Source organism: Salvelinus namaycush, chromosome 12 (genome assembly GCF_016432855.1).
Source record: "Salvelinus namaycush isolate Seneca chromosome 12, SaNama_1.0, whole genome shotgun sequence".
NCBI classification, from domain to species: Eukaryota; Metazoa; Chordata; class Actinopteri; order Salmoniformes; family Salmonidae; genus Salvelinus; species Salvelinus namaycush.
Window position 1 is genome coordinate 52,184,280 of NC_052318.1, and position 72,089 is coordinate 52,256,368.

The following is a 72,089-nucleotide window of genomic DNA, read 5'->3' on the forward strand; positions in this document are numbered from 1 at the left end:
ACATGTCATTCCGAGCCTAAATAGTATACCTCACCCCATTTTCTCTGCAAAATGCTCTCATGGTCAACAGAGCTGATCATGAACTGTTGGATATCAGACAAACAGCAGCAATACACAATTGCATTTATCAGACATTTATTTGATATTTTGCATAGCCAAAATATTGATTAACACTCATGAGAAATAAAGGTTAAAATCATGGCAAGACATCATTTGACAATAACAAATATATATATATTGGAGCCATAAGCCCAATATAGGCACCGACCACCCTCCAGTGTGCAGGACCCCATAGATTTGTAAAATTGTATCACTCATCTCACGTCCAAATGCGATATCATGTGATATCATAAACTCAGCAAAAAAAGAAACGTCCCCTTTTCAGGACTCTGTCTTTCAAAGATAATTCAAAAAAATCCAAATAACTTCACAGCTCTTAATTGTAAAGGGTTTAAACACTGTTTCCCATGCTTGTTCAATGAACCATAAACAATTCATGAACATGCACCTGTGGAACGGTCATTAAGACACTAACGGCCTACAGACTTTAGGCAATTAAGGTCACAGTTATGAAAACTTAAGACACTAAAGATGCCTTTATACTGACTCTGAAAAACCCCAAAAGAAAGATGCCCAGGATCCCTGCTCATCTGCGTGAATGTGCCTTAGGCATGCTGCAAGGAGGCATGAGGCCTGCAGATGTGGCCAGGGAAATAAATTGCAATGTCCGTACTGAGACACCTAAGACAGTGCTACAGGGAGACAGGACGGACAGCTGATCGTCCTCGCAGCGGCAGACCACATGTAACAACACCTACACAGGATTGGTACATCCGAACATCACACCTGCGGGACAGGTACAGGATGGCAACAACAACTGCCCGAGTTACACCAGGAACGCACAATTCCTCCATCAGTGCTCAGACTGTCCGCAATAGGCTGAGAGAGGCTGGACTGAGGGCTTGTAGGCCTGTTGTAAGGCAGGTCCTCACCAGACATCACCGGCAAACAACATCGCCTATGGGCACAAACCCACCGTCGCTGGACCAGTCAGGAATGGCAAAAAGTGCTCTTCACTGACGAGTACTCACTCTGAATATGCAATATTTGGTATTGCAATTTTTTTTCTATGTTACTTTTTGGGAAGTATGTGCCTGGAATTCTATTTTAAATGAATAACTCTGTCTTTATAGACTTCACAGCATATCCCCCTTTTGCCTTGGGAAAGCTGATTTTGTATCACAGCATTCCCGCTGCGGTGGTCGCCTGGGAAGATGTACAGACAGGGTAGATGTTGAATTTTCTAAAATGTCTATCATTACAGCTTGATGATAGTGGAAAGAAGAAAGGAGATGGAATGTGAAATAGTAACAGAGGAAATAGGCATTTCAACGGAATAGACACCGGCTGGAATGCGGTTTTAACCAATCAGCGTCCAGCATTAGACCCATCCGTATAATTACCAGTATCGTTCTGCCATGTTCTGCTTGAGCTAACTAACGGTTTTGTAAACAAAGCCGTATGATGCGCACCTGTGATGACGGTTTTAAGGTGTTACATATTTAAATGTTGCATAATGTGGATGACGTTGCATAATGTGGATGAGTTCGTTGGCTGACATAATTGCAAGAGATCTGAAAATTCTAAGATGGTGACAGAAGAGGACTGTTGGGGCAGGGACACAGAAAGGTGGGTTTCTGTGGTAGAATGGGGGTGGAAGAAGAAGTTCAAGAGAATGAGGAAAGCAGAGGGTGGAGATGGCGATAAAAATGGCGATGGGGTGTTGAAGAGATTGATGTCAAGTGCAAACAGTGAGCCGTGCGCCAGACCAAGTTCTGGAGGTGAAATGGAAGTGAATGAGGGCGAGTTAAGTAAGGTGGAAGGTGTGGTGAAGAGCTCGGAGCCTTAGCCTGGCATCGATGGACATGATTTAAAAAAAAATCTGGTCCAGTACGAGTGAACTTTTGGGAGAAAGTGGATCCTTGCCTTTTGGTGGATCCATTTGTGGTTTCAGGATGGGTGGGGAAGGAGTTGGGTTCACTTGAATCAGTGAAGGTAACCTGTAGTGGACTTGTGATATTTGTTTGTGTTTCTTCTGTCCAGAGGGAGCGGGCGCTCCAACTTGTGTCAAGATCTGTTTCTTGCTTTACGCTTAGGAATAGGGCATCATTGAAAGGAATGATATCTGGGGTAGCAATACGTGTGGAGGTGGAGCAATTGAAGTTGAAGATTCCTGGTGTTTGTGACGCCTGCCTTTTGGTGTGGCGCAGACCCGGTGGTGAGCGTGATGAAACAGAGGAGTTACTGTCAGTCAGAGTTTTTACCTGACAGTCATGGTAGGATATATCAGGTATCCTGTTTGAGCTTTTGTGCCGAATCCACTGTTGTTTCAGGTGCAACTTTTATGGTCATGTTACAGCAGTGTGGAGGAGGGAGATGCCAAGATGTGGGAAGTGTGCCGGAGGGCATGGGACAGAGTATTGTGTAGTTTCGGTGGATAGAATTATGTTTCAACTGTAGGGGGTGCTCGTGTTGCTGGGGATCGGAGGTGTGCCTTGTTAAGTTATGGAATTTCTTTCCTTAATGTGTTTGAGCCAATCAGTTGTGTTGTGACAAGGTAGGGGTGGTATACAGAAGATAGCCCTATTTGGTAAAAGACCAAGTCCATATTATGGAGAGAACAGCTCAAAATAAGCAAAGAGAAACAACAGTCCATCGTTTCTTTAAAACAAGAAGGTCAGTCAATATGGAAAATTGCAAGAACTTTGAAAGTTTCTTCAATTGCAGTCTCAAAAACCATCAAGCGCTATGATGAAACTGGCTCTCATGAGGACTGCCACAGGAAAGGAAGACCCAGAGTTACCTCTGCTGCAGAGGAGAAGTTCATTAGTTACCAGCCTCAGAAATTGCAGCCCAAATAAATGCTTCAGAGTTCAAGTAACAGACACAACATCAACTGTTCAGAGGAGACTGCATGAATCAGGCCTTTGTGGTTGAGTTGTTGTAAAGGAACCACTACTAAAGGACACTAATAAGAAGAAGAGACTTGCTTGGGCAATTGACATTAGACCGGTGGAAATCTTTCCTTTGGTCTGATGAGTCCAAATTTGAGATTTTTAGTTCCAACCGCCGTGTCTTTGTGAAACGCAGAGTAGGTGAACGGATGATCTCCGAATGTCTGGTTCCCACCTTGAAGCATGGAGGAGGTGGTGTGACGGTGCTTTGCTGGTGACACTGTCGGTGATTTATTTAGAATTCAAGGCACACTTAACCAGCATAGCTATCACAGCATTCTGCAGCGATACGCCATCCCATCTGGTTTGCCCTTACACACCTACAGGCGGTGTAAGGGCTATTTTAGCAAGAAAGAGAGCGATGGAGTGCTGCATCAGATTACCTGTCTTCCACAATCACCCGACCTCAACCCAATTGAGATCATTTGGGATGAGTTGGACCGCAGCGTGAAGGAAATGCAGCCAACAAGTGCTCAGCATGTGTGGGAACTCCAAGACTGTTGGAAAAGCATTCCAGGTGAAGCTTGTTGAGAGAATGCTAAGAGTGTGCAAAGCTGTCATCAAGGCAAAGGGTGGATGCTTTGAAGAATCTAAAATCTAAAATACACTGCTCAAAAAAAATAAAGGGAACACTTAAACAACACAATGTAACTCCAAGTCAATCACACTTCTGTGAAATCAAACTGTCCACTTAGGAAGCAACACTGATTGACAATAAATTTCACATGCTGTTGTGCAAATGGAATAGACAAAAGGTGGAAATTATAGGCAATTAGTAAGACACCCCCAAAAAAGGAATGGTTCTGCAGGTGGTGACCACAGACCACTTCTCAGTTCCTATGCTTCCTGGCTGATGTTTTGGTCACTTTTGAATGCTGGCGGTGCTTTCACTCTAGTGATAGCATGAGACGGAGTCTACAACCCACACAAGTGGCTCAGGTAGTGCAGTTCATCCAGGATGGCACATCAATGCGAGCTGTGGCAAAAAGGTTTGCTGTGTCTGTCAGCGTAGTGTCCAGAGCATGGAGGCGCTACCAGGAGACAGGCCAGTACATCAGGAGACGTGGAAGAGGCCGTAGGAGGGCAACAACCCAGCAGCAGTACCGCTATCACAAAATCGACATTAATTTTCATATTCCATCTATCATTGTTACCCCCATTTTGGCTGTTGAAATATGTCCCAAAGTCCATTTATTGCATGTTACAGGCCCACACAGACATTCCAGTCCCAAACACAAAAGGAAAAAGTATTTGTCTGCTGCCTTGAGATTTACAATGGGTGTGAGGTGTCATAAAAAAACATAAATCCCTCTATACCTCTCCTCTGCGGGAGGGAGAGATATCTCTGTAGAACCGTGATCCACTGGAACCTGATCCTCACAGGCCAGTCATGACACATCAAAATATACACTGCTCAAAAAAATAAAGGGAACACTTAAACAACACAATGTAACTCCAAGTCAATCACACTTCTGAAAACATTGTAACTTACAAGAGTTTTCATAATATGTACATGATGTTTACATACTGTGTGTTGTGTAGAAAATATCCAGATCAAAGAGAACGTTTTTGTAATGATGAACTGTGTTTCTAGTTGTCTAAACGAGATCATAGTAAGTTCTGATACCTTGCCTTGTAACTAGCTATGCCCCAGGGAACCCAGAGAGCGTGTTATAAAGACAGGAACACCCCTTTCTACCCTGGGGTATAAAACATGTGAATTAATAATTTTCATACCAGACTAAGTTGACCGCGCGCTGCAGCCTAAGCATAATTTACAAATGTATCCAAGTGTGCTTTTCTCTCTTGCACTTTCTCTCTTTCTTTAAAATCGCCATCTTGTGTAACACGTGTCATATTGTGTTGGTCCGCTAGGGACCTGTTGACATTGTATTAAGTTCTAACCAATAACTTAGACTGTTTTGTGTATGTGTATCTTATGTTATCATTTAGCTTGTTAGTAAATAAATCAACTTAATTTGTGTGGTACGCTACGTTATTTTCTCTCTGTAAATGGTATTCTTAATGTTAATCAATCCGGATTCAGACCTAAACATAGCACCACTACGGCTACCATGCTTTTTGTAAATAATATTGCAAATGCCTTAGATTATAGAAATACTTGTGCTGCCATGTTTGTAGACTTGTCAAAAGCTTTGTCAAATGACTTGTCAAATGAGTAAAGATGAAACTATTTGCAAAATGATGTAATGTGATGTTAACCTTTAAAATGAGAGAATTGGCCTTCCATGTAAAGTTTAACTAAGTCAGTAGCCACGCCCAAGTGAATAGACATTGGTTGGAAATTATGAACCAACACCTTTTCCACTGAAAAGCCTCGTTGACGAAAAGCCACCTCAGTTCCAAAGTCCTCACGTTTAAAAAGGGCCAAGTCTAATTTCAACTCTACAGGCCAGAAAACTTGAGAGCTTGCGCCATACGTGAAATGGTATGAACTCTGAACTATTGATCACTCAAGAAGTTTACAGCTTAACAGACTGCAGCTGGAAAGGTAGCAAATCTAGTAAGAACATTGACTGACACAGAAAACCACATCTCACTCGACGACGACCCAGAAAATTCTACGAAGGACAATGGTGGCCTCGACTGGGCAAACCAGAGCATCACACCACCACAACACAATGTTATGTATTGTTTAATTAGTTAGAAAATCAACAATTGAGCCAATTTGTGTATGGATGATTCATAGTAAAGGCTGGGTTCATGCAGATATCCAATAATTTTACAACGTTCAGATGAGACTGATAGAAGGTAAAGATAAATTAATGATTGACTGCTATTGATATAAAATATCTTTAAGAGTGGATTCAGGAGATAGCATCTCTATATAAACTAATGCTTCCGTGGTGCCCCAGGTTATTAATGAGTTAATTGTTGCATGGTTTATTTCAATCACGTAATCAAACGTTAGGTAGTCAATTTGATAAAATAGCTTGTCATCACATTAAAGATGTCAGAGACACGACACTTCCTACAAATATCTTGGCATTTGTCTTGATGACAAGCTGTCATTTAAAAAAACATGTCATCGAGCTGGTGCAGAAATAAAATATATATTTTTTAAGAAACAAAGCATGTCTGACTTCCATTAATAGTAAGGAAATTGTTCATGCCACTTGTCTATTTTAGATTATGGGGATATTATAGGTGCCGTTTTCCATTGTGCCCTTAGGTTTACTACTTGTGATGGTTACAGAACTCTTTTAGAGTGGACTGGACCTCTTTGTATGTAAGAGAGCAGTATTTTCTTGTGTTCATCTACAAAGCACTCCTGTATCTATTATCATTCCTTCAATTTAGACTTAGAAATTGCCAAACCCGGTCTCAGGCTTGGATAACACTGGAGGTCTCATCGGTCTCCACATAGTTGGGTCAAGCTGCTTTTAGTTTTTTTTGCACCCTTTATGTGGAACTACTTACACAACTCTGAAATCACAGGTTCTGTACCCCTTTGGTCAGTTCACAGTAATGATCGGAGGGAGACTTATGTTAAATGTCTGTTTCTCGTAATAGGTTTTGTAATTGTACATGTTTGATGTATTTATGCAGGACTCATCTGTAAGAGACCCAAGCCTCACTACGACTTTCCTGTCAAAATGAAGGTTATAGTTCTCCTTTTCTAATACTTAAATTAATTCATATTATGGTTTAAGGCAGGGCTCTCCAACCCTGTTCCTGGAGCGCTGCCGTCCTGTAAATTTTCACTCCAACCCAAGTTGTAACTAACCCGCTTTCAGCTTATCAACCAGCTAATTATTAAAAATCAGGTGCGCTAGATTATGGTTGGCGCGGAAACCTACAGGACTTCAGCTCTCCAGGAACAGGGTTGGAGAGCCCTGGTTTAAGGTCGGTTTCGCTAAGTCATTTACCGAGACCACAGCTTTATTCCTCTCCCATTTGAATGAAGATCTGCGTCGCAAAGAGTTTTGAGAGACAGACTTATCTTTCATCAGAAGTTTAATTCAATATGTACAACTACTCTTAATAAAGCACTGGATTTCACATGTGATACATTGAGAAACCGTCCCCCTGTCTAGCAGTATGGGAGAGTCACAGTCCAACTAGTCATTTACAATTAATGATAATAAAAGCTCCAAGTCTGGTTAGAGTCCTACTATCTACATTCTGTACGCGTGTCATTTGAACCGAAATAAGACATTTGATGCCGACAACAGGAAAGACGACAACAACAAAGATAGCAAAGTGAAAGCAGGAGTGTCAAGCATGTTGGTGTCATTGCCGAAACTCCTGGAAGTACAGTGAGAGCACACTGTTGGTCAGTTACGTCGTCTACATATCAGTGTGGTGGTGGGCTTGGTAGTCGGGATCTCCCCTGGGTGCTGGCAGGGGTTACTTCAGAGGGGAGGTCTTCATGGGAATCATTATTCTGGACTCCATGTGCTGGATCAGCGGAACTGACAGAGGAGTGGAATGAAGAGGGTCACTTCAACATATTACTACACTTTTCAGCGCTTCATATACATTTCGCTCGAAGGATGGACAGAGAGCGAGTGAGACGCACAGAAAAAGAGCCAACTGACCTGTGTAATAGACAACCTCATCCCAGCCTTCATGTTGCCAAGCTGCGTTCCTGGTGTCTTCTCTCGACTGGAGGTCTTTGTAGGCTAGAAACAGACAATACACAGAAAGCATTCATATCAAAGTCACTGAAAAAAATGTCCATGCTGTATAGTTGACTCATTATTTTGTTGATACTGTATTTTGTTGAGTACGTACAGTGTATGTACAACTCAACAAAATACAGCAAATTCAAAAACGAGACACCAGAGTGAAACTATAATAATTGAGTTGGTACAAAATGTGTCCCAGGTACATTTCCATGTCATCCAGTGTTAGTTAATTCTGGTACTGGGGACCCAAAGGGGTGGACATTATAGTTTTTGCCCTAGTACTACACACCCGATTCCACTTATTAAAGTATTGATGATAAATTGATTATTTGAATAAGGTATGGCAAAAAAAACTAAGGCAAAAAATATAAAAAGTGCACCCCTTTGCGTCCCCAGGATTAAGAAACACTGCCCTAAAATCAGGGTTCGTACTGACAGTGGCAAGTCAAAGACTTAAGTTCCTTTTATGTGAGGAAAACGGCACGTGAACGGCCTGGAAATTAATTAGCAAGACCAATACATTTTTCTAAAATGTTCCTCTCATTTTAATTCAAGTACTTTTGAAGTACCAACTTGAGAATCCGTCTTATTTTCAAGATATTCCCGTACTTAAAGTTCAGAGTGACAAATTCAAGTACTTCAAGCAACTCACTAAATAAACTGTAGAGGTGATAGAGAGGGGTCATCTCAAAGCCATCAGACTGTTATATAGCCATCTCTAGCACAGAGAGGCTATATACACAGTCTTGAAATAATTGGCCACTATAATAAATGGAACACTAGTCACTTTAATAATGTTTACATATCTTGCATTACTCTATTCTACTGTATCTTAGTCTATGCTGCTCTGACATTGCTCGTCCATATATTTAGATTTCCATTCCTTTACTTAGATGTGTGTGTATTGTTGTGTAATTGTTATATATTACTTGTTAGATATTATTGCTAGAAACACAAGCATTTCGCTACACCCGCAATAACATCTGCTAAACACGTGTATGTGATCAATACAATTTGATTTCAGAAGATAGCCCTATTTGGTAAAAGACCAAGTCCATATTATGGCAAGAACAGCTCAAATAAGCAAAGAGAAACGACAGTCCATCATTACTTTAAGACATGGTCAGTCAATATGGAAAATGTCAAGAACTTTGAAAAGTTTATTTTATGTGACCAATAAAATTTGATTTGATCCTTGTGGTTGTCTCGTCTTACCCCAGAGGTGATGTACCATGTAGAGGCTGCCGATCTGCGAGAAGAACCCTCCCACAGCCTCACTGTTCTGCTGACGGAACTCTATGGCCCGAGCCCTGCAGTAGACACGGAACACACGCTGATGTCACATGACACACAGCAGCCAATCAAGCAGCCTTATGACAGCAGTTGTTCATCCTGTGCGTTATAACTACAACAGCGCACAGAGAATACAGATACGTTCTGCTGAACACACTATCTTGCTTCAGACAGATTTTTTTTAAACGTAAAAAAATCAACAATTTCACCATTGAGTTATTGATTATGTTTTAATCAATGCAATGTTCCAATCATCCTATTTCCTGCATCGCTGTTCAGTCCCCCATGTATAAGGATTTGACCTTGTTATTCTGTCATTTCAATTCTGCCAAACAGTGGTTTGAATTGACAAATTACAGCAGCCATATTCTACTTATAGTCGCCATATCGAATAATTGCATTTCACGTAACAACCCCTCGTCCATTTTCAGTCATGCTCAGGACGTCATGCAACGGAAGTGCAGATCAGAGGTACCGTACAGGTGTATCAACTACATGACGGAAGGAACCAAGTGACGTTGTCTCGATCAGTGTCTAAGAAAAGTGACAAATTAAAAAAGGAGGATATTTATGCAAATCCTACAGAAAACTTACCAGTAGTTTCCCCACTCAATCATAGTTCCAGGCTGAAAGAAGAGAGGAGGATTAGACATCATATAGAGTGAGAGAGAAAGATAAAGAGAGAGATAAAGAGAGAGGGAGAGATAAAGAGAGAGAGATAAAGAGAGAGGGAGAGAGCGCGAGTCTAACCCTGAGTTGATATGAGCGAAGCTCATAGATGTTGGGCCCTGGGCGGGGGGCGGGCTCGTTCCAGAAGCTGAACTCCAGGAGCAGCTGGTTACGACGAGACAGCAACATCTTCCCCCGCTCATTCCTGTACTCCATGAACTCCTACAAAAGCCACAAGTAATGGTTCAAGAACTGGAAAGGAAATGAACTCCCAAATTCTGTAGGAGGCATATGCAGGTTTGTTGTAATGCATCCCGAACATGATTCAAAAGATGAAATTCCTGCAGAATGCTTCTTTCAAAGTAATACGTATTGTAAGTACTGTGCAGGAATTTCTTACTTTTCATTATAGAAACCCTATATAGCGACATTTGTGAGCCGACTTTCCTACTAACCTTATTCTGCCGGAGTTTGTTCATGACCTCTGTCAGGGCTGGGTAGCCTCCCTGATATCGCCACAGGTGAACTACAACACAGAGATACCTAGTCAGCTGTACAACTGAATGCCTTCAGCTGAAATGTGCGTTCCGCATTTAATCCAACCCCTCTGAATCGGAGAGGTGCGGAAGCTGCCTTAAATCGACATCCACATCTTAGGCGCCTGGGGAACAGTGGTTTAACTGCCTTGCTCAGGAACAGAATGACAGAATTTTACCTTGTCAGCTCAGGGATTCGATCCAGCAACCTTTCGGTTACTGGCCCAACACGCTAACCACTAGGCTACCAGGTGAGAGTGTGTGTGTGTGTGTGCGTGCATGTATATGAGTGTGTCCTTACCTGCCTGGTCCTGCTCTCCATACCATGTGTTCCAGGTGCCAATCAGCTCACAGGGGTAATGAGAGTCAGCGTTGATGGAGGGCAGAACCTCCTCACTGAGGACACGCATAACAAAACAAAAATTAAATAATCATTCAGAATCTTGGTGACGCTGTACTAATATTTTTACACATCTTCGAAAGCATTTAGACTCTCCATTGTTTAACAATGCTGCTGTTCCGAGTGTTTGATTGGAGGTAGGTGTACCTTACCAAAGTTTGTTGTAAGCATCAAGGCACTCGGGCTTGACATTGTGAACTGTAAGAGAAGAGAAAGAGGTAATCCAGCATGTAACAGAGTGTGGCAGTGGCCTGGGGAAAAAGTCTGACACCTTTTAACCTATGTTAAAAAAACACAATGAGGCCATTGTAATGTAGACGCACAGGCGTCACGACCATACCCTTGAGTGTGTGTGTGTGAGAACCTACACTGTATTTTGTAGAGGTTGGTGTCTTCCTTCTTAGCCAGTAGTTGAGAGTGGGCATCCTTTCTGGGGTCGACCTTCCTGACGAACAGAGACTTGAACCAGCTGTCCTCGCGGTTCCTATTGGTGGACGCTGATAGACTCCTGGACAAGACGTGAGACAGCATTAGGACACCATCATTTATTTTGATTTAACCTTTACTTATCCAGGGTGGTCTCATTGAGATAAATTATTTTTCAAGAATGCCCAAACAAGACAGCAGCAGTTTCCCCAAAATAGCCATATATACACACACTCATAGTATACCAATGTTTAAGGATAAGCAGAGTCAACGAAGACCAGCCAAAAGCACTAGAGATCACAGTAATGTGTCACGACAGTTTGTGTTCGTAATAAAGTTATTGGCTGGGAATAAACCTATTCTCAATTTGAGTTTCTTTACCAGGTCCTCAACATGATTAGTGAAGCTCAGCTTCTCATCCATCCAAACATTTGTAAGTTTTGACTTGCTCTATGGAATTTCCTTCCAAGGTATGTGTATTATGGATCCCCATTAGCTTGGGAGCAGCTACTCTTCCTCGGTTCCAGCAGAATTAAGGTAGTTACACTTAATTACAATACATTCACAACAAATAGGGGCCCTCAGGCCTACTACCACATATCTATAAGACAAAATCCATGTGTAAATGTGTGTATAGTGCGTATGTTATCGTGTGTTGTGAGAAAAATGTGAGAAAATAAAATACATTTAAGACTAAAAATATTAGGCCTATGAGGTTGCACTAATAACAGATAGGCCTAAGCTACAATAAATAATCTACACTAAAATAACAATACATCCAATTAATACAAGTTCCTGTGTAAAAGTCCACATGTCCACAGGCTAAAGGTAAAATTAGGATCAGAGACCACGGTGTGTGCATGAAATGTGTGCTGGAGGTGAGCGAAACTCGGGGGAGTAGGAGGTAAGTGGCAGGGACACCTGTACCAAACAGGTGGGAAGCAGGCCCGGGTAAGAGGGGAGGCTTTCAACCAGACAGGTGCGTGGTGGAGGAGCTTTCAGCTTTGGCACCGGAACGATTGAGGTTTGCTTTCTCCGATAAGCGAAAAGATAGAAGATAGCCTCTATGGCCAGGTAACATGTTGACGATATAAAACAATTACTGGAGTATTTGAAATGATGGACAAAAAGCAAAAATAAACCAAAAAAAACAAGGCGCACGAGACACACAGGTTCAGCTACCGTCTTGGTGGGGCGAGAGAGCCAAGGAGTTTGTTGACGTTACATTAAAAATCTATCTGCACACCGTGCTGCACTGTCAAGCTGCTACCTGAATAAAAGAAAACAATCGGAAAATAATTAGTGGTCTAACTTATGTTCAGACTGTCACGAGAGGCTTAGTGACTGAAATCTCCCTCTCTCCCCTAATCGGCTAACATTATCTAAATCCACACCCCCCCCTACAAAAGACAACAAGCTAAGTCATCTGAACATGGGTCTTGCAGTGTGTGTGTGTATCATATATAGCCTTTACGGTTCAAATCTCTCTCTGCTGGTCATTTATGAACTTATTTCCTCTATCCTGTCTGATTATCCATCAGTCTGACAAACAGGGGCCAGAATGTTGCACACAATGAACTGTGAAACAATCTGGCCCCTGCGGGATTGATGAAATATTTTATTTGACCAGGTAGGCCAGTTGAGAACAAGTTCTCATTTACAACTGAGACCTGGCCAAGATAAAGCAAAGCAGTGCGACACAAACAACACGGAGTTACACATGGGATAAACAAAAGTACAGTCAATAATACAATAGAAAAATCTATATACTGTGTGTGCAAATGGAGCAAGGAGGTAAGGCAATAATTAGGCCGTAGTAGCGAAGTAATTACAATTGAGCAAATTAACACTGGAGTGATAGATGTGCAAGTAGAAATACTGGTGTGCGAAAGAGCAAAAAAAGTCAATAAAAACAATATGGGGATGAATGAGGTAGGTAGATTGGATGGGATGTGTACAGCTGCAGCGGTCGGTAAGCTGCTCAGATAGCTGGTGCTTAAAGTTAGTGAGGGAGATATGTCTCAAACTTCAGCGATTTTTGCAATTCGTTCCAGTCATTGGCAGCAGAGAACTGGAAGGAAAGGCGGCCAAAGGGGGTGTTGGCTTTGGGGATGACCAGTGAGATATACCTGCTGGAGCGCGTGCTACGGGTGGGTGTTATGGTGACCAGTGAGCTGAGATAAGGCGGGGCTTTACCTAACAAAGACTTATAGATGACCTGGAGCCAGTGGGTCTGGCGACGAATATGTAGCGAGGGCCAGCCAACAAGTGCATATAAGTCGCAGTAGTGGGTGGTAAATGGGGCTTTGGTGACAAAACGGAGGGCACTGCGATAGACTGCATCCATTTGGCTGAGTAAAGTGTTGGAGGCTATTTTGTAAATGACATCGCCGAAGTCGAGGATCGGTAGGATGGTCAGTTTTACGAGGGTATGTTTGGCAGCGTGATTGAAGGAGGCTTTGGTGCGAAATAGGAAGCTGATTCTAGATTTAATTTTGGATTGGAGATACTTAATATGAGTCTGGAAGGAGAGTTTCCAGTCTAGCCAGACACCTAGGTATTTGTAGTTGTCCACATATTCCAAGTCAGAACCGTCCAGAGTAGTGATGCTAGTCGGGCGGGCGTGGGCAGCGATCGGTTGAAGAGCATGCATTTAGTTTTACTAGCGTTTAAGAGCAGTTGGCCACGGAAGGAGAGTTGTAATGGCATTGAAGCTCGTTTGGAGGTTTGTTAACACAGTGTCCAAAGAAGGGCCAGATGTATACTGAATGGTGTTGTCTGCGTAGAGGTGGATCAAGGAATCACCCGCAGCAAGAGCGACATCATTGATATAGACAGAGAAAAAGAGTCGTCCCGAGAACTGAACCGTGGTACCCCCATAGAGACTGCCAGAGGTCCGGACAACAGGCCCTCCGATTTGACACACTGAACTCGATCAGAGAAGTAGTTGGTGAACCAGGCGAGGCAGTCATTTGAGAAACCAAGGCTGTTGAGTCTGCCGATAAGAATACGGCGATTGACAGAGCCGAAAGCCTTGGCCAAGTCGATGAAGACGGCTGCACAAATCTCCCTCCCTCCCCTAAATCAGCTAACATGATCTAAATCCCCACCCCCCTACAAAAGACAACGAGCTAAGTCATCTGACCATGGGTCTTGCAGATTGATGATTGAATGCAAGTGCTAGATAGCTTTAGGATGATACTGGACACAGTGCATTTAGAAAGTTTTCCAACCCCTTGACTTTCTGCATTTTGTTACATTACAGCCCTGTATTAAAATGTATTAAAATTGTTTCCCCCTCAATCTACACACAATACCCCATAATAACAAAGAAAAAACAGATTTTCCATATATTTTTATTTGTTTAACACTTTTTTGGATACTACATGATTCCATGTGATTTATTTCATAGCTTTGATGTCTTCACTTTGATGTCTTCTACAAAGTAGAATAATAGTAAAAAATTAAGAAAAACCTTGGACTGAGTAGGTGTGTCCAAACTTTTGACTGGTACTGTGTGTGTATATACCGTACCAGTCAAAAGTTTGGATGCACCTACTCATTCAAGGGTTTCTATATTTGACTATTTTCTAATAGTGAAGACATCAACACTATTAAATAACACACGTCATCATGCAGTAACCAAAAAAAGTGTTAAACAAATCAAACTATATTTTATATTTGAGATTCTTCAAAGTAGCCACCCTTTGCCTTAAAAGCTTTGCACACGCTTGGCATTCTCTCAACCAGCTTCATGAGGTAGTCACCTGGAACGCATTTCAATTAATAGGTGTGTCTTTAAAAAAAGTTAATTTGTGGAATTTATTTCCTTCTTAATGTGTTTGAGCCAATCAGTTGTGTTGTGACATGGTATGGGTGGTATACAGAAGAAAGCCTTATCTGGTAGAAGACCAAGAACAGTCCATTACTTTAAGACATGAAGGTCAGTCAATCAAGAACTCTGTGAAAGTTTCTTCAAGTGCAGTTGCAAAAACGATCAAGCGCTATGATGAAACTGGCTCTCACGAGGACAGCCACAGGAAAGGAAGACCCAGAGTTACCTCTGCTGCAAAGAATAAATTCATTAGAATAACAAACTCAGAAATTGCAGCCCAAATAAATGCTTCAGAGTTCAAGTAACAGACACATCTCAACATCAACTGTTCAGAGGAGACTGCGTGGCCTTCATGATCGCAAAGAATTGCTGCAAAGAAACCACTACTAAAAGGTCACCAATAATAATAAGACTTGCTTGGCCCAAGAAACACAAGCAATGGACATCAGACCGGTGGAAATCGTTTTTTTGGTCCGATGAGTCCAAAGTCGAGATTTTTGGTTACAACCGCTGTCTTTGTTAGATGCAGAGTAGGTGAACGGATTATCTCCGCATGCGTGGTTCCCACCTTGAAGCATGGAGGAGAAGGTGTGATGGAGCTTTGCTGGTGGCACGGTCAGTGATTTATTTAGAATACAAGGCACACTTAACCAGCATGGCTACCACAGCATTCTGCAGCGATACGCCATTCCATCTGGTTTGCGCTAAGTGGGACTATCATTTGTTTTCAACAGGACAATGACCCAAAACACACCTCCAGGCTGCGTAAGGGCTATTTGACCAAGAAGGAGAGAGTGATGGAGTGCTGCATCAGATGACCTGGCCTCCACAATCCCCCGACCTCAACCCAATTGAGATGGTTTGGGATGAGTTGGACCGCAGAGTGAAGGAAAAGCAGCCAACAAGTTCTCAGCATATGTGGGAACTCCTTCAAGACTGTCCGGCTGCTTTTCAGAGCCTTTCAGGGTGTTGATCAGTTCTATAAAATTCTGTTTCCTTAGCTCAGATTGACCCTTTTTGATATAATTTGATCCCACATTCACTAGGACAGCAGCAGCCCTTGGATGTAGGACGGACGGAAGAAATCCTGTGATATCCTTAACCGTAGACCCCGGGTAGCACAGGGATTTTTGCACCAGGAACTGAGATGTGCCTCATCATGGAGCTACCAATGATGATGACTGCAGGAAGGTGAGTGGCCGTGGACGTCCAGCCTTTTGAGCCTCCTTGAGGACCGATGGGAGACAGAGGACACATCAATAGAAGCACTCCTAGAAGGGGGGGAGCCTCAGACAACCTTGAGGCCTGATGTGAGCGGGAGCCCGGGGGGTACGGGCCTGTGTTAGAAAACCCCAAGCTGGATCCTCAGGAGACAGGGTAGAGGATGAAGGAGCCGGAATCTCAAAGCAGGTGGGCGAGACTCTTGGTCAGCAGGATGGGATCCCCCAAAGCCATTTCAGCCCCATTCACCAAAGACCGCTGGGCTTACAGTGTGTGCCTCCACTGGGATGCAGCTAACTTGCGCATTTATTCTCCAAGAAGGGTGGGGAAGGCAGGATTGGAAGGGCGGGTGAGATGGGAGGGAAGAGAGAACTTCACTAGGGAGGGGTCAGTTGGAGTGGCGACACTGGCGAGGCAGTTGCACGACGACCAGGCTGAGGAGTAGAAGAGAAAAAGGTCAGAGTGGGATCTATCCCAAATACGCTGCAATGTCTCAATATGCTTACTCTGGGATGTCCAGCTCAGACAAATATTCCCCAATAAGCTGACAGTTTGCACATTGGAAATTTGGCTGGTCAATATTATCCCAGAACTGTGCAAAAATAGGTGAAGCTCCTACATGGGATGAAATGTTCACCGTAGTCTCTGAAGAGGGTAGCTGCAAATCTGGAAAAAGTCAGTTTCACCATATGGCGGAAAGTGGTAGACGGCATTTTGGAAAAGGTTCGTCGAAATCCACACAAATAGAGGTTAGCGAGGTCTAGGGAACATATAAATAAAACGGAATAGATCTAAGCACAGGCAAAATCCTAGAGGGAAACCTGGTTCAGTCTGCTTTCCAACAGACAAATCCACCTTCCAGCAGTACAATAACCTAAAAACGCAAGGTCCAAATATACACAAGTCACTTACCAAGATGAGATTGAATGTTCCAGAGTGGCCTAGTTAGTTTCGGCTTAAATTGGCTTGAAATTCTATGACTTGAAAATGGCTGTCTAGCATTGATCAACGACAAAATTGACAGAGCTTGCAGAATTAAAAGAATTTAAAAAAGGGCAAATATTGTACAATCCAGGTTTGCAAAGTTCTTAGAGACTTAACCAGAAAGACTCACAGCTGTAATCGCTAAGGTGATTCTAACGTGTATTGACTCAGGGGGTTGAATACTTATCTAATCAATAAATACATATATATACACTGTATATGTGTTTTCTTTTCCAATGAAATCCATTTTAATCCCACTTTGTAAGTACAAAATGTGAAAAAAGTCAAGGGGTGTGAAGACTTTCTAAAGGGACTATAGATGGGTTGGCTGACAACGTCACGAAAATGAGACAAACATGTTGATGGGGCCGGAAGCCGGGAGTTGTTATCATTCTGAACAGTCAGATAGCTACTGTAGCAACAAGTACAAGAAGCTTCCATGTGGGGAATCGTAGGTGGCTCGTTTTAGCTCGTCTTATCTGGTTCTTGATACCATGTCTTGTTTTGAGGTGTTTTGATTGATTTCATGTCAATGCTAATATGGCTCAAATTTGCTAGCTAGATAACCAACAACTGTAAAGATGTATTTCAGAGACAACAAGTGCTTATTGTGCAAATGTATACATGGTTTTCAATAACCATGGAGACAAAATATAGTTTTACATGTCAACAATCTAAGCCAACACGGTTTTGCCCCAAAGTTGGTCGGTTTTGTTGCTCAACGACCAACCAACTAATCTACAAGTAGTCTGCGTCATTCTCCGGAGGTGGCACCTAAACAAGCGTTTCCATTCTAGAATGATCGAAACAGGAATGCTTGCAAATGTATTACAAATACAAAACTGAGAATACACATTTACTTAAGTATTCAGACCCTACTTGGTATTTTATTAGGATCCCCATTAGCTGTTGCGCAAGGTCCACACCAAACATGACATAATACAGAACATTATTAGACAAGAATAGCTCAAGGACATAACTACATCAATTTAAAAATGGCACACGTAGCCTACATATGAAAACATACAATAACAACTCAAATAGGGGAGAGGCGTTGTGCCGTGAGGTGTTGCTTTATCTGTTTTTTTAAACCAGGTTTGCTGTTCACTTGAGCAATATGGAAGGGAGTTCCATTCAATTTTACACTCGTGACCCTCCAAAACCTTCTCGCTGCGCTAGCCCACTCGACCTGTGTTGACTGACAGTTGGCCCAATCAGAGGGCCGTGTGTGTGTTTCACGAGCCAATCAGTCGTTTGCAATTGTGATACTGTCTGTGGCTGAGTGAGAGTAGCCTAATCCACGGAGACTCTTTGCCACAAAATGAGTGACAAAACATGACAGATCATTTCAAGTCATCAGTCTCAAATCAAAGTTGAGCCCAGAGTCTCCAAGTCGAAGTCAAGTCTCAAGTTATTTTATACCAAGTCAGGCTACGGTCCAAACACTTAAAAGACACACCCTCGTCCACTTACCCTCGCCTTATGCCCTTGGGGGAATCCCCACCGCCATCTTGGAGGGTGGTCCAAATGATTAGCCAAGCAAGGGAAGATTGCAACGTAAGCTCCTCAGGCCCTCGTTTTTAGTCGGCTTTGCGAGTGTACAATTATGTTCACTCCGGGGCCTGAAACTCCCCATAATTCAATTCGTGACAATTGTACAGCCGCTAAGAAAAGTCCACAAAAAAACTTAACATCAAATGGAGAAGTCAACATACAAGTGTAAGTAAAAACAAATGTTTTTGTTTGGTTATCTTTTGGAAAATGTAGAAATAAAACATCTTCCTTCGTCAGAAGTCCCAGCTAGGCAGGCTAACGTTTGATAGCTAGCAAATTAATTAGCTAACTTACAGTAGGTATATATTAATAATGATATATTAAATTTAAGTAGACATGCACTCATAATTGACTGTAGCGCATATAAAGCCTCCACAAGCTACCGGTGGCTGAAAACAATCGCGGGATGAACGAATGACAACTTTCCGGCCAAGGTGGTCCATTTAAAAATCATTCCTAGGGGGGGCTCAAGATGGCGGCATGAGAGGGTGTAAAATTTCTAGCTGAGGAACAATTTTAGGGTTTTCTCACAAAGTTTTTAGTTTTAGACTGCAGTTGCAATTAGTTTTTCACAGAAAATGATAACCATACAATGTAGCTATTTTGAATAATTGTGTAATTAATCAAACCACTGAAATATATTTGACGATTTCCAACGAACAAGCTAGCTATCGAAAAGTGTCAGCGTGTGTAGTTAAGTTAGCCTGCTAACGTCTTCATAGCTAGTAGCATGTAATCAGGACATGACCAAACTGTTGCTGAGATAATGGATGTTGAAACTTCCAAGGAGAAAAGAGGCATTGTTGAAACTCACTCATATGCTTGCAGTGTAAAAAAAGGGGGGTGAATGCGATTCATACCCAAATACCCCAACCAAGGAGCAACTTCCAAAGAAGCTGAGAAGTGAACCATCAATGAGCCAGCTACAGGACAACATCGTCCGCATCTTCACAGCTAAAATCAAAGAGAGCGCAGATGACATCACGAATTTGGTGTAAAAGAACACTATCAGTATCGTTAATCTGAAGAAGGCGATTGATTTCAATGCTGAGGAAGTAAAAACCATTTTACCAATCTACGGTACAATGTTATTTGCAATTGTGTGTATATATATATATATATATATATATATATATATATATATATATATATATATATAGAAAATTTAGGTCAACCACTTGCGTGGTGCGAAGGACTGTTTTTATTTGCAACTAGTAAGAACTATTATTTTTGTGAGAACCTGATTCATGTGAACGTATACAAGTTTAATATTCTTCATATAGTCACTGTGATAATAGAAAAAACAGAAATGGACATTTTACTAACGCCAGTGGAATCCGTAATATTTTGAAAAGGAAATCTTTATTTTTGTATTGTAAGGGTGCCGACTTTTATTTAATTCAAGAAACTCATGCCTGTTCCACAGATACTGCGTTTTGGAAGTGTCAATGGGGGAATGATATTTGGTACAAATCAGTCAGCAGGTGTCGCTATATTAAAAGGCAACTTTAAGGGTCATATATTGAGTCATCAGGGAGATGGATTATACTATTACAATTAATTGTTGTACATACAATTAATTGTTGTAAATAGTTATGCTTCCAATAACAAGTCAAGTAACTGTATTTTATTTAGAGACATTGAGAGGAAAATAAGTAAAATTATGTCTAAATTTCAATTGACCAAAGTAATATGGGGTGGAGATTTTATCTGTCCCAAGATTTATCTGTACAATCCAGTATTGATTTCTGGCTGATATCTGAAGATATGGCTGACAATACAGTCTCGATTGAACCATCGATTTCAACAAACCACAAAGGGATCTCAATAAAGATAAATATGCATGGGTTGTCAACAAAAAAAATAGTAAAGGTTACTGGAAAATGAACACGACTTTACTAGAGAATGAAGTATTTAAGAAGGAAGTAGCAGGAATTAATGATAAATACTGGAATTGTGCCTGTGTTATGAATACGTTTGGAAGTTACTGGGAGCTAATGAAATTTGATATAAGGCTTTTGGCTATTTCAATGGGGAAAGAAATTGCTCGTGCCAAGAGAGAAAGAATATGACATCATAAAGGGAATAATGGATTACACAAAAAAAAGTGAACTAACTAATCAGGAATTACTGGAGCTATCATCATTGCAAATGCAGTTAGACTGTATCTACGAGGAAAAGGCCCGGGGAGCGTTTGTAAGATCAAGACGAAAATGGATGGAAGAGGGAGAGAAAAATACCAAATAATTCTTTAATTTAGAAAAAGGGCAGGCAAAAAGACTTCCATATGTAAAAGAATGATTAATAATACTCCCAATGAAAATCCAAAAGAAATCTCTCAGCATGTTGCCCAGTTTTATCAGAATCTGTATACATCAACTCAGTCTACTTCCAATATGAATCTTTTCTTAGACAATGTAGCAAACACTGCTAAGAAGATAAATAATGATTTCAGGGATTTTTGTGATGATGAGTTATTTGAAATTGAGATAAGACTGTATTAAAAGCCTTGAGGACAATAGGTCCCCTGGAAATGATGGTTTAATAAGCAAGTTTTATAAAGCATTCAATGATAAATTGATTCCTTTCATTCTTGCTATGTTTCAAGAATCAATAGAAAAGGGGGAGTTACCGGCTTCCTTAAAGCAAGGTGTAATTACTTTGATTCCCAAACCTAATAAGGATACTCTTATATAGACAACTGGAGACCCATTAGCCTGTTCAATAATGATGGGAAATGATTTGCCCTTGTATTTGCTAAGAGGTTGAAACAAGGCTTGCATCATATAATTGATGAAGAACAATCTGGTTTTATTACACATTAGTAATAATATTAGGTTGATCTTAGATATGATTGACTATAATGACTTCATCCTTGATGATAGTTTTCTTATGTTTGTTGATTTTTTTATAAAGCTTTTGACACTGTAGAACATGAGTTTATGTTCAAAGCATTATATTTTTGGGGGTTTGGTGACTTTTTTTTTAAAGCAGTCCAAACTTTATATAGTGGTTGTACTAACTCTGTAAAATTAGCTCACGGGACATCCCAAAGATTTGATATTGGCCGTGGCATTAGGCAGGGCTGCCCAATTAGTCCATTTTTATTTGTTACTCAAATGATGGCTCTTCATATCAAGAAAGGGAATTTAAGCTGTTTCAGCACTTGGCAATGAATTTAAACTATGTCAACTGGCTGATGATACCACCATATTTCTAAGAGACAGGAATGAGGTTTCTAAAGCAGTTTCCTGTATTGAAGACTTTTCCTTAGTTTCGGGTTTGAAAATGTATATCAATAAGTCAGTCTTATTTCCACTCAAGGACTGTGTTTTATAGGAAGTATATGGTATCCCAATTAAAAGATAAGGTTACTTAACTTGAAATTGTTATATGCAAGGATTCTTTTTTTTTTTTAAGAGTGAATTAAACTTTAACCCCATTATTGAGAAAACACAAAAGAAATTTAACCTCTGGTTGCTAAGAGATATTACGTTACACAGTTGGGTTTTATTGTCCAAAGCTGAAGGGTTATCCAGATCGGTTTATGTCTCGTTATCACTTCAATTACCCCCTAAAATTGTAAAGGACTTAGATAAGATTCTTTATCATTTTATTTGGAGGAACAAGCCTCACTATCTACAGAAAGATGTTCTCACTAATACCCAAGAACAAGGAGGTCTTGAGGTTTTAGATTTCAATACTCTAAATAATACTTTCAAAATGCATTGGATTCTGAAGTATATTAAGAACCAGAACAGTATTTGGAATGTCTTCCCTGAGTATTTATTGGACTCTGTTGGTGGTATAGAATTTTTGCTTCGATGTAATTTTGATGTTGATAAAATCCCAGTAAAATTGGCCAAATTCCATAAGCAGGCAATTTTAGCTTGGATGTTAGCATATACATTTTTTTTTCCTCACAGATACTCAGTCATTCTCTTTTTTGCAACTGGTTTGAGAATAAAATTATTTTGGTTGGTCAGTTACTGAATGAGGATGGATATGTACTCTCATATGGGGAATTTCTTGATAAGTTTAAAACTCCAATAACTCCGAAATAATATGCAATTGTTTTTGATGCGATTCCAAGGGGGAGGTATCTCTTAAATTCCTCTGTGGTTGATGTAAGTAACAGATTTACATGAAAATATATTCATTGGCAATATTAACATCAAAGATAAATGTAGTAATAAACAGACTAGGAATATTGTTTGTGATACTACAATTCCCTCAGCAAGATTATTTTGGTCAAATATCTATGGTGATATACAATGGGGGAAAGCATGGAAAATTGCTAAGAAACATTGTATCAGTAACAAGGTAAAGGAAGTTTAATTTAAAATGTTACATAGAATTTATCCCGTGAAACATGTTTTGGAAATATTCACGCTGAATATTGACTAAATGTGATTTCTGTGGAATGGAGAAGGAGACCATTTTGCATTTGTTTTTGCCTGTATTTATAGTAAAAAAAATTGGATTGACATACAGAATTTTGTTACAAAAAAAATAGGACCGGTTGTACTATTTAATAGTTTTGATATAATTATTTATTTCAGAAATTCTGACATAGATAAAGATGAGTATATTTAATTCAACTGCTAATAATAGGTACTTTTCATATTCACAAATGGTCTAATTCAAAACCTAACTTTTTTCACTTTATAAATGAATTTAAACAATATGGCACTACTTTAACTAAAATTAAAAACAAAAGGTAATTAAAACTTGTATTATTAATGAATATGATTTGTTTGTTTAGGATTCCTGGCAATGTAAATAGTTTGTTATTATGCTTGTTTGCATGTGACTATTCCTCTTTCGCTTGTTGATATTTGTTAATTATTTATTTTTTAAATTGTATTATAATTCCTTCCTCCCTCGCCCTGCAAGTGTATACTCCTCAGATGTCATGAGACGTCATCAGAAGTGTCCACTTAATTTGAGGGCTGAGGGGATAAGGTGAGTCTTAAGTGTTTGGACCAGAGCCTCAAGTCATCAAATGTGTGAGTCTAAGTCATGTGACTCGAGTCCACACCTCTGGTACTAAGTAGGCAAGTCATTCTAAGGTAGTGTGCGCCCTCTACTTGGCATAAAAAGACCATCACACGCAAGGCATTTGAGGGTTTTCTGTTTTTGGTAACGCAAAAGTAATGACGACTAACGTTACTTTCAATGCCAGCAAGATAAACTAATGAGTTGCTTTTAAAAGTAACGTTCCCCAACACTGTTTATGACCTTGAAAGAGATGTTAATTGAACTTCCCTTGTATCCTACAAATGTACTAATACGCAGCCAACTAACCTGCAGTGCAATTCCAAGGGCAAATGTTCTGCAAATAGTTGTCATGTGCACTGATTTGCAAAGATAGGACAAGTATTATATATAAACTGTGCAAAACACATTTAAAAGTGTCGATACGCTGCAAGTTATTTGCAATAGTTTTGTAGAAATGTCCTACCAAGTCATGAACAACCTTTAAGTGTTAAGCTCCTAGCTTAGCCTTTTAGTTAGCTGGCTTTCCTTCGCATTCCAGGGTCATTCAGGTATATTCATTACGCCAATTCTGTTTCAAAACGTTTTGAAACAGAAATTGCTTCCTCCAAACGGAAAACGTTTTGCAACGAAAACGAGAGTTTCTATTGGGTAAATTAAGGTAGGTCCCTCCCTGTTTCGTTCCGTTTGCTTCCGGTTGATTCTTAAAATGTAAACAGTTTCCGTTAAAGTTAGATGGCTAGCTAACAAAGTTAGCACTATAGCACTGGCTTAGTGGGAAGTGCAAAGAGTTGTTAACGATCAAATGCATATTCACTTTCAAACTTACTTTTCTCATACAAATATCTAACTAACCTGATTGTAAGTATGACTTGTCCGTTCGTCTGGACTCCGTTTCTCATCTGTTTTAGGCCGTTGCCCACCTTATGAAGGACTCGGTTTGCCATCTTTTCCTGGCTTGATTGAATACTTGCTATAACCAGAGAGGATTAGTTTTTCTTCTTCTTCTTCTTCTTCTTCTTCGGTGGTGTTTATCGGCGGTGGCATCCAACGTTATGGTGCATTACCGTCACCTACTGTACTGGAGTGTGGGCCGGCGACAGGGAGAAACTAAATCCTACCTGCCAGCCCTGTTGCTCTTAAAAAATATAACACAATATTTGAGACTATATCTAATAACGTTCTACTCAATATACTCTTTAAACTAATTTCCTGTATCCCCTTCTCCCTCATACTAGATCTAAGACTCTCGCTTTCCCTATGGTTCTGCCCACACTGTAGCAATTCATGCTCCACGGTCTCTGTTTCCTGGCAATACTCACACTTTCCTGTTGGATGCTTTCCTATCACATTTCCGGATTTTCACACCACATTCCTGCACTGCAAATGCTGACCCAGTACGTCCTGTCCTTGGATCTTTTGAACCATCTGTGTAAATGGGGTGGCAGGTAGCCTAGTGGTTAGCGTGTTGGGCCAGTAACCGAAAGGTTGCTAGATCGGATCCCTGAGCTGACAAGGAAAAAACTGTCGTTCTGCCCCTGAACAAGGCAGTTAACCCACTGTCCCTAGGCCGTCATTGTAAATAAGAATTTGTTGTTAACTGACTTGCCTAGTTAAATAAAGGATACATTTAAAAAATGGCCACAAAATCCTGATGCACAGTATCCAGACATCTCTTGAACTAATCAGATGGATCAACACCCTATCTTTCTCTAGTCTCTCCAACACTTCTAGACCAACTATTGGAGGTCGGGAGTAGCCATGGTGGATTTACAGGAATAGCTACCGTTGGTATTACCCACCCACCCAAAGTTTGTGTTCTGTCTTCGTTCATGTTTCCAGCATGCCTGTAAATGAGATACCCCATGTCCCTGTAGGTTGACCCAATAATTAATTGCCAGCTGCTTTCTCCTAATCTGCAATGGCATATCCCCCATCTCCACCTGTAGTGCAGCCACTGGGGACGTCCGAAACACCCCACTACATATTCTGAGTCCTTGTCCCTATATGACATCTAGCCTTTCCAATGATGTCCGGGCTGCAGAACCATACGCTATACTTCCATAGTGTATAACAGATCGGATCAATGCAACATATATGGTCTTCAATGAGGCACGCCCAGCCCCCTACTCCTTCCCTATCAGACAGCACATCACATTCAGTACCTTCTTACACTTTCCCACCACTCTCAATGTGTTCTGCCCAGGTCATTCTAGTATCAAAGTATACCCCAAGGAACCTGAAGGCCCCCACCCTCTCCAAGTTGCTCCAAGCATACCTCATCTCCCACCTGGTAAAGAACACTGTCTGAGTTTTCTCTACAGAGAACCTGAATCCCCACATTAATGCCCACCGTTCCACCTCATCAAATGCTTCCTGTACCTTCCTGACTATGTATGGCACATTTCTTCCCCTCTTCCATAAGGCCCCATCATCTGCAAATAACGACCTCCCAATATCCGGCCGTACCTAAGAGTAAACATCATTAATCACGATTGAGAACAACATAGGACTAATCAAACTCCCCTGTGGTATACCATTATCCACCAGGCAGCTGCCTGATAGTGACTGTCCCACCCTCACCTAGATAGACCTTCCAAACAGGAAATCCTTTATCCAGTTGTACGTTCTTCCTCCTACCCCCACAATATCAAGCTTGATTAACAACCCCTCCTTCCACATCATATCATATACGCCTTCTCCACATCAAAAAATACAGCTACAACAGTCTCCTTGTTCACCTGAGCCTTCCTGACTTCTGCTTCTAAGCAGAGCACTGGGTCCATAGTTCCCTTTCCCTTCCTGAACATACTCTGATGTGGCGATACTAGCCCCCTGCTCTCCAGGAAATAAGTTAGCCTCTCCGTAATCGTACGTTACATAATCTTACATACATGTGATGTTAAAGCTATTGGCCGATAGCTTGTTGGCCTCGTTGGGTCCTTCCCTGGCTTCCGGATTGGTACCACTACTGCCTCCTTTCAACGGCCAGGTACTTTCTCCTCCTCCCACACGCTGTTGTACAACACCAAAACCTTATCCAGTGCCTTATCACCTAGATGGGCCAACATAACATAGCACACTGCATCTTTACCCGTTTTACCTCTGCCATGGTAAATGGTGAATTCAGCACATAATTTACATCCTTCCTCCTATCCAGCACTCCAGGATGCTCCTCTCTTGTTCTCTCTCTCCCCTTCTGCCCCTCCTCAAATGTTGGAAGTCATGCATCCTTTTCAGTACTCTAAATGCCATTTCCCCACATTCCTGCGTCCACCATGGGACTGCTTTCCTCCTTCTCCTCTCTGAACTCTTAGGTATAGCCTCAGTAGCTGCCCACACTAACAATGTTCTCACCCAGTTATTAATACTATCCACATCCCCTCTCATATCCACCCAAGAAGAGGAAAAGGTGAAGCGAGAGGGACAACCCGTTCTTATGCTGCGTTCATGTGGTAGTCGGAACTAGGAAACTCTGAAATGTTCAAGTTGCTAAGTGGTATACACGTGCCGTGTTCAATGAATCAGCAAGTCGGATATTTCCGAGTTTCCTAATTCCGACTAGCATGTGAAAGTGTCATTATTATACCTCAGCGGGAATAACTGTGGCCAAAATCTATTATCAGGTTTCAGGTCCTACAAAATGGAATATCAACTGTTTCCACTAGATGGCGGTAAAGCCACATTCATCAATACCTAAAAATCTGAAAAAGTGACCACAGAATGCTATGACAAAATTAGTGCATGTGTCAACGTGAAGTCATCTGAATGATCTTTTATCAAAATAAAAATTAAATGCATGCCTCTGATCAACATAAATCTAAATTAATGAAGCAAAAGTTTGTATCAACAACTTTATGTAGGCTTATGTGGGGGAAACAAATGCAGGGGGAAATCACTGTTTTTCCATTGAGGTCTTTTTATTTGATGATAAAATATAATTGTATGGCATTGGATGTGGTTGATAGATTTACACAACCGGAATTCAAAACAGCTGAACTATGCAACACCCCCAAAAAATCTATTGAATTCACCTTGAATTTAAATATGGAAACATTTTAGACTTGATTGCAGAATTGCATATAAACCAAGACAACATAATCAATGACAAACAAAAACATCAAATAACAGCAGGTGGAATTGGTGATTAGTTACACCCCCATACAACGTCAAGCACTTTGAGTTTGAACAACAACAAAAAACGTAGATATACAAAATACAAATCACCCCAATCAAATAATGATGCAAAGTCAAGGTGTGGTTGTGGATGACGAGACCAAGGTTGCACCTGTAGAGGCTGCAGCAGAGATGTTGAGTTCCTGTAATTTCTCCGTTAGCATCGTACACTCCTGCTCCAGACTGTGTGGAGGGTCAGTGAGGCACTCTAGAAACTCGCTCCCCGCCACCCTCTTCCCTGTCAGGGGGTCCACCACATTGCCCACCTTGTGGACTATCTCTGCCAGTTCATGTTTCACATGTCTCGATCTGCGCTCAGCAAGCGCCTTCAGAAGGACTATATCTCCCACGGTGCATTGCTGCAAGGCATCGTGGGCAAAGTAGGTCTTTCTCTTGTTGTAGTACTGTAAGAGAGAGAGAGAGGTGAGAATGACGAGTGAGGACCGGTACAGTTGTTGGACAACTAGGGATGGTAGATGTTAGTGCCCTGAATAAAAATAAGCTATAGCATTGATTGAGAAATAATCAAAGCAATAGAGAATTTTCTATACAAATTTGACGGTATCTGTCTTCTTTTTTTACATCAATGCAGATGACGTAAAGCAGACGAGGAGAGATTGCCTCCTTAGAGATGCACCTATTAAGTGAATATGCTGGACTGGCCCAGGGTACTAATGGAGTGGACATGAGTCAGGCTCATTGTCTCCTGATGAGTTAGCCCTGCCAGCAACTTCAAAATCAGTGTCCCTCTAAGTCTAATGGTCAAGAGGTTTTTTCTCCCATGGGAGATCCCACCTGTGACACTGGGCTGACCCTGTCTGTGTTTACCTTGAGCAGGTACGGGTCCAGAACCAGTCTGGTGACTCTAACTTTTGCTGTCTTCTGCATCTTGGTCCCGATCACTCTGCCGATGATCCATTTAGCATGGACTGAAGCCTGTTTTACAGACATCCTGCTAAGGCTTACAAATTCCTAGAACACATTACACACACACACACAGGCTAAATAGGATGACAAAGTTGCACTAGGGTTGTTTAACTGATACGCCTTGTACCTATTTAAAGTATATGACCAAAGACTTTGGCTGATGGGTGGCGAAGTGGTCTAAGGCACTGCATCTCAGTGCTAGAGGCGTCACTACAGACCCTGGTTCCAGGCTGTATCACAACCGTGATTGGGAGTCCCATAGGGCGGCGCACAATTGGCCCAGCGTCGACCGGGTTAGGCCGTCATTGTAAATAATAATTTCTTCTTAAGTGACTCGCATAGTTAAATACAAACTGTGATATAACACCACCAGATAGATTGGACGGACGGCAAACTAACGTTAGCTTTCCAGTTAACGTTAGCATTTCTTGATCATCTGACTTCGCGTTGGCATGAATAAAAAAAGCACAAAAGCAAAACAGTAACCTCAACATTGAACTAAACAGTAATGCTATTTCAATGTCAAGATATAAATAGACAAATCCACTTACTTTATTGGGTAACTGTTCAAGTGAAGGTCAGAAATGTGTCAATGCAATCCGACCGACTCTGGCTCGTTTTGATGACGTACCCTACGGAGTAATGATGACGTAACTACGGAGCTTAAAAAGGAACAATACATTGCCGTTTGGTTCTTGGTTGATTACCTTCCTCAAATCGCATGTGCATTTCTTTCCACAGTAAATACTTTGTGATATACACAGTAATATTTTTACCTTAATCAATCACATTTCGTTCTTTCTTATTGTTTATCCACATATTTGAACTTACTCTACCAATTGTCTGTGGGGTTGGTTTTTCTATAGGGTGTAATTTGAGACAAAATATCCAAAGGAACTATTATTAAACCGACTTTCCAAACGTGGGTCTTCTTCTCAGATTTCCTCCTGTCAAAATAAAAGTCCTGGACTTGCACCAGATGTGCACAAACAAGCAATAACTCGTGGGGGACTTTAGTCTCAAATTCCACCCTATATGAGAACCAACCCCATGGACAATTGGTAGAGTAAATTAAAATATCATTTTATTCAACATTTGTGACAGACAAGGGATGTTTAGGTTCTCATCTATGCATTAATACGTGGCCCTCCTTTCCAGGGATTGGATAGCATGGTCATGTCAGGACTATCAGCCCAAGAGTTCAATATAGCATAGCCCTTCTCATGACTCTAATTCCATTCCATTACAGTGGAGACATTCCACGTCACATTTTGCCATGTGAGGAAAACGCCCCGACACTCCAAAGCTGTCCAAATGCTCCATCTTAATGCGAATATTCCTCGGTTTTGGAATTATTTGGAACTGAACTTTCATACCAGCGAGATATAATTTACAACAGATACACATACTGTACGCAGTTTAGTAAAGGTGCACACGGCTATATTTCCAGAACCACATACAATCCAACCCGAAATGTGGAATGGAATGGTCCAATGGAAAAGCTAGCGCAAGGTGAAAGGATGTCTTGTAGTCTAAGCGGTGTGTGAAAACAGCTGGGTTCAACCTTGCTAAACGGCGTACAGCAAGTGTATCTTTTGTATTTGAAAGATTCTTTCTCGCTTATATGACATGTTTTTTACCATCGAGGACCACTTTGGAAACAAGCGTTTTAATTCATACTTTCAAGTGATATCCTCTGGGTCCACATTGTACATTTTGTTGTATATGTCTGTTACCCAAAAATAAATTCAATTCAAGTTCCAAAGATTTCCAAAACCGTATCACTGGCGAGGATTAATATAGTTCATAGATGTTAAAACAGAGTGTCTGGATAGTAGTTAATTGATCCAGATGTGGTCCATACCTTCAGTTGAGAATTCAAGGGCTGGATATACCCCCCTTGGTTTCTTGAGAGCTGGTATAGCCTAGTTCAATAGTGGAATAGAAACTAGGAAAATGTACTTTGTCAGCCACCCTCCACAGTTACCACTCGATCACTTAAAAAACATAACTCTTGTTTTTTTCATAATGTCTTAACTTAGTCATATTGGAACAGAACAAATAGATTTTGTCAGGCTCTTCACTTTTAAGTTTTCTTATCTGTATGTCTGGTCATTGTAACACAGCAATAACCCCCCAGCCTGCAGCTTATAATCAGACCAATCGTTTGGCATTGGAACACATCCCTCTTTGATTTCCACTGGAGAAGAGAGAAAAAAGAAAGTGAAGTCAGAAATCATAGGCAAATGTATGCGTAGCAGAGAGTAAACAGCTCGCTCCGTCCCTGAGTGGGAATTGGATGCGTGTCAGAACCAACCAACCACAGGCCAGTCTGGTCTTAATCAGGCGCATGCTGAGGAGAGAACACAATAGGTCTGGTTCTTCTCGTGTTAGTTTCCCATTTAAGGGAAACACTGCTATAAACACACACTATCTAGCCCAGGTCTACCTCTACACTGACTTACAGATAACAGCCAACAGAACATAGACTACCCCATACAACAGGACCACTCATAACGCTCACTAATATATCAGCGTCACATATTGTACATTTACTGTAGCCAGGGAGGTCAAATGACTAGATGTAATTTAGATAATCTTTGTGTAAATTAAAAATATTAGAAGCCTGAGTTGGTACAAGTGTTGTGAATGAGGTATCGATGTATGAATGTAACTTGAGGATATCAACTCAAAGGTTACATGCTTATAACATGCTGTTATAACTGTTTTATATTTGCATATGGATATCAGCATCCTTATTAAAAGTACGTGCACATGTATGTTTTCACAAGATTACTGGCATGGTTAGTCAGCTCTGTATCATGTGGTGTCATGAAAGACCCTCATGGGCTGTGACATAATGACTGGATGTCTAGTCACGCAACCAGAGGTCTCTTCACAGTCCCCAGTTCCAGAACAGAGGCTGGGAAACAAAGTATTAAATAAAGTCATGACTAAATGAAACTTTCTGCCACCCAGGTAACTCAAGCTAGCAGTAAAACCAGATTAAAAACCATATAAAAGAACACTTTATGGCATGACGGGGACTGTGAAGAGACACACAGACATTTTTATGCATTTTGGATTCAGCATTTTGCATTTTCAGTATTTTACATTTTATTATGTACAGTATGTATTGTATTATGTACACTACGTGACTGAAAGTATGTGGACACCTGGACACCTGCTCGAACATCTCATTCCAAAATCATGGGCATTAACATGGAGTTGGTCCCCCTTTGCTGCTATAACTGCCTCCAGTCTTCTGGGAAGGATTTCCACTAGATGTTGGAACGTTGCTGCGGGGAATTTCTTCCAATCAGCCGCAAATGCATTAGTGAAGTCGAGCACTGATGTTGGGCAATTAGGCTCGCAGTTGACGTTCCAATTCATCCCAAAGGTGTTATATGGGGTTAAGGTAAGGGCTCTGTGCAGGCCAGTCAAGGTGTTCCACACCGATCTCGACAAACCATTTCTGTATGGATCTCACTTTGTGCACATGGGCATTGTCATACTGAAACAGGAAAGGGCCTTCGCCAAACTGTTGCCACTAAGTTGGAAGCACAGAATCGTCTAGAATTTCCTAGGAATAAGATTTCCCTTCACTTGATCTAAGGTGCCTAGCCCGAACTATGAAAAACAGCCCCAGACCATTATTCCTCCTCCACAAAACTTTACAGTTGGCTCTATGCATTGGGGCAGGTAGCGTTCCCCTGGTAAATGCCAAATCCAGATTTGTCCGTCGGACAGCCAAATTGTAACGGCTTTCTTCCTGGGATGAAGGAGAGGACCAAAACGCAGCGCGGCTAGTGTTCAACATGATTTAATAAAGAATATAACGTGAACACTACAAGCAACAAAACAATAAATGTGAAAACCGAAAACAGTCCTATCTGGTGCAGAACACAAAGACAGGAAACAACCACCCACAAACCCCAACACAAAACAAGCCACCTAAATATGGTTCCCAATCAGAGACAATGACAAACACCTGCCTCTGATTGAGAACCATATCAGGCATACATAGAAATGGACAAACTAGACACACAACATAGAATGCCCACCCAGCTCACGTCCTGACCAACACTAAAGCAAGTAAAACACACAAGAACTATGGTCAGAACGTGACACAAATGGATTAAATTGTTTTTATTCTCATCAATCTACGCACAATAACCCATAATAACAAAGCAAAAACAGGTTTTTAGAAATTTGATAAAAAAATTATAACTGAAATATTACATAAATTATTACATTCAGACCCTTTACTCAGTACTTTGCTGAAGCACCTTTTGCAGCATTTACAGCTTCTAGTCTTCTTGAGTATGATGCTAAAAGCTTGGCACACCTATATTTGTGGAGTTTCTCCCATTCGTCACTGCAGATCCTCTCAAGCTCTGTCAGGTTGGATGGGGAGCGTTGCTGCACAACTCTTTTTAGGTCTCTCCAGAGATGTTCGATCGGGTTCAAGTCTGGGCTCTGGCTGGGCCACTCAAGGACATTCAGAGACTTTTCCCAAAGCCACTCCTGCGTTGTCTTGGCTGTGTGCTTAGGCTCATTGTCCTGTTGGAAGGTGAAACTTCGCTCCAGTCTGAGGTCCTGAGTGCTCTGGAGCAGGTTTTCATCAAGGATCTCTCTGTACTTTGCTCCATTCATCTTTCCCTTGATCCTGACTAGTCTCCCATTTCCTGCCATTGAAAAACATCCCCACAGCATGATGCTGCCACCACCATGCTTCACCATAGGGATGGTGGCAGGTTTCCTCCAGACGTGACGCTTGGCATTCAGGCCAAATAATTACATCTGGGTTTCATCAGACCAGAGAATCTTGTTTATCATGGTCTCAGAGTCCTTTAGGTCCCTTTTGGCAAACTCCAAGCGGGCTGTCATGTGCCTTTTACTGAGGAGTGTCTTCTGTCTGGCCACTCAAACATAAAGGCATGATTGGTGGAGTGCTGCAGAGATAGTTGTCCTTCTGGAAGGTTCTCCTATCTCCACAGAGGAGCTCTGTCAGTAACCATCAGTTTCTTGGTCACCTCCCCGACCAAGGCCCTTCTCCCCTGCTTCCTCAGTTGGACTCCAAAGAAGTTGTAAGAACATCTCAAGGATGATCAATGGAAGCAGGATGCACCTGAGCTCAATTTCAAGTCTCATAGTATTTTGTGTAGATTGATGAGGAAAAAAATGTATTTAATCAATTTTAGTATAAGGCTGTACGTAACAAAACGTGGAAAAAGTCAATTGGTCTGAATACTTTCCAATTGCACTGTATAGTGTATGTGATACGTGTTTGGGATATGATTGTGATATTTTGTAGACTCGCCTGGATATCTTAAGATGAATGCACTAGCTGTGGGTCGCTCTGAATGGCTAAATTGTAATGTAAATGTTGTCATATGTACGTGTGTTAATGTATATTATGTATGTTATTTGTTGTGTTGTTTCCTGTTTAGACGCCAGGAAGAGTTGCCGCTGCCTCGGCAGCAGCTAATTGGGGATGCTAATGAATACTAATAGTAAAAAATACATAGTTACATTCAAACATAAAATACTATATGAAATACCAGAACTATCTGCCTCATGGTTTTTATGATAGCACAGTGGGGGAGACAACTCTTTACAGACTGACACTTTCTATATCTGAGGTACACTCTTAGGAAACAAAAACGGTCTATCTAGGTTCTGGGTAAGTTGCAGGAGTTTCATGGCACAAACAGGGAGCCCAGCCAACAGTGAGTTGCATAAATCCAGATGAGAGATGACAAGCGCCTGGATTAGGACCTGTGCCGCTTCCTGTATGAGGTAGGGTCGTACTCTACGGGTGTTGTAGATCATGAACCTGAAGGAGTGAGTCACTACTTTGATGTTTGCAGAGAACGATAGGGTGTTGTCTAGGGTCACGCCAAGGTTCTTTGCACTCTGGGAGGGGGACACCAAGGAGTTGTCAACCACGATGCAGAGGTCTGGAGTAGTGTCCTGGTTAAACAAAGACAAAGGGTGTGAAACATACATGATGAGTCAAAAATCTATACATCCCAACTAATGAATTGTACTTTATATTGAAGTTCTGTTTCAAATCTGCAGGGGTGCTTTTCATGAAACATACTCCACACACGTCTTCAGTAGCCTTGCTGGATTTTAGGGTTAGGATTAGGGGTTAGGGTTAGGATTATGGGTTAGGGGTTAGGGTTCAAATCTATATCTCCCAACTAATGAATTATATTTTGTATCGTAGTTCTGTTTCAAATCTGCAGAGGTGCTTTTCATGAAACATACTCCACACACGTCTTCAGTAGCCTTGTTGGATTTTGGGGTTAGGGTTAGGATTAGGGGTTAGGGTTAGAGGTTAGGGTTAGGATGAGGGGTTAGGTTTCGAGGTTAAGGTTAGAGGCTAGGGTTAGAGGTTAGGGTTAAAATCTATACCTCCCAACTAATGAATTGTACTTTTTTTGAAGTTCTGTTTCAAATCTGCAGAGGTGCTTTTCATGAAACATACTCCACACACGTCTTCAGTAGTCTTACTGGATTTTAGGGTTAGGGTTTGGATTAGGGGTTAGGGTTAGGATTAGGGGTTAGGGTTAGGATTAGGGGTTAGGGTTAGGATTAGGGGTTAGGGTTAGGATTAGGGGTAGGGTTAGGATTAGGGGTAGGGGTAGGGTTAGGGGTTAGGAGTTAGGATTAGGGGTTAGGGGTTAGAGTTAGGGTTAAAATCTATGCCATGTTGCACAATCACAAATAATAATGAGGAAGGTACAAGGGATTGAAGTAATGACAAACAACCGAACATATCCCATATGCTTCAGAAACACCTACTGTATATGTTCTCATTCGCCCACAGGGGAGCGAGCCCAAGCCAATCAGAATGACATTTCCCCCACAAAGGCCTTTATTAAAATACTGTTTCATCAGCTGTCCGGGTGGCTGGTCTTAGACGATCCCACAGCTGAAGAGGCCGGATGTGGAGGTCCCGTGCTGGCATAGTTACACGTGGTCTGTAGTTGTGAGGCCGGTTGGACGTACTGCCAAATTATCTTAAACAACGTTGGAGGCGATTTATGGTAGAAAAATTAACATTCAATTCTCTGGCAACAGCTCTGGTGGACATTCCCGCATTCTGCATGCCGATTGCATGCTGCCTCAAAACTTGAGACATCTGTGGCATTGTGTGACAAAACTGTACATTTTAGAGTGGCCTTTTGGTCCCAGCACAAGGTGCACCTGTGTAATTATCACGCTGTTTAATCAGCTTCTTGATATGCCACACCTGTCAGGTGGATGGAATCGAGTCGGTCGGTCACATATGTGATAGTGGAGTATTGGCCTGGGGGAAGACACTAAATGTATTGGGTAAAGTGTTATGAAATATAATGTCATGTACTATTTTAAATTGTGTTCATACCTGCCTTAAAGTTGCTGGACCCCAGGAAAAGTAACTGTTGCCTTGGCAGCAGCTAATGGGGATCCTTAATAAATACAAATACAAGACTCAACTAACAAAATCTGACCAGAGAGGTCTGTCCAGGACCTTAAGAACAGTTTTCAATTCTCTCAAGGAGAGGTGGATGTCCTCACAAAGAGACTTGCAGCAATATGACCACAAACTGTAAGTCCACGCGACTTCACTGTCTGTGAATCATTATTAACAATGACTGGGAAAACAGACTATCTATAGGGACAATCCAGGAGGAATAACATTGTTGTCGGTGGCATACCAGAGTCTTCACATGAGAACTGGGCCGAGTCAGAGGAGAAAGGAGGAAAAATTATCACTGAAAAGCTGACGATGGATCATAGGAAGATGGGTGGAGCGTGCCCCCACAGGTCTAGAAAACCTGTTACCAGCCAAGGTGACAGACCCAGACTGATAGTAGTCAAGTTCCTAAGGTTTAAGGACAAGATGGCTGCTCTGGAGAGAGCCAAGAACTTGAGAGGAACCAACATCTTCCTTAACTACTCGGAAGCTGTGCGCCAGAGATGGAAATAACTTGTCCTGGCCATGAAAGCTGCCAGAGAGCATGGGTACATTGTTTACATCCGCTACGACAGGCTCATTGTCCACCCTCCCTCCCAAAAGACTGGGAGGAGTGAGAGAGCTTAGCTTCCAGGTTAGTAGCTTCAGCCACTGAGGCCGGTTGGACATGCTGCCAAATACTCTAAAAAGACCTTGGAGGCGGCTTATGGTAGAGAAATTAACATTCTGGTGGACATTCCTGCAGTCAGCATACCAATTGTACGCTCCCTCAAAACTTGAGACATCTGTGGCATTGTGTTGTGTGACAAAGCTGCACATTTTAAATCAACCTTTTATTGTCCCTAGCACAAGATGCACCTGTGTAATGATTATGCTGTTTAATCAGCTTCTTGATAAGTCACACCTGTCAGGTGGATGGATTATCTTGACAAAGGAGAACAGGGATATAAACACATTTCAGCACAACATTTGAGAAAAATAAGCTTTCTGTGGGTAATTGTTTTTCAGCTCATGAAACAGGAGACCAACACTTGACATGTTCCGTTTATATTTTTGTTCATTGTAGTATAGGGAATCATTGTACCATTTAAATTGCTGTGAAATAAACACATGACCAAAAGTATGTGGACACCTGCTCATCGAACATTTCATTCCAATATCATGGGCATTGATATGGAGTTGGTCCCCCCTTTGCTGCTATAACAACACCCACTCTTCTGGAAAGGCTAGAGTCGTATAGGATGTCATTGTATGTTGTAGCGTTAATATTTCCCTTCACTGGAGCTAAGGGACTCCTCCTCCACCAAACCACCAAACAGGTAGCGCGCCAAACCCAGATCCGTCTGTCAGACTGCCAGATGGTGAAGCTGTGTGCTCGATTTTGATATACCTGTCAGCAACGGTTGTGGTTGAAATAGCAGAATCCACTCATTTGAAGGGGTGTCCACCTACTTTTGTATGTGGCGTTATAACTGCGCCGTTATTTGTCAGTTTGTGGCCGGTCTGTTAGGACTGCAGTTTTTACAGCTGTTTCAAACTGGTGGACCAAAACCGAAGGACTGCCGTTTTTACAGCTGTTTGAAACTGGTGGACCAAAACGAAAGTAAAACCGAAAGAACTTTTGTTTTGGTCCACCAGTTTCAAACAGCTGTAAAAACGGCAGTCCTAACAGGCGGGCCACAAACAGACGAAAAGCGGCGCAGTACAACAATGGTGTTAACGGCATTGCGGAACGTACAACTCGTCGATCATTGTCAGGGATGGGCTATTGCATCAGACGACCACCCCGGGTTCAACTCCTATCAGTTAAAAACAAGAAGAAGCGGCTTCATTGGGCACGCGATCACCAACATTGGACAATTGAGGAGTGGAAAAACATTGCCTGGAACATGAAAGTGATTTAATTTTACTTGGGTAGCCTGCTCAGTCCCCATACCTCTATCCATTAGATCATTTTGGGATGAGATGGAACGGGCTGTTCGCAGCATGAATGTACCGGCATCCAAACTGCAGCATCTGCCTTCCAGTCAGCATTGACCAACATCCCTGTGGAAAGTTTCCAACACTTTGTACAATCCCTGATGAATTCAGGCTGTTCTGGAGGCAAATGGGGATTCGACCCGATACTAGATGGGTGTAGCTAATAAACTGGCCCGTTGAGTGTATATTGTGATGTACATTTGACATACATTTATATCAGTGGAGGCTGCTGAGAGGAGGACAGCTCATAATAATGGCTGGAACAGCGGAATGGAATGGCATCAAACCATGTGTTTGATGTATTTAATGCCATTCCTCCCCAATTAAGGTGCCACCAACCTCCTGTGATATATATATATATATACTTTTAAAAAAATCCTTTATATATGTTTGAATGTATTTATAACGTATTATATACTTTTTTTTTACACACATTATTTGGCCAAGTTTTTATATTTCACATATATCCTAAAAAATGTCTTTTAAATGTATTTTGTGTTTATATGGCTGTGTTTGCGTAACCATCATGAACAGGACAGGTCTGTACTTCTCAGACCAAACAAACACAGAAATGGGAGTGAAAGAAGTAGGAAAGGGGGTCAGGGATAGAAGGAGGGATGAATAAAGAAGGACTGCATGGGAAGAACACATGGAGGGGAACGTAAAAAGGACTGCATGGGAAGGACACATGGAGGGGAACGTAAAAAGAAGGAGCGCATGGGAAGGACACATGGAGGGGAACGTAAACCTGCATGCATCACTGACATGACATCCCATGGAGCTCTGGTATTCAGTGTGTGTGTGTGTGTCTGTTTTATGATTCTACTTACAGTATGTGACCTATACGAGTGGAATATTATTGTGGTAATTATTAGATGATTTACGGCTTTCTCTCCAACAGGTGATGTCATAAGTATGAGCCAGACAGACAACACAGACCCCAGCCTGTGTCAAACAGCACCTGTGTACACTACTGACACTAACAGGACACAGTGACACATTCACAGATAAATAAAGGTATAAACAGACACCATTCATTATTAGTATTAGCTGTAGCAACATCATTAGAAGTCTTGGAGTAAGTACACACTCCAATAGTACTTTGAAATGCTCCATATGAAGGAAGTGATGCTTGAAGGCCAAGGAAAAGCCAGGATGTCATGTTTGTGCCGATGTCATCGTTGACTAATGGGACATGGTGGTTGTTGAACTAACTCACCTCCGGCCAATGAGACGCTATGTGAGGTGGGCAAGGTCACCACACACCAATCAGATATTGCACCTGGGACAGTTCTTCAGATGAGGTCACAGCGCGCAAATGAGACTGTGGAACAAGGTTACAACTGGACAATTATACAGTTATGAGTTAATAGTTTCATGACATTGCTCCAAAGAGAGCTCTTTCTGCTAAGCCATGCACGAAGGTTGAGTCAAAAGTCAAGCACTTCAACGGAATTTATTATGCATACTGTAAGAGACTAAAATACAGAATCACTAATAGTATGCTATGGACCTCATGCATCCACACACACACACACATACTGTATGTGCAGTGAATAACAATAAATAATTGAAACTCATTAAAATGTTAGATTAGCCAGTTGTTTGACCCTTTGAACTCTTAACCTTATCATAAGTTGACTGACTGCACTCAGTGAATAAGTCGCTGTGGATAAGAGCATGTTGTGAAATTAATAAATCTAGCTATCCTAAATGACAATGTTTCCCCTAGCTATTACGCTATGTACAGACCTCCCCGCGCACTTAACGAACATGGTTTGCAGAACACATCAAAACATGTCAAGTTTCCCTGTATTTGGGCGGGAAACTGTGAAGTGAGATGTGTCACGAATGTCGTCGGGAGAAGGAGAAGAGGACCAAAGTGCAGCGTGATAAGTATTCATAATACTTTTAATAAATACACTCCAACAAAAACAACAAAACGACAAAACAAACAGTTCTGAAAGGTGCAACAAAAACACTAAACAGAAAATAACTACCCACAAACACAGGTGGGAACAGGCTACCTAAGTATGGTTCTCAATCAGAGACAACGATTGACAGCTGCCTCTGATTGGGAACCATACCAGGCCAAACACAGAAATACAAAACATAAAACAAAACAGAATGCCCACCCCAACTCACACCCTGAGCAAACCAAAATAGAGACATAAAAAAAGGAACTAAGGTCAGGACGTGACAAGATGTCTATTTCTGTTCAATGTTGTGTCTGTTTGCTACTTTTTATTAAATCATGTATAGCTGTTCTTTAGGCTATGGCCTAAAATACATGTGTTCATATGGGCAGAATATTATTTTATTTTATTTATTTCACCTTTATTTAACCAGGTAAGCCAGTTGAGAACAAGTTCTCATTTACAAGTACGACCTGGCCAAGATGAAGCAAAGCAGTGCGACACAAACAACACAGAGTTACACATGGGATAAACAAACATACAGTCAATAACACAATAGAAAAATCTATGTACAGTGTGTGCAAATGTAGTAAGATTAGGGATGTAAGGCAATAAATAGGCCATAATGGCGAAACAAATACAATTTAGCAATTAACATTGGAGTGGTAGATGTGCAGAAGATGTGCAAGTAGAGATACTGGGGTGCAAAGGAGCAAAAATAAATAACAATATGGGAATGAGGTAGTTGGGTGTAGGCTTTTGATTAGTTTTGAATTTAGAAAAAAATGTATCTGGTAAAAGGCTGACATTTGGACTTTTCAATAAAAAAAAGACTGTCACATGATTATAGAAATGGAAACATTGTGTAACGACTCCCACCGAAGGTGGCTCCCCTTCCTGTTCGGGTGGCGCTCGGCGGTCGTCGTCACCGGCCTACTAGCTGCTACTGACTTTTCCTCCCCCTCCCTTTTTGTTGATTATTGACACCTGTTTGTGGTTAGGGTGATTTGTGGGGCTTTATGTGTGCGGGATTGTTGTGTGTACAGTCTGTACATTCTTGTGTGTCAGGGTACGTGTTCGTTGGTTTGTGTTTATTCGTGTTTCTCACTTTGTTTGTGGTGAAGCATTTGTTTTAGAGTAGCGTCGTGTTTTCACCCGTGTGGGGAATTAAATTTGGAACGCTACTCTGAACTCTCTGTCTCCTGCGTTTGACTCCTTTCATCCACGACACCCCGGGCATTACAGAATCCCGCACCAATTATCGGAATGGAGTCAGCAGGAGCAGCGGCAAACCCACTCCCATCTATGGAGGAACGGGTGCTACATCACACTACCGTACTCCATCGCATCGGTTCCGCCATGGATCAAATGATGGAGAGAAAGGACCAATGGGAGAGGAGTGGTCTCCTCTCTCCACCTGCAGTCTCTCCAGCTCAGGATTCCTCCTCTCCTCTCTCACCATCCTCCGGCTCCAGCGCTCTCCGTCTTGCGCTCCCGAGGGAGTATGATGGAGCGGCAGTGGGATGTCAGGGGTTCTTGTTACAACTAGAACTGTACCTGGCAACCGTGAGACCCACTCCCTCGGGAGCGGAGAGGGTGAGTGTCCTCATCTCCTGCCTAACGGGTCGTGCTCTGGAGTGGGCTAACGCTGTCTGGAATGGCCCAGATTCAGCGAAGGAGCACTACCCCGAATTTTCCCGCCGCTTTCGTGCGGTGTTCGACCATCCACCTGAGGGCCGAGCGGCGGGAGAGCGACTGGTTCATCTCAGGCAGGAGAAGAGGAGCGCCCAGGATTACGCGTTGGAGTTTCGGACCTTGGCCGCGGGGTCTGGGTGGAACGACAGGGCCCTTATAGATCACTACAGATGTAGTCTCCGGGAGGATGTCCGCAGGGAGCTAGCGTGCCGGGACGAAGCTCTCTCCCTGGATGAGCTTATTGATATGTCCATCCGGCTGGACAATCTGCTGGCTTCCCGCGGCCGTTCGGAGAGGGTCCTGTGCGTTCCACCACCCAGCACCCCTGCACCCATTCCCATGGAGTTGGGAGGAGCCGTGCCGAGGGGTACCGGAGGAGGAGGCTCCCCCTGCACCAGCTGTGGTCGGAGAGGACACACGGCCGATCGGTGCTGGGGGGGTCCATCTGGGGGTCGAGATGGCAGGCGGAACATTTCTCGGTCACCTCAGGTGAGTAAGCACCAGACTCACCCAGAACCCCCTGTTTGTCATATGTTTGTCTTAATTTTTTTCCTTAAGTTTTTTCCCTCTTCCCAGCATAAGGCACTAGTCGATTCAGGTGCAGCTGGGAACTTTATGGATCGCGGACTCGCCATCAAGCTAGGTGTTCCGCTTGTGCCGATAGATTCTCCTTTTCCCGTGCACTCCCTAGATAGCCGGCCATTAGGGTCAGGTTTGGTCCGGGAGGCCACGGTTCCACTGGACATGGTGACGCAGGGAGATCATAAGGATCATATACGTTTTTACATTATCGATTCGCCTGCGTTTCCAGTGGTACTGGGGATTCCCTGGCTGGCTAGTCACAATCCTACTATTTCGTGGAAACAGGGGGTTCTCCAGGGGTGGTCAGAGGAGTGTTCTGGAAGGTGTCTGGGAGTTTCCATCGGTGCCACGTCGGTGGAGAGTCCAGACCAGGTGTCCACGGTTCGCATTCCCCCCGAGTATGCCGATTTGGCAATCGCTTTTAGTAAAAAGAAAGCGACTAAATTACCACCTTATCGACCGGGTAGGGATTGTGCGATAGATCTCCAGGTTAACGCTGCGCTTCCCAAGAGTCACGTGTACCCTTTGTCCCAAGAGGAAACGGTGGCTATGGAGACATATGTCACTGAGTCTCTGGGACAGGGGTACATTCGGTCCTCCATCTCACCCGTCTCCTCGAGTTTCTTTTTTGTGAAGAAAAAGGAGGGAGGTTTGCGTCCGTGTATTGATTATAGAGGTCTAAATGCCGTCACAGTGGGGTTTAGTTACCCACTACCTCTAATTGCTACGGCAATGGAATCATTTCACGGAGCGCAGTTCTTCACAAAACTGGATCTCAGGAGCGCGTACAGTCTGGTGCGTATTCGGAAGGGAGACGAGTGGAAAACCGCATTTAGTACCACATCGGGCCATTATGAGTACTGCGTCATGCCATATGGGTTAAAGAATGCTCCCGCCGTTTTCCAATCCTTTGTAGACGATATTCTCAGGGACCTGCACGGGCAGGGAGTGGTTGTTTACATCGATGACATTCTGATCTACTCAGCCACTCACGCCGCGCATGTGTCTCTAGTACGCAAGTGCTTGGTAGACTGCTGGAGCATGACCTATATGTCAAGGCTGAGAAGTGTGTGTTCTCCAAACGAGCCGTCTCCTTTCTGGGTTATCGCATTTCCACCTCGGGGGTGGTGATGGAGGATGAACGCATTAAGGCCGTGCGTAATTGGCCGACTCCGACCACGGTAAAAGAGGTGCAGCGGTTTTTGGGTTTTGGCAACTACTACCGGAGGTTTATCCGGGGTTTTGGCCAGGTAGCAGCTCCCATTACCTCACTGCTGAAGGGGGGTCCGGTGCGTTTGCAGTGGTCAGCAAAAGCGGACGGAGCTTTCAACAGGTTGAAGGCGCTGTTCACGGATGCGCCCGTGTTGGCGCATCCGGATCCCTCTCTAGCATTCATAGTGGAGGTGGACGCGTCCGAGGCTGGGGTAGGTGCCGTGCTATCACAGCGCTCGGGTACGCCACCAAAACTCCACCCCTGCGCTTTTTTCTCTAAGAAGCTCAGCCCAGCGGAGCGTAACTATGATGTGGGGGACCGGGAGTTGTTAGCGCTGGTCAGTGCTGTGAAGGTGTGGAGACACTGGCTTGAGGGGGCTAAGCACCCTTTTCTCATCTGGACCGACCACCAGAATCTGAAGTATATTCGGGCAGCTAGGAGACTGAACCCACGTCAGGCAAGGTGGGCCATGTTCTTCACCCGATTCCAGTTTACTCTATCGTACAGACCGGGCTCCCAAACATAAAGGCGGATGCACTGCCCCGTTGTTTTGACACGGAGGATCGGCCCACCGAACCTACCCACATCCTTCCCGCCTCAAGGCTTATAGCACCAGTGGTGTGGGAAGTGGACTCGGACATCGAGCGGGCATTAAGGGCGGAACCCGCTCCTCCTCAGTGTCCGGCGGGGCGGAAGTACGTGCCGCTTGGTGTTCGGGACAAATTGATTCGGTGGGCTCACGTCCTACCCTCCTCGGGTCACCCTGGGGTGAAGAGGACAGTGGGGAGCCTTCGGGGGAGGTATTGGTGGCCTACTTTGGCTAAGGACGTTGGGTTTTATGTCTCCTCCTGTTCGGTATGCGCTCAGAGTAAGGCTCCTAGGCACCTTCCTAGAGGGAAGTTACAACCCCTCCCCGTTCCACAACGGCCTTGGTCACATCTATCCGTAGATTTCCTGACCGACCTTCCCCCGTCTCAAGGGAATACTACGGTGCTGGTGATTGTGGATCGGTTTTCTAAGTCCTGCCATCTCCTCCCGTTGCCCGGTATCCCTACAGCCCTGCAGACTGCGGAGGCATTATTCACCCACGTCTTCCGGCACTACGGGGTGCCGGAGGACATCGTTTCTGATCGGGGCCCCCAGTTCACGTCCAGGGTATGGAGGGTGTTTATGGAGCATTTGGGGGTCTCGGTCAGTCTTACCTCCGGTTATCACCCTGAGAGTAATGGGCAGGTGGAGAGAGTGAACCAGGAGGTGGGTAGGTTTCTGCGGTCGTATTGCCAGGACCGGCCAGGGGAGTGGGCGAGATACATCCCTTGGGCCGAAATGGCCCAGAACTCTCTACGCCACTCCTCTACTAACATGTCCCCCTTTCAGTGTGTATTGGGGTACCAGCCGGTCCTGGCACCATGGCATCCGAGCCAGACCGAGGCTCCTGCAGTGGAGGAATGGGTGCAGCGCTCCAAGGAGACATGGAGGGCCGTCCAGGAATCACTTCAACAAGCTAGTGGACGGCAGAAGAGGAGTGCTGACCGCCACCGCAGTGAGGCCCCCCCTGTTTGTACCGGGGGACAGGGTCTGGCTCTCGACCCGAAACCTGCCCCTCCGCTTGCCCTGTCGGAAGCTGGGTCCGCAGTGTGTAGGGCCCTTCAAAGTCCTGAGGAGAATAAACGAGGTGTGTTATCGATTACAACTCCCTTCCTATTATCGTATTAACCCCTCGTTTCATGTGTCTCTCCTCAGGCCGGTGGTAGCTGGTCCCCTGCAGGACCGTGAGGTACCGGAGGTCCCTCCTCCCCCTCTCGACATCGAGGGGTCCCCGGCGTATAGGATACGAGCCATTCTGGACTCAAGACGCCGGGTGAGGGGCCTGCAGTACCTCGTGGACTGGGAGGGGTACGGTCCGGAGGAGAGGTGCTGGGTACCGGTGGGGGACATTCTGGATCCGGGTCGTCCTCGAGGCCGGTGTCGGCGCGCTGCGGGAGCCGCGCGTCAGGGGGGGGGGGGTACTGTAACGACTCCCACCGAAGGTGGCTCCCCTTCCTGTTCGGGTGGCGCTCGGCGGTCGTCGTCACCGGCCTACTAGCTGCTACTGACTTTTCCTCCCCCTCCCTTTTTGTTGATTATTGACACCTGTTTGTGGTTAGGGTGATTTGTGGGGCTTTATTACCCAGCAGCCCGGCCTGCTGGGTGTGCGGGATTGTTGTGTGTACAGTCTGTACATTCTTGTGTGTCAGGGTACGTGTTCGTTGGTTTGTGTTTATTCGTGTTTCTCACTTTGTTTGTGGTGAAGCATTTGTTTTAGAGTAGCGTCGTGTTTTCACCCGTGTGGGGAATTAAATTTGGAACGCTACTCTGAACTCTCTGTCTCCTGCGTTTGACTCCTTTCATCCACGACACCCCGGGCATTACACATTGTGATTTTAGAGACAAAAAGTAATAATAGCATATGATTTAAGGGTTTTCAGTCCATCTGTTAGGCTACTGGGCTCTCATCATCATCATCATTATCATTATTCATAAATGTAATCAAGTCACAATTATCAGCTTTGGTATGACTTTCGATTACCCTTTCATTGGCATCAGTAAGCAGGCTTTCCGAGTGAGGAGAGACACAGGTGTAAGCCTACCAAGGGAAGACGTCTGACAAGGAAAAATATTATGTAATTTGGACCACGGAAATACAGCGTTTATATAAAATGTCTGCCTTTTCCCCTACACTTTTAACAGTGTAATAAGTCTGTTTGTAATGATTGAAAAACCACGTTAATGACACTACAGGCCTATCAATTTTGATGTTATGAATCAAGTTAAGGTGACTAATTCGATAGCAGAATTTTCCAAAATGATGAATTATTTTGGATTTGTGTGCCCATGAAAACCTATGTTATGCTGTAAAAGCAGTTATCTCCAAGTTATCTGGAGAACACAACTATATCCCAGAAAAGGCTCGGATTCGGATCCAAAAGGTGATGAATGGCCTGAAGGAGAAGGCTGGAGACCCAGGAAGAAACCAACCAAGTTTTGTATCGTAGTACACACGGCTTGCCTGTGTCTATTTGGGAAGAAATGCCATCTCTGAAGAACATCAAGAAGTTGGTACAGAGGCACCGACAAAGGAACAATGCGACATCCCCTGTACCTATATCCCTCTCTAAACTCGTCATCCCTGACAGCTATAAGGGCTACAGCGGGTTTGGTTGAAAAATCCATGTTTTATGGTGAATGGTTGGTGCTAATATTTGGTGTTCTTCAGGAATAAAATAAGATTACAAGATAAAAACTAGATCAAATGAAAATACATTGTATTAGTATTTTTGTATTTTATTAGGATCCCATTAGCTGCTGCCAAGGCAGCCGCTACTCTTCCTGGTGTCCAAACAAGAACAAAACAACACATCATAACGAAACAATCGTCTACATCATAAATAAAACAATACGGTCACGTGTGATCTCGATGAGGATGGCTGTGAAGTAGATGACAGTAAATTGATTTTGGAAACGATATTTACCCATGTTGGGACATAGTTACAGTGCATTCAGAAAGTATTCTAAAATACTTATTATAAAATGGATTAAATATATATATATATATATATTTTATTAAACTCATCCAAACCTACAATGACAAAGCGAAGACAGGTTTTTAGAAATGTTTGCAAATTTATAAAAAAACAAAACAGAAATACCTTATTTACATAAGTATTCAGACCCTTTGCTATGAGACTCGAAATTGAGCTCAGGTGCATCCTGTTTCCATTGGTAATCTTGCGATGTTTCTACAACTTCATTGGAGTCCACTTGCGGTAAATTCAATTGATTGGACATGATTTGGAGAAGGGCCTTGGTCAGGGAGGTGACCAAGAACCCAATGGTCACTCTGACAGAGCTCCAGAGTTCCTCTGTGGAGATGGGAGAACTTACAGAAGGACAACAGCACTAAATCAATCAGGCCTTTATGGTATAGTGGCCAGATGGAAGCCACTCCTCAGTAAAAGGCACATGACAGCCCGCTTAGAATTTGCCAAAAAGCACCCTGATGGGTCCTCATATCCTCAAAAGGTTCTACAGCTGCAACATCGAGAGCATCCTGACTGGTTGCATCACTGCCTGGTACGGCAACTGCTCGGCCTCCGACTGCAAGGCACTTCAGAGGGTAGTGCGTACGGCCCAGTACATGGGGCTAAGCTGCCTGCCATCCAGGACCTCTACACCAGGCAGTGTCAATTGTCAAAGACCCCACCTTGGCCCTAAAAATTGTCAAAGACCCCACCCACCCCAGTCATATACTGTTCTCTCTACTACCGCATGGCAAGCAGTACCGGAGTGCCAAGTCTAGGACCAAAAGGCTCCTCAACAGCTTTTACCCCCAAGCCATAAGACTCCTGAACAGGTAATCAAATGGCTACCCGGACTATTTGCATTGTGCGCCCCCCAACCCCTCTTTACACTGCTGCTACTCTCTGTTTACCATATATGCATAGTCACTTTAACTATACGTTCATGTACATACTACCTCAATTAGCCTGACTGACCGGTGCCCCTGCACATTGGCTACCCGGACTATCTTTTTTGCTACTGCTACTCTCTGTTTATCATATATGCATAGTCACTTTAACCATACCTACATGTACATATTACCTCAATTAGCCCGACTAACCGGTGCCTGTATATAGCCACGATACTGTTATAGCCTCGCTACTGTATATAGCCTCGCTACTGTTATTATTCACTGTCTTTTTACTGTTGTTTTTTATTTCCTTACTTATCTATTGTTCACCTAATACCTATTTTTTACATAAAAATTGCACTGTTGGTTAGGGCCTGTAAGTAAGCATTTCACTGTAAGGTCTACACCTGTTGTTTTCGGCGCACGTTACAAATAAACTTTGATTTGTTTTGACCATGAGAAACAAGATTCTCTGGTCTGATGAAACCAAGACTGAACTCTTTGGCCTGAATGCCAAGCATCACGTCTGAAGGAAACCTGGCACCATCCCTATGGTGAAGCATGGTGGTGGCAGCATCATGCTGTGGGGATGTTTTTCAATGGCAGGGACTGGGAGACTAGTCAGGATCGAGGGAAAGATGAATGGAGCAAAGTACAGAGAGATCCTTGATAAAAACCTGCTCAAGAGCGCTCAGGACCTCAGACTGGAGCGAAGGTTCACCTTCCAACAGGACAATGAGCCTAAGCACACAGCCAAGACAATGCAGGAGTGGCTTCGGGAAAAGTCTCTGAATGTCCCTTAGTGGCAAAGCCAGAGCCCGGACTTGAACCCGATCGAACATCTCCGGAGAGACCTAAAAAGAGTTGTGAGGCAACGCTCCCCATCCAACCTGACAGAGCTTGAGAGGATGTGCAGAGAAGAATGGGAGAAACTCCACAAATACACGTGTGCCAAGCTTTTAGCGTCATACCCAAGAATACTCGTGTCTGTAATCGCTGCCAAAGGTGCTTCAACAAAGTAGTGAGTAAAGAGTCTGAATACTTATGTAAATCTGATATTTCAGTTTTTAATTTTGAATACATTTGCAAATATTTTTAAAACCCGTTTTTCCTTTGTCATTATGGGGTATTGTGTGTAAATTGATGATTGGAAAAAACGATTTAATACATTTTAGAGTAAGGCTCTAACGTAACAAAATGTGGAAAAAGTCAAAGTATCTGAATACTTTCTGAATGCACTGTATATTTAATCTTGCCCACATTAAGTATGTACAAGTACAAGTTTTAACCCAACCAGGGCATTTTGTAAGGCAAAAAAGTCAGATCGCATCGCAGTGCTAGCTGTGCCACCAGACACTCCGGGTTCGCGCCCAGGCTCTGTCGCAGCCGGCCGCGACCGGGAAATCCGTGGGGCGACGCACAATTGGCCTAGCGTCGTCCGGGTTAGGGCGGGTTTGGCTGGTAGGGATATCCTTGTCTCATCACGCACCAGCGACTCCTGTGGCGGGCCGGCTGCAGTGCGCGCTAACCAGGTCGCCAGGTGCACGTGTTTCCTCCGACACATTGGTGCGGCTGGCTTCCGGGTTGGATGCGCGCTGTGTTAAGAAGCAGTGCGGCTTGGTTGGGTTGTGTTTCGGAGGACGCATGGCTTTCGACCTTCGTCTCTCCCGAGCCCGTACGGGAGTTGTAGCGATGAGACAAGATAGTAACTACTAACAATTGTATACCACGAAATTGGGGAGAAAAGGGGGTACAAATTCAACAAAAAAATAATAATAAGTCAGATCGCAGCTCTAACAACGCCTGGTCTACAGTTAGGACAATGGCAAACAACAGAATCGTCTGCATACAGTTGAATATGATACGTTTTAACAGACCAATATTATTTACATCAGTAAAGGGAACAGGTCCAAATACTGACCCCTGTGACACACCTTTCGTAATATCCAGGAACCTGGACTTAACACCATCAGAAACCTTGGAAAGGTCTATAAATAAGGCAGCACAATGCCTTTATGATCTAAGAAATTTAACACAGTCCAAAACAAGCATATCAGCTGAAATAGCGCTATGTCCAGGTCTGAAACCAGATTGGTGCACATTAATAGAATAATAAGTCCAAAACAGTTCTTAGCTGACAGTTTGCCAGGGTTTCAAAAACGTTGTAAAGGCAAGATCATTTGTAGATGGACAGTAGTTGTATAAGTCAGAAGGATCTCCACCTTTATGTAGGGGGAGGACATTTATGTAGGGGGAGGACCGCTTTCCAGATTTTAGGGATAACTGTCACGTTCGTCATACGAATGAGACCAAGGTGCAGCCTGGTATGCGTACATTCTTTATTATAATAAGAATGAACACTGAACAAACTAACCAAAATAACAAAACGACACGTGAAGCTATACAAAACGAGTGCTTGCAGGCATTTACACATAGACAAGATCCCACAAACACCAAAGGGAAATGGCTACCTAAATATGATCCCCAATCAGAGACAACGATAAACAGCTGCATCTGATTGGAAACCATATCAGGCCACCATAGACATACAAATCACCTAGACCTACAAAAACCGTAGACATACAAAAAAAAACAAGACAATACAAAAACTAGCGTACCCACCCTAGTCACACCCTGACCTAACCAAAATATAAAGAAAACAGAGATATCGCAGGTCAGGGCGTGACAATAACACCAGAAACAATTGTCAAATTAAAGACATAGGTCAACGGTTCTGCAATAAGTGGGGCAGAGAGCTGCAGTAAGAACGGATTAAGTGAATCAGCCCCTATGGAATTGTTTTAACATACATTTTTAGCAAAGCACTTATCGTAGACATCAAATAGTCAAAATTAAAATAAAGGATGACTTCCTCATTTACTACAATCTGTTCTGAGGTGACTAGAGTACTCTAGTAGAATGAGATTAATTTTCAGAGACTATCATTTCAAACAAGTGGCCAGCTGAAGCAAAAATGTACATTTGTGGTACTTTTAATGACTATTTGTCTAGTATGGGACCAGAGGCTATCAGAACCTGCTGGGCAACGAGGGGGTGGAGTTTTGTTTCAAAGATTTTACCACTTTCCAAAAGTAAGCTGGATTATAACCACTCTCCAATTCACAATTCAAGAAATATGTTGATTTGCTTTTCTAATCAGAGATAGACATATAATTTTCAAATGTTTGAGGGACTGCCAATCAGACATAGAATCAGTCAGTCTAGCCTTAGCCCAAGCTTAATTTCTTTCCTGTAATTTCACAGACAACTCATGTGTGAACCAAGGATTAGATCTGTCTTTCACGCTTAGCATTTTGTGCTGCACATTTTTATCTACAATATAGTTAAACAGGGAAATAAAAAAATTCAGTCAAAGTTGACACAACCCACCTGTCACTCAACATCGGGCTTGGAGGGCCTATCATGCTTTCACTCCCTCTGCTTTACCTTTTCTTACTTTGTATCTGCTGCAAAAGCCACTTTCTACTACTGCAAATTTCAAGCTTCTGCCTCTAACCCTAGGGAACAATTTTCACCTTCTCCTCCTTAATCATCCACCCCCTCTATCCTCCCTCTCTGCGGACAACTTTGTCAACCACTTTGAAAAGAAAGACTGACGATATCCACTTCCTCATTCACTCAGCCTATTGAGTCCACTAGTCTAATTAACACAGAACTACCCTACGCCTTGACCTCTTTCTCCCCTCTCTCTCCAGATGAAATCGTGCGACTAGTGAGGTCCAGCTGCCTGACAACCTGCCCGCTCGACTCCATCCCCTTCTCCAGACCATCTCTGGTGACCTTCTCCCATTCCTCACTTCCCCCATCAACTCATCCCTGACCACTGGCTGCGTCCCCTCGGACTTCAAAATGGCCTGAGTTGCTCCCCTCCTCAAGAAACAAACAATCGACTCCTCTGACGTCAAACTATAGACCAGTATCCCTTCTTTACTTTCTTTCCAAAATACTTGAGCATGCTGTCTCTGACCAACTCTCTCGCTATCTCTCTCAGAATGTCCTTCTTGACCCTAACCAGTCAGGCTTCAAGACGGGTCACTCAACCGAGACTGCTCTTCTCTGTCACAGGGAGCCTCTCCACACTGCCAAAGCGGAGTCTCTCTCCTCTATCCTTATCCTCCTAGATCTATTCTCTGCCTTTGACACCTGGAACCATCAGATCCTCCTCTCCATCCTCTCAGGGCTGGGCATCTCAGGCTCTGCACACAACCCTACACCCCAACCCGAGCACTCCGTTCTGCCACCTCTGGTCTCTTGCCCCTCCCAGCTCCCACTCAGCCAAGTCCAAGCTCTTCTCTGTCCTAGGACAGCAGAGCCCCATCTCATCTTCCAAAAATATCTGAAACGCTAGCCTTTCATGAACTAACATTCACACTTGATTTTGAATGCACTAACTATAAGCCGCTCTGGATAAGAGAATCTGCTAAATGACTCAAATATAAATGTAAAAATGTCAAGCTAAACACATTTGATGAATTTCTCATGCATTTAAATGGCTAGACAAGTAGCCATCTAGCCAGACTAATGTTGCTAACTAGCTAGCCATGAACTTGTTTTGGCAGACTCGTCCAGATCATCATGACCCTGGTGAGTAACTTGAAGCTTGAGACAGGGATTTGTAGTTCTACATGATAACTAATCAAAAGAGAACCATCACGCTCTCCCAGAATCTTGGCTGGTGCGTAAAACCAGTGAATTCAGGCAAACAAAAAGATGTAATGGGTTCGCAGTCAAAAAGATGTTGCATGAAGCTTACTTCATTATTCATTTCAAAATGTATATATTTTCACTGCATCAGGGGTAGCGTACACAGATGTTTAGGCTTTCTTCAGTGAGTAGGTACAATTTTCTTTTAATCCAAAACAGCATTGTAAAGAACAACCGATGAGCAGCAGGTCCTTCAATTAGAGTTGCCACTATAATTCTTTAGTTATTGGAGTTTTTATTGCATACTGTATATCACATGTTTTTGAGCCACTGATTTGCAGATTGACTAACAGGTTAACTATTTTTGGCTTGGATAGCTAGCTAGCTAGCTGGCTAATGTTTTGAAAAAAGTACAGTACTAGTCAAATGTTTGGACACACCTACTCATTCAAGGGTTTTTCTTTATTTTTACAATTTTCTACATTGTAGAATAATAGTAAAGACATGAAAACTATGAAATGATCAAATCAAAATATTTAAGATTTAAGATTCTTCAAAGTAGACACCATTTGTCTTCTTGACAGCTTTGCAAACTCTTGGCATTCTCTCAACCAGCTTCATGAGGTAGTCACCTGGAATGTATTTCAATTAACAGGTGTGCCTTAAAAGTTAATTTGTGGAATTTCTTTCCTTCTTAATGCATTTGAGCCAATCAGTTGTGTTGTGACAAGGTATGGGTGGTATACAGAAGATAGCTCTATTTGGTAAAAGACCAAGTCCATATTATGGCAAGAACAGGTCAAATAAGCAAAGAGAAATGACAGTCTATCATTACTTTAAGACATGAAGGTCAGTCATTACGGAAAATTTCAAGAACTTTAAAAGTTTCTTCAAGTGCAGTCACAAAAACTATCAAGCGCTATGATGATTCTGGCTCTCATGAGGACCACCACAGGAAAGAAAGACCAATAATTACCTCTGCTGCAGAGGATAAGTTCATTAGACTTACCAGCCTCAGAAATTGCAGCCCAAAAAAATGCTTCATAGAGTTCAAGTAACAGACACATCTCAACATCAACTGTTCAGAGGAGACTGCATGAATCAGGCCTTCATGGTCAAATTGTTGCAAAGAAACCACTTCTAAACGACACCAATAACAAGAAAAGATTTGCTTGGACCAGGAAACACGAGCTGGTGGAAATCTGTCCTTTGGTCTGATGAGTCCAAATTTGAGATTTTTGCGTCTTTGTGAGACACAGAGTAGGTGAACGGATGATCTCCGCATGTGTTGTTCCCACCATGAAGCATGGAGGAGGAGGTGTGATGGTGTGGGAGTGCTTTGCTGGTGACACTGTCTGTGATTTTTTTTAATTCAAGGCACACAACCAGCATGGCTACCAAAGCATTCCACAGCGATACAACATCCCATCTGGTGTGCGCTTAGTGGGACTATCAATTGTTTTCCAACATGACAATGACCCAAAACACTTCAAGGCTGTGTAAGGGCTATTTGACCAAGAAGGATTGTGATGAGTGCTGCATCAGATGACCTGGCCTCCACAATCACCAGACCTCAACCCAATTGAGATGTTTTGGGATGAGATGGACCGCAGAGTGAAGGAAAAGCAGCCAACAAGTGCACAGCATATGTGGCAACTCCTTCAAGACTGTTGTAAAAAGCATTCCTCATGAAGCTGGTTGAGAGAATGCCAAGGGTGTGCAGAGCTGTCATCAAGGCAAATGGTGGCTACTTTGAAGAATCTAAAATATACTGTATTCTGATTTGTTTAACACTTTTTTGTATACCACATGATTCCATGTGTTATTTCATAGTTTTGATGTCTTCACTATTATTCTACAATGTAGAAAATAGTAAAAAAATTAAGAAAAACCTTGAATGAGTAGGTGTGTCTAAATTTTTGACTGGTATTGTATACACGTATCTTTTTAAAATGTATTTCCTTCATTATTTTCTGCTAACCCTACCACCCCTCCCCTAATTGGAGGTAACTAATGAACAACAACACTTAGGCTTTTACTTCCAGCTTATACACACTATATAACTTTTCGGACACAATCTATTTTACAATAGTTATATTTTGTTTGTTTTTAGTCCTGTCCTTCCTCTATCCTCAACCTCTCCCATCTATTTCTGATGTCCATCTGGTCTGATTTCTATTTGCCATATGTATTTTTAACTGTGCTGTTTCACAAAAAGTTCTGAACCTATATACATTTTACAGACAGTATATTTTACATTTGTTATCTTGTTGTTATTAGTCCCAGCCGTCAGCTCCTCTTAACTCCTCCCATCTATCTCTTCACACCATCCATATTGTATTTATATTTGCTATATATTTTTAAACTGTGCTGGGATGCCTCACAAAAGTTCTGAACCTTTCTATCCTCAGTTTCTACAGATTGTAAATTAAGGATAAACATTTTAGCTAAAAGTAGCATTATATTATTGATTGATTGACTATGACTTTTCAAATCACCCAGTATTGCTATCTGCAGGGTTAGCTCCAGGTAAATTTTGCAATTCTTCAGCCATTCCTGGACATGTGACCAAAAACAAGCTACATAATGGACAGCACCAAAATAAATGATCTAATGACTCTGTATGTTCGCAGCAAAATCTGCAGAGAAGGTTGTATCCCCCATATATATATATATATATATTCTATAATGTTATATATATATAACATTCTATTTGCTGCAATAATTTTGTATAATAATTTAAATAAAACAATTCAAAGTTTTGAATCTGTCGTCATTTTGCGTATACGTTCATAAACCATGTGCCATGGAATTGGTACATCGAAAATCTCTTCCCAACTATTTTGCAATCTATATGGCACATCTGTAAATGATTTGGTCCTTAAATGAAACTTGTATTTTCATTTTTTTATCACAATTTCCTTTAGGCAATTTTGGTCTTTAATTCAGGGCCACTTTTTACTTTTTCCCCATTCCACTTGCCTCTTCCATTTTTGCTGTAAAACTGTAATTAGTTGGCTGTAATTTTGAATAGAGCAGACATTTCCATATATCTTTGTTAGCTGCATGTGTGACATAACTCTACCAGTCCTATATAGGATATTATTTACAAAGATTATACATTTTTTATTGAAAAATAATGCTTTTTTGTCAATTAGAAAAATTTTGTTTTACCACAGTATTTGTTGTATTATTTGTTCTGTCCTTTCTGGTGGATTAAACTGAAATGCAACCAACTTTCTATTGCTTGTTTTAGAAATAACTATATTTTGGCGATTATTTTATTGTCAAATTAGCAAAAGTGAGGGGTTGTAATCTGAATAAAGAGAAAAAGGCCATTCTTGGACATGAAAAATAATTTCTTTCTTTCGGGATTTATATACCAAGTATGTCCACATCTCCGTCAGACCATTTATTTGGTAAACTACACGATAATGTAAAAGTTGTATTTTTTTGTGATCAATACGTAATATAGTACATCATAAATTGGTTTTAATCCAGGGAGGTTAGACAAAGTATCTAGATCCTCTATGAGGCTGTGGAGGGATCCACATTGTGGATTTAAAAGAAAACATGAATCATCAGCGTACAATGACAACTTTTGTTTAAGCCCTGGATTTCTAACCCCTTAATATTATATGTTGGATCTGATTTTAACATTTCGATGGCCATAATAAATAGATATGCTGATAGTGGACAACCTTGTTTTACTCCTATTGACAGTTTAATATTTTCTGATAAGTAGCCATTATTTACTATTTTACACATAGGATTACAAAACATACAGTGGGGAGAACAAGTATTTGATACACTGCCGATTTTGCAGGTTTTCCTTCTTACAAAGCATGTAGAGGTCTGTAATTTTTATCATAGGTACACTTCAACTGTGAGAGACGGAATCTAAAACAAAAATCCAGAAAATCACATTGTATGAATTTTAAGTAATTCATTTGCATTTTATTGCATGACATAAGTATTTGATACATCAGAAAAGCAGAACTTAATATTTGGTACAGAAACCTTTGTTTGCAATTACAGAGATCAGTTCTTGACCAGGTTTGCACACACTGCAGCAGGGATTTTGTCCCACTCCTCCATACAGACCTTCTCCAGATCCTTCAGGTTTCGGGGCTGTTGCTGGTCAATACGGACTTTCAGCTCCCTCCAAATATTTTCTATTGGGTTCAGGTCTGGAGACTGGCTAGGCCACTTCAGGACCTTGAGATGCTTCTTACGGAGCCACTCCTTAGTTGCCCTGGCTGTGTGTTTCGAGTCGCTGTCATGCTGGAAGACCCAGCCACGGCCCATCTTCAATGCTCTTACTGAGGGAAGGAGGTTGTTGGCCAAGATCTCGCGATACATGGCCCCATCCATCCTCCCCTCAATACGGTGCAGTCGTCCTGTCCCCGTTGCAGAAAAGCATCCCCAAAGAATGGTGTTTCCACCTCCATGCTTCACGGTTGGGATGGTGTTCTTGGGGTTGTACTCATCCTTCTTTTTCCTCCAAACACGGCGAGTGGAGTTTAGACCAGTGGAGTTTAGCTCTATTTTTGTCTCATCAGACCACATGACCTTCTCCCATTCCCCCTCTGGATCATCCAGATGGTCATTGGCAAACTTCAGACGGGCCTGGACATGCGCTGGCTTGAGCAGGGGGACCTTGCGTGCGCTGCAGGATTTTAATCCATGACGGCGTAGTGTGTTACTAATGCTTTTCTTTGAGACTGTGGTCCCAGCTCTCTTCAGGTCATTGACCAGGTCCTGCCGTGTAGTTCTGGGCTGATCCCTCACCTTCCTCATGATCATTGATGCCCCATGAGGTGAGATCTTGCATGGAGCCCCAGACCGAGGGTGATTGACCGTCATCTTGAACTTCTTCCATTTTCTAATAATTGCGCCAACAGTTGTTGCCTTCTCACCAAGCTGCATGCCTATTGTCCTGTAGCCCATCCCAGCCTTGTGCAGGTCTACAATTTTATCCCTGATGTCCTTACACAGCGCTCTGGTCTTGGCCATTGTGGAGAGGTTGGAGTCTGTTTGATTGAGTGTGTGGACAGGTGTCTTTTATACAGGTAATGAGTTCAAACAGTTGCAGTTAATACAGGTAATGAGTGGAGAACAGGAGGGCTTCTTAAAGAAAAACTAACAGGTCTGTGAGAGCCGGAATTCTTACTGGTTTGTAGGTGATCAAATACTTATGTCATGCAATAAAATGCAAATTAATTACTTAAAAATCATACAATGTAATTTTCTGGTTTTCTGATTTTAGATTCCGTCTCTCACAGTTGAAGTGTACCTATGATAAAAATTACAGACCTCTACATGCTTTGTAAGTAGGAAAACCTGCAAAATTGGCAGTGTATCAAATACTTGTTCTCCCCACTGTAACTTCAACCAATTTTATAAGAGATTCTCCAAAATTGAAATTTGACAGGCATTTATATATAAACTCCAGTCGTACTTTATCAAAGGCCTATTCAAAGTCAGCTATGAATACCAGGCCTGGTTTCCCAGATTGTTCATAGTGTTCTATTGTTTCCAATACTTGTCTTATTGTCACGTCTACTACCGCTGGAGTTTTTCCGGACAAAGGCTTTAATTGCGTCAAGAAGTTCCTCCTCTGTAATTTGCCCTTCTTATGAGTCTCTCTGTACAGCTGTTCATTTTACATTATTAATAGAAAAAAAATCCATAGAATTAGCTTCAATTAGTGGAGGCCTAAAAACCTGACTCAGTTACACCAGCTCTGTCAGGAAGAATGGGCCAATATTCACCCAACTTATTGTGGGAAGCTTGTGGAAGGCTACCCAAAACGTTTGACCCAAGTTAAACAATTTAAAGGCAATGCTACCAAATACTATTTGAGTGTATGTAAACTTCTGACCCACTGGGAATGTGATGAAAGAAATAAAAGCTGAAATAAATAATTCTCTCTATTGTTCTGACATTTCACATTCTTAAAATAAAGTGGTGATCCTAACTGACCTAAGACAGAGAATTTTCACTAGGATTAAATGTCAGGAATTGTGAAAAACTGAGTTAAAATGTATTTGGCTAAGGTGTATGTAAACTTCCGACTTCAACTGTAGCTGTACCATGATATTTGCATTGCAACTAAGTAAACCTCTAATTGTTTCCAACTATTCCACCCACTAAAACCCTTCCGCATCCCAAGTTGGTTTGTCATCCCAGTGACCGGCAGACCACCCCCGTCACACCGGATCCCATGGCCCCCGAGAGACCGGGACCCATTGGCACGCCCTGACCTTAGAGAGCCTTTTTATTTCTCTATTTGGTTAGGTCAGGGTGTGCTTTGGGTGGGCATTCTAGTTTTCTATTTCTTTGTTGGCCGGGTATGGTTCCCAATCAGAGGCAGCTGTCTATCGTTGTCTCTGATTGGGAATCATACTTAGGCAGCCTGTTTTCCACCCTAGTTTGTGGGATCTTGTTTTTGCACAGTTTCTAGGTAGCCTGCAGAACGTTACGTTCGTTCATTCTTTTGTTGTATTGTTGGTGTTCATCTTAATAAAACCTCTCTGGTACAAGTGGAACGGTACCACCTCGACAACAGCCAGCAAAATTGCAGAGCACCAAATTCAAAACAACAGAAATCCCATAATTAAAATTCCTCAAACATACAAGTATTATACACCATTTTAAAGATAAACTTCTTGTAAATCCAACCACAGTGTCCGAATTCAAAAAGGCTTTACTGCGAAAGCACACCATGCAATTATGTTAGGTCAGCACCTAGTCACAGAACCATACAGACATTTTCCCAGCTGAAGAGAGGAGTCACAAAAATCAGAAATAGAGATAAAATGAATCACTAACCTTTGATAATCTTCATCAGATGGCACTCATAGGACTTCATGTTACACAATACATGTATGTTTTGTTCGATAAAGTTCATATTTATATCCCAAAATCTCAGTTTATATTGGCGCCATGTTCAGAAATGCCTCCAAAATATCCGGAGAAATTGCAGAGAGCCACATCAAATAACAGAAATACTCATCATAAACTTTGATAAAGATACATGTTTTACATAGAATTAAAGATACACTTGTTCTTAATGCAACCGCTGTGTCAGATTCCCAAAAACCTTTACGGAAAAAGCACACCATGCAATAATCTGAGACGGCGCTCAGATATAAACAACATTTCTCCGCCATGTTGGAGTCAACAGAAATACGAAATTACATGATAAATATTCCCTTACCTTTGATGATCTTCATCAGAATGCACTCCCAGGAATCCTAGTTCCACAATAAATTGTTGTTTTGTTCGATAATGTCCATTATTTATGTCCAAGTAGCTACTTTTGTTAGCGCGTTTAGTACACACATCCAAACGCTCATGCAGGTCCAGGCGAACGTCGGACAAAAACTTCAAAAAGTTATATTACAGGTCGAATAAACTTGTCAAACTAACTATAGAATCAATCTTTAGGATGTTGTTATCCTAAATATTCAATAACGTTCCAACTGGAGAATTCCTTTGTGTCTGTAGAAATAATGGAACGCAAGTCGATATCATTTGGAATGCGCGTGACCAGGACCTGGCACTCTGCCAGACCACTGACTCAAACAGCCCCCATCCGGCTCAACATCACAGTAGAAGCTTCATACAACGTTCTACAGACTGTTGACATCTAGTGGAAGGCGTAGGAAGTGCAAACAGATCCATATCCCACTGGGATTTCAATAGGCGATGAGTTGAAAATCGACCAGCCTCAGAATTCCCACTTCCTGTTTGGGTTTTTGCCTGCCATATGAGTTCTGTTATACTCACAGACATCATTCAAACCGTTTTAGAAACTTCAGAGTGTTTTCTATCCATTAGTAATAATAATATGCATATATTAGCATCTGGGACAGAGTAGGAGGCAGTTCACTTTGGGCACGCTATTCATCCAAAGTGAAAATGCTGCCCCCTATCCCTAAAAAGTTTAAGAATATGTTTTCATTTCAGTCTCCACCATCTCCACTAACCAAAGCTAATTGTATAGATTTTTTTCCTTTTAATAATGTAAAATTAACATCTGTACAGAAAGACTCATGTGAAGGCCAAATTTACAGGGGAGAAACTTCTTGATGCAATTAAAGCCTTTAAGGTTGGGAAAACTCCAGGGCTGGATCGCATACCAGTGGAAGTATACCATTTTTTTTTATATACTCAGAGGACCATCATTGGCATGTTTTAACCACTCCTATATAAACGGTAGATTATAGGACACGCAACAAGGTCTGATTTCATTATTACTGAAACAGGATCCAAGTGGAATATACAGTATATGGGGACACAATCTTCCCAGCTCTGCAGATTTTGCTGCGAGGAGGCAGAGTCATTAGATCATTTATTTTGGTACTGTCCATATGTAGCTAGTTTTTGGTCACAGGTCCAGGAATGGCTGAAGAATTGCAACATTTACTTAGAACTATGCAGATAGCAATACTGGGTGTTTTGAAAAGTCATAGTCAATCAATCAATAATATAATCATTATTTTAGCAAAAATGTTTATCTTTAATTGACAATCTGTAGAAGCTTTGAGAATAGAAAGGTTCAGAACTTTCATGAAGCATCACAGCACAGTTGAAAAATATATGGCAAATAGAAACACCATCCAAAATGGATGGTGTTAAGAGATAGATGGTAGGGGTTGAATGGAGCTGAAGTGTGGGAATAATAACAACAAGATAACCAATGTAAAACATACGGGTCTGTCAAATGTATATAGGTTCAGACATTTTGTGAAATAGCACAGTTACAAATAGAATGGATGGACATCAGAAATAGAGGAACGCCTAAAAACAAACAAAATATAACTATTGTAAAATAGATTGTGTCTGTAAAATGTGTATAGTATGTATAAACTGAAGGTAGAAGCCTAAGTGTTATTGTTTATTAGTTTACTCCAATTGGGGGAAGGGTGGTAGGGTTTGCGGGGAATAATAAAGGTATATTATAAAAAAAAGTGTGTATGTATGTGTATATGTATGTATGTATGTATGTATGGATATGGATATATTTTTACCCCATTGATGGAAGCAACAGTCTATCCTTAATATTAAATCTGATCCACCCCTTAAAAAACACAACAACAAAAACACATGATTGGAGCATTTTACTAGCTGCATTGTAGTTGAGATGCACGGCAAGGAATGGTTATTGTTACCATTTTTTTGAGGGGAGGTGGAAATTCCATTGGAATTCTTTTACGGCCAGTGTGGGACACCTCAGTGATATCTCAGATGTATTCTGAGTTATCCCCGCCGAGGGGTTTGTCCGCTCCTCTCTGTTCTTGTGGGTAAATTTACAGCTCGATTCGTTTCCTGATCAGGCGGCCTTGTACACTGTTGCACATAGCCTCTACACCTCCACTGGCCTCAATGAGGCTCATTGTGAGTCTGATCAAGTATACCCCTTAGGACTATACACTCTCAGGACCAGTGGTTGGTGTTGGTGTCCGAAGCACAAACGAAAAGATTTTGTCCTTTGTATCATTTGTCAGCAGCCGCGTTATTAGTAGATAGGCCGTAACCTTTCGACCAAATCTCCTGGTGTTTTGCTTAAAAACGCTCAGTGGCTATCGTGGCCTGCCATTCACCACAGCGTCCGCGTGTGGCAATCGTTCCAGTACCTGCAAACTGATACAAGGATATCTTTTGGCAATGTTTCACCAGTTGGAGTCACTGGGTCAGTGGCAGGACTGACACCGTTAGTTTCATTGTAAAGGGTTTCACTCCCCCTCAAAGTGGAAAATGTATCATCAGAAGCAGAGTCCACTCTGAACATTGATACTTTGTTTCCTGTGACGGCCGCGGTGCTTGGGGAAGTGTCTGAAGGACAAGAGAAGTTAATCTTAGCTACAGTATCACATGACTCCAAGGAGGAGGGAAGTTGTTCACTCACAGAGACTGCTGGCTCGAAATCATGAAAATAAATGCCTATTAGATTTACTGATTGTATGTGCCGAGATATCGTAATATCTGCTTGAGGCAGATTCTGCACCAAGACGTATCGAAATGTCTTTTTCCTGTGTTGCAGCCAACGTTTGGAGAAGACAGTGTGGTCAGTGGAGACGGCACGGGGACTTATGACCCCAATTTGTCTTTTTCCCAATCCATCAGTGGGACCAAACAATCCATCAAGTCTGCTCCGAGTAGCAGGTGTTCCGTGTCGAGGCTGGTAACATACACAGGGTGAACGAGCGATACGTTTTGGAAATGCAGTTTCAGCATGAGTCACATTGTGAGAGGCGAGGTAGACTGAGTGAAACCTTGAAGTTTAGTGTCAGATCTTTCCGTTTTTATCCAACATTTAGGTGGGTTCACAGCCCTTTTGAGATCATTAAACAATGTTTGAGAGATGAGTGATATTGTCGAGCGTGAATAAATTTGCGCATCACGGGTGAAGCAGTCCTTTAGGTCTGTTTCCGGGTCGCGACTTTCAGAGTTGCATTTTATGATCATATTCCCCACAAAGTGGAGTGCTTCGGTCGTCATTGAACCCTTTGTCACCCTTGTTACACTTGAGCCCTGACCTTTTGTGTGGGTTGGGTGCAGGAACGTAGCAATCAGGTTGATTTTTGCGGTAGTCGTTTCACTGGCGACCACCGTGGTGGTTATTGGTATCGTAGTTTTGTGGTAGATACCGTCGTTGTGCGTCATCTCTCACCGATCGTATCCCTGATGGCAGTGTTAGCCAGCGAGCTGTCACGTTTGTGAGTCGCAGAACCACTGAATTCTATTTTCAAAGCCGTGGCAAGTTTTGCGTAGTCGTTTTGCACGTGTTGCTGTTGTAGACGGATTAACCTTGTCACGTGTCTATTCAACGTTCGCTTCAACATTCGCCTGTCGGTATCCCTAGCATCCAGGTAGCCATCCAAGGCGTCCTTTATGTTTGGTAAGAACGTCTCAGTGTCGTTTGGCTTACCTGGAACGGGGTCAAAGGTGCAGAAGTTCTTGACAATTTTGTCAAGGCGTTCCACGCCAAGTGCAGGGGTAGGGTTTTGTATTTTTATTTTATTTATTATGGATCCCCATTAGCTGCTGCCAAGGCAGGAGCTACTCTTCCTGGGGTCCAGCAAAATGAAGGCAGTTTATACAATTTAAAAAACATTACATTCACAGATTTCAGGCCCCTACTCCACCACTACCACATATCCACAGTACTAAATCCATGTGTATGTGTGTGTGTATAGTGCGTATGTTATCGTGTGTGTGTGTCTGTGTCTATGTTTGTGTTGCTTCACATTCCCCACTCTTCCATAAGGTGTTTTTAATCAGTTTTTTAAATCTAATTTAACTGCTTGCATCAGTTACTTTATGTGGAATAGAGTTTCATGTAGTCATGGCTCTATGTAGTACTGTGCGCCTCTCATAGTCTGTTCTGGACTTGGGGACTGTGAAGAGACCTCTTGTGGCATGTCTTGTGGGGTATGCATGGGTGTCCGAGCTATGTGCCAGTAGTTTAAACAGACAGCTCAGTGCATTCATAATGTCATTACCTCTCATAAATACAAGTAGTGATGAAGTCAATCTTCAGAGATTGACATGCATGTTATTAATATTAGCTCTCTGTGTACATCCAAGGGCCAGCCGTGCTGCCCTGTTCTGAGCCAATTGCAATTGTACTAAGTTATTTTTTGTGGCACCTGACCACACGACTGAACAGTAGTCCAGGTGCAACAAAACTAGGGCCTGTAAAACCTGCCTTGTTGATAGTGTTGTTAAAAAGGCAGAGCATCACTTTATTATGGACAAACTTCTCCCCATCTCAGCTACTACTGCATCAATATGTTTTGACCATGACAGTTTACAATCTAGGGTTACTCCAAGCAGTTTAGTCATCTCAACATGCTCAATTTCCACATTATTTATGACAATATTTAGTTGAGGTTTAGGGTTTAGTGAATGTTTTGTCCCAAATAAAATTATTTTAGTTTTAGAACTATTTAGGGCTAACTTATTATTTACCACACACTCTGAAACTAACTGCAGCTCTTTGTTAAGTGTTGCAGTCATTTCAGCCGCTGTAGTAGCTGACGTGTATAGTGTTGAGTCATCCGCATACATAGACACTCTGGCTTTAGTCAAAGTCAGTGGCATGTTGTTAGTAAAAATTGAAAAAAGCAAGGGGGCTAAACAGCTCTCTGAGGAATTCCTGATTCTAGATTGACAAGTTTAAAATGTCTCATTGGTTGGAACAAATTAATTTGGTGTTTGTCTGAATTATCAACCTGGTAAAAATGTTTGTTTGGCAATTTAGCTTCCTTGTTAAATCGAACGAGACAACGTTATCCAATCAGTTGAGGTTGGTTGTATATTATAAAGTGTAACCAGTTGTTACAGATGTGAGAAAATGTTTGCCATCACAATGAAAAACAAAATCAAAAAAGAAATTGCTGACGATACTTCACCACAAGGAGTCACTTACCCCTGAAAGCTGAAATCACACGGGATTCAAGCAAAGGCAGGACTTCTGCCACCCAAAGCGCGGGATTTCCGCTGTAAACAAAGGAGAACAGCTTCTCTCTGTTTGCTAGCATAGCCAAGGCCAAGCTAGCCGTTCTTGTCCAAACATTTTCACTTCAAGCACAAAAAGTACCCCTTCAATTCGGGAACGGGGGTTTACTAACGACGTCTCACATTTAACCCAATCAGCGTTTCTTGCTAGCAATATTACCGGAACACGCGGCCAGCATCCCGGAGTGGCCTCTTCACTGTTGACGTTGAGACTGGTGTTTTGTGGGTACTATTTAATGAAGTTGCAAGTTGAGGACTTTTCTGTTTCTCAAACTAGACAGTCTAATGTACTTGTCCTCTTGCACCGGGGCCTCCCACTCCTCTTTCTATTCTGGTTAGAGACAGTTTGCACTGTTCTGTGAAGGGAGTATACACAGCGTTGTACGAGATCTTCAGTTTCTTGACAATTTCTTGCATGGAATAGCGTTCATTTCTCAGAACAAGAATAGACTGACGAGTTTGTTTCTGGCCATTTTGAGCCTGTAATCGAAGCCACAAATGCTGATGCTCCAGATACTCAACTAGTCTAAGGAAGGCCAGTTTTATTGCTTCTTTAATCAGAACAACAGTTTTCAGCAGTGCTAACATAATTGCAAAAGTGTTTTATAATGATCAATTAGCCTTTTAAAATTATAAACTTAGATTAGCTAACGCAATGTTGGAACACAGGAGTGGTGGTTGCTGATAATGGGCCTCTGTACGCCTATGAAGATATTCCATTACAAATCAGCCGTTTCCAGCTACAATAGTCACTTACAACATTATGTCACGATCGTCTTGATAAGAGAGATTGGACCAAGGCGCAGCGCGTGGAAAGTACATCTTCTTTTTTATTTAAAGAAGGAACAAACAAAACAAAACAACAAACAGACGACCGTGAAGCTATAAATACAAAATGGTGCTGACACTGACCATTACACACTGACATAGACAATTCCCCACAAACATCTAAAGCCTATGGTTGCCTTAAATATGGCTCCCAATCAGAGACAACAATAACCAGCTGTCTCTAATTGAGACCCAATTCAGGCAACCATAGACTTTCCTAGAAACCTACACTCAACCATAGACACAGCTAGACTACTATACTAAACATAAACCCAACTACTCTAATAAACCCCCTAAACCTTACAACCACCCTAGACACTACAAAAAACACATACATTCCCCATGTCACACCCTGACCTAACTAAAATAATTAAGAAAACAAAGAATACTAAGGCCAGGGCGTGACATAACCCCCCCCTTAAGGTGCGAACTCCGGGCGCACCAGCACATAGTCTAGGGGAGGGTCTGGGTCGGCGTCCTTCCACGGCGGCGGCTCCGGCACTGGTCGTGGTCCCCACCCCACCATAGTCACTACCCGCTTACGTAGCCTCCTCCAAATGGCCACCCTCCACATTAACCCCACTGGATTAAGGGGCAGCACCGGACTAAGGGGCAGCACCGGACTAAGGGGCAGCACCGGACTAAGGGGCAGCACCGGACTAAGGGGCAGCACCAGGATAAGGTAGCTCAGGACAGAGAGATAGCTCAGGACAGAGAGATAGCTCAGGACAGAGAGGTAGGTCAAAATAGAGAGATAGCTCAGGATAGAGAGATAGCTCAGGATAGAGGGGCAACTCCGGACTGAAGGGCAGCTCCGGACAGAGAGACAGCTCTGGACTGAGGGGCAGTTCAGGATTAATGGCAGCTCTGGGCTGAGGGGTAGCTCATGGCTGGCTGACGGCTCTGGACGCTCATGGCTGGCTGACGGCTCTGGACGCTCATGGCTGGCTGACGGCTCTGGACGCTCATGGCTGGCTGACGAATGGCTCTAGCGGCTCCTGTCTGGCGGAAGGCTCTAGCGGCTCCTGTCTGGCGGAAGGCTCTGTAGGCTCATGGCAGACGGGCGGCTTTGCAGGCTCATGGCAGACGGGCGGCTTTGAAGGCTCAATACAGACGGGCAGTTCATGCGGCGCTTGGCAGACGGACAGTTCAGGCGCCGTTGGGCAGACGGCAGACTCTGGCCGGCTGAGACGCACTGTAGGCCTGGTGCGTGGTACCGGAACTGGAGGTACCGGGCTAAGGACACGCACCTTCAGGCTAGTGCGGGGAACAACAGGGCACACTGGACTCTCGATGCGCACTATAGGCCTGGTGCGTGGTACCGGAACTGGAGGTACCGGGCTGAGGGCACGCCCCTCAGGGCAAGTGCGGGGAGAAGGAACAGTGCGCACAGGGCTCTGGAGACGCACAGGAGGCTTGGTGCGTGGTGCCGGAACTGGTGGTACCGGGCTGGAGACACGCACCATAGGACGAGTGCGTGGAGGAGGAACAGGGCTCTGGAGACACACTGGAAGCCTGGTGCGTGGTGTAGGCACTGGTGGTAATGGGCTGGAGACACGCACCACAGGGTTAGTGCGTGGAGGAGGAACAGGGCTCTGTTGACACACAGGAAGCTTGGTGCGTGGTGTCAGCACTGGTGGTACTGGGCTGGGAACACGCACCACAAGGCTAGTGCGAGGAGCAGTAACAGTACGCACAGGACTCTGGAGACGCACAGGAGGCTTTGTGCGTGCTGTAGGCACTGTCTTAACCAGACGGCTAGCACGCTCTTCAGGACGAGTCTGGAGAACTGTTCCCGGTGACATTAAGTCACCAACACGTTCATTCGGACGGATGCCGTGCCTCATGCACCAAACCAATACATCCCTCATAACTCTCTCCTCCAATTTCTCCATTAACTCCTTTACTGTCTCTGCGTCACTCTCCTCCAAATCCGCCCTCACCGGCTCCTTACGGTAAACAGGAGGAGTTGGCTCACGTCTCCCGACTGACCCAACTAAACTACCCGAGAGCCCCCCCCCCAAGAAATTTTTGGGTTTGACTTACGGGCTTCCAGCCTTGTTTCCGTGCTGCCTCCTCATATCTCCGTCTCTCTGCTTTCGCTGCCTCCAGCTCAGCTTTGGGGCGGTTATATTCTCCTGGTACTTCGCGGTCCAGAATTTCCTCCCAATTCCAATAGTCCTGTGTAGGTGGGTCCTGTTGTTGTTTCACACGCTGCTTGATCCGATTCTGGTGGGGAATTCTGTCACGATCGTCTTGATAAGAGAGATTGGACCAAGGCGCAGCGCGTGGAAAGTACATCTTTTTTATTTAAAGAAGGAACAAACAAAACAAAACAACAAACAGACGACCGTGAAGCTATAAATACAAAATGGTGCTGACACTGACCATTACACACTGACATAGACAATTCCCCACAAACATCTAAAGCCTATGGTTGCCTTAAATATGGCTCCCAATCAGAGACAACAATAACCAGCTGTCTCTAATTGAGACCCAATTCAGGCAACCATAGACTTTCCTAGAAACCTACACTCAACCATAGACACAGCTAGACTACTATACTAAACATAAACCCAACTACTCTAATAAACCCCCTAAACCTTACAACCACCCTAGACACTACAAAAAACACATACATTCCCCATGTCACACCCTGACCTAACTAAAATAATTAAGAAAACAAAGAATACTAAGGCCAGGGCGTGACACATTAACAATGTCTACACTGTATTTCTGATCAATGTGATGTTATTTTAATGGACAGAATGTGCTTTTCTTTCAAAAACAAGGACATTTCTAAGTGACATCAAACTTTTGAACGGTAATGTAGGTGCCAAGCCAACTTTCTTCAGCATCCTGAGGTTGAAGAGGCGCTGTTGCGCCTTCTTCACCACACTGTCTGTGTGGGTGGACCATTTCAGTTTGTCAGTGATGTATACGCCGTGGAACTTGAAGCTTTCCACCTTCTCCATTGCTGTCCCGTCGATGTGGATAGGGCTGCTCCCTCTGCTGTTTCCTGAAGTCCACGATCAGCTCCTTTGTTTTGTTGACGTTGGGTGATAGGTTATTTTCCTGGCACCACACTCCCAGGGCCCTCACCTCCTCCCTGTAGGCTGTCTCGTCATTGTTGGTAATCAGGCCTACTACTGTTGTGTTGTCTGTAAACTTGATGATTGAGTTGGAGGCATGGGTAGCCATGCAGTCATGGGTGAACAGGGAGTACAGGAGGGGGCTGAGCACACACCCTTGTGGGGCCCCAGTGTTGAGGATCAGCGAAGTGGAGGTGTTGTTTCCTACCTTCACCACCTGGGGGCGGCCTGTCATGAAGTCCAGGACCCAATTGCACAGGGTGGGGTTCAGACCCAGGGCCCGAGCTTAATCAAATCAAATGAAACTTTGTCAAATAAGCCGAATACAACAGACTTTACCGTGAAATGCTTACTTACAAACCATTAACCAACAATGCAGTTCAAGAAAGAGTTAAGAACATTTTTACAAATTAAACTAAAGTAAAAAAATAAATAAAAGTAACACAATAAAATAGCAATAACAAGGTTATATACAGGGGATACCGGTACCGAGTCAAGGTGCAGGGGTGCAGGTTAGGTGAGGTAATTTGTACATGTAGGTAGGGTTAAAGTGACTATGCAGTGCCGTATTAATCCCCCTTTTTTCCCTATTTTGTTGCATTACAACCTTTAATTTAAATAGATTTTTATTTGGATTTCATGTAATGGATATACACAAAATATTCCAAATTGGTGAAATGAAGAGAAAAAATTACTTGTTAAATTAAAAAAAAAAAAAAAAAATTTTAAAAGTTGTTTGTGCATATGTATTGACCCCCTTTGCTATGAAGCCCCTAAATAAGATCTGGTGCAACCAATTACCTTCAGAAGTCACATTATTTAACTAATTAAGTCCACCTGTGTGCAATCTAAGTGTCACAGGATCTCAGTATGTATACACCTGTTCTGAAAGGCCCCAGAGTCTGCAACACCAATAAGCAAGGGGCACCACCAAGCAAGTGGCACCATGAAGACCAAGGAGCTCTCCAAACAGGTCAGGGACAAAGTTGTGAAGTACAGATCAGGGTTGAGTTCTAAAAAATATCCGAAACTTTGAACAACCCACGGAGCACCATGAAATCCATTATTAAAAAATGGAAAGAATATGTCACCACAACAAACCTGCCAAGAGAGGGCAACCCACCAAAACTCACAGACCAGGCAAGGAGGGCATTAATCAGAGAGGCAACAAAGAGACCAAAGATAACCCTGAAGGAACTGCAAAGCTCCACAGCAGAGTTTGGAGTATCTGTCCATAAGACCACTTTAAGCCATACATGCCATAGAACTGGGCTTTATGGAAGAGTGGCCATAAAAAAGCCACTGCTTAAAGAAAAAAATAAGCAAACACGTTTGGTGTTTGCCAACAGGCATGTGGGAGACTCCCCAAACATTTGGAAGAAGGTACTCTGGTCAGATGAGACTAAAATTTAGCTTTTTGGCCATCAAGGAAAACGCTATATCTGGCGCAAACCCAACACCTCTCATCACCCCGAGAACACCATCCCCACAGTGAAGCATGGTGGTGGCAGCATCATGCTGTGGAGATGTTTTTCAGCGGCAGGGACTGGGAAACTAATCAGAATTGAAGGAATGATGGATGGCACTAAATACAAGGAAATTCTTGAGGGAACCCTGCTTCAGTCTTCCAGAGATTTGAGACTGGGACGAAGGTTCACATTCCAGCAGGACAATGACCCTACGCATACTGCTAAAGCAACACACGAGTGGTTTAAGGGGAAACCTTTAAATGTCTTGGAATGGCCTAGTCAAAGCCCAGACCTCAATCCAATTGAGAACCTGTTGTATGACTTAAAAACCTCTTAAGGATCTGCACCTTTTTTTAAAATTTTCGTCTAAAACGACATACCCAAATCTAACTGCCTGTAGCTCAGGCCCTGAAGCAAGGATATGCATGATCTTGGTACCATTTGAAAGGAAACACTTTGAAGTTTGTGGAAATGTGAAAGGAATGTAAGAGAATATAACACAATATGTCTGGTAAAAGATAATACAAAGATTGAACCAACCATTATTTTGTATTTTTTTTGTACCATCATCTTTGAAATGCAAGAGAAAGGCCATCATGTATTATTCCAGTCCAGGTGCAATTTAGAGTTTGGCCACGAATTGGCCATCAGTGTATGTGCAAAGTTTTAGACTGATCCAATGAACCATTGCCTTTCTGTTCAAATTGTTGTATCAAGACTGCCCAAATGTGCCTGATTTGTTTATTAATAACTTTCCATGTTCAAAATTGTGCACTCTCCTAAAACAATAGCACTGTATTATTTCACTGTAATAGCTACTGTAAATTGGACAGTGCAGTTAGATTAACAAGAATTTAAGCTTTCTGCCAATATCAGATATGTCTATGTCCTGGGAAATGTTCTTGGTACTTATAACCTCATGCTAATCGCATTAGCCTACATTAGCTCAACCGTCCCGTGGAAGGGACACTGATGCCGAATAAGTTTTTTAAAGATTGCTATACACCAGCCAAACCCATCCGACCTGAAGGAGCTGGAGCAGTTTTGCCTTGAAGAATGGGCAGAAATCCCAGTGGCTAGATGTGCCAAGGTTATAGAGACATACCCAAAAAGACATGCAGCTGTAATCGCTGCAAAAGGTGGCTCTACAAAGTATTGACTTAGGAGGGGTGAATAGTTATGCACACTCAAGTTTTCCGTTTTTTTGTCTTATTTCTTTCATCATATTCCCAGTGGGTCAGAAGTTTACATACACTCAATTAGTATTTGGTAGCATTTCCTTTAACTTGTTTAACTTGGGTCAAACGTTTTGGGTAGCCTTCCACAAGCTTCCCTCAATAAGTTGGGTGAATTTTGGCCCATTCCTCCTGACAGAGCTGGTGTAACTGAGTCAGGTTTGTAGGCCTCCTTGCACGGACACACTTTTTCAGTTCGGCCCACAAATTCTCTATAGGATTGAGGTAAGGGTTTTGTGATGGCCACTCTAATACCTTGCCTTTGTTGTCCTTATGC

At 42.7% G+C, this 72,089-nt stretch overlaps 2 protein-coding genes across 2 annotated transcripts; both read right to left on the reverse strand.

Annotated features, from left to right (window-relative positions):
* Positions 1-6,974: 6,974 nt before the first annotated feature.
* LOC120057411 (protein NipSnap homolog 2-like) lies at positions 6,975-24,608 on the reverse strand. The gene is made up of 10 exons (XM_039006031.1): positions 24,438-24,608; positions 10,933-11,072; positions 10,717-10,762; positions 10,466-10,560; positions 10,084-10,154; positions 9,710-9,850; positions 9,554-9,585; positions 8,882-8,976; positions 7,577-7,660; positions 6,975-7,450 (listed from the first exon to the last, which is right to left on the reverse strand). The coding sequence occupies exons 1-10, from the start codon at positions 24,527-24,529 to the stop codon at positions 7,386-7,388; spliced, it is 861 nt and encodes a 286-aa protein (XP_038861959.1). The 5' UTR covers positions 24,530-24,608; the 3' UTR covers positions 6,975-7,385.
* Positions 24,609-27,422: 2,814 nt separating this feature from the next.
* Positions 27,423-29,318, reverse strand: mrps17 (mitochondrial ribosomal protein S17). Its single transcript, XM_039004894.1, has 3 exons — positions 29,237-29,318; positions 28,587-28,730; positions 27,423-28,162 (listed from the first exon to the last, which is right to left on the reverse strand). Exons 2-3 carry the CDS (start codon positions 28,707-28,709, stop codon positions 27,833-27,835), a joined length of 453 nt encoding a protein of 150 aa, XP_038860822.1. The 5' UTR covers positions 28,710-28,730; positions 29,237-29,318; the 3' UTR covers positions 27,423-27,832.
* Between the last annotated feature and the right edge of the window lie 42,771 nt (positions 29,319-72,089).

Excerpts from the sequence above, each read along its gene's own strand:
- LOC120057411 (XM_039006031.1), bottom strand. The coding sequence starts at position 24,529 with ATGGCAAACCGAGTCCTTCATAAGGTGGGCAACGGCCTAAAACAGATG. Across the intron at positions 10,763-10,932 it reads CAACCTCTACAAAATACAGT|TTCACAATGTCAAGCCCGAG; the intron begins GTAGGTTCTCAC and ends CTTCTCTTACAG. Across the intron at positions 8,977-9,553 it reads ATTGAGTGGGGAAACTACTG|GGCTCGGGCCATAGAGTTCC; the intron begins GTAAGTTTTCTG and ends TGTCTACTGCAG.
- mrps17 (XM_039004894.1), bottom strand. The coding sequence starts at position 28,709 with ATGTCTGTAAAACAGGCTTCAGTCCATGCTAAATGGATCATCGGCAGA. Across the intron at positions 28,163-28,586 it reads TGGACCCGTACCTGCTCAAG|TACTACAACAAGAGAAAGAC; the intron begins GTAAACACAGAC and ends TCTCTCTTACAG.